The sequence below is a fragment of the Callospermophilus lateralis genome, chromosome X, assembly GCF_048772815.1.
Source record: "Callospermophilus lateralis isolate mCalLat2 chromosome X, mCalLat2.hap1, whole genome shotgun sequence".
Classification (NCBI taxonomy): Eukaryota; Metazoa; Chordata; class Mammalia; order Rodentia; family Sciuridae; genus Callospermophilus; species Callospermophilus lateralis.
Genome location: NC_135325.1, coordinates 70,607,246 through 70,679,334, shown reverse-complemented (window position 1 = coordinate 70,679,334; position 72,089 = coordinate 70,607,246). Strand labels below are relative to the sequence as shown.

At 34.0% G+C, this 72,089-nt stretch overlaps 1 non-coding gene across 1 annotated transcript; it reads left to right on the top strand.

Moving 5' to 3' along the window:
• The first annotated feature begins 70,540 nt into the window (after positions 1 to 70,540).
• On the top strand, positions 70,541 to 70,603 carry LOC143639585 (small nucleolar RNA SNORD75). The gene has a single exon (XR_013154732.1). It is a non-coding gene; the product is annotated as a small nucleolar RNA SNORD75 (small nucleolar RNA).
• Positions 70,604 to 72,089: the final 1,486 nt, after the last annotated feature.

Genomic DNA, 72,089 nt, shown 5'->3' with positions numbered 1-72,089 from the left:
AATTAAAATTTGTACCACAATGAGATCACTATACACCTCTTAGAATGGCTCAACAAAAAAAAAAAGTGATAATCCTAAATGTTGGAGTAGATGAAGAAATATTGGGCCATATAATACTGATAGGAATGTAAAATAGTATAGCTATTCTGGCAGTTTGACAATTTTAACATTGAACATTCAACCACATACAATATAGCAATTACACGTCTAGGCATTTATCCCCCCAAAATGATAACTTATATTCACAAAAATGCTGCTTATGAATTTCCATAGCAGCTTTATTTTTCATATCCCACAACTAAAAACAACCAATATATCCTAAAATAGGTAAACAGTTAAACAAAATGAGACATCTATGTCATGGATGACTCTTTAGCAATAAAAAGGAACAGGTCATTAATAAAGGCAACAACTTAAAAACAACTAAAGCATTCTATTTTATAATATTCTTGAAAGAACAACATCATAAAGATGGAGAAAATATTAGTGGTTTCCAGGAATAAGAGATAGGATAGCGATGTGCAAATGAGTGTGTCTGTAAAGTGACAGCACAATGTTTCCATATAGTGATAAAACAGACATGTATCTTGACTGTGGTTATAGTTATAGAATGGTACCCACGTAATGAAATCACATAGAATTGTACAAACTAAAAAATACACATACACACAAATGTATGTGTCACTAGTGAGATATGAATAAATTCTGGGAATGGCATCAATGCCATTTTTGGCTTCAATATTGTACTATAATTATGCAAGATAAATTGGGGGTGGGCAGGGATGAAGAGTGCACAGGTCCCCCCTTTCTTTGCAACTTTCTCTATCTCTAAAATAATTTCAAATTAAAGAGCAATGAAAAGAGAAAACTAAGATACAAAATAACAATAGAAAATAAGGCAAGTGAATGGTAAATAAATTTGAAATGTACTATATTTTATTATTATTGTAGAAGGGATCAGAGTAGTCTAATTCACATTAAAAAACAAATGCCGAATATCTTCTTTGATATAAGGAGGGCGACTCAAAACAGAGCAGGGAGGAAGAGCATGAGAAGAAGATTATCATTAAGCAGGGATGAGAGGTGGGAGGGAATGGGAGAGAGAAGGGAAATTGCATGGAAATGGAAGGAGACCCTCATTGTTATACAAAATTACATATAAGAGGAGGTGGGGGAAAGGGAAAAAAAGAGAGAGACAAATGTGTTACAGTAGATGGGGTAGAGAGAGGTGATGGGAGGGGAGGGGGGATAGTAGAGGATAGGAAAGGCAGCAGAATACAACAGACACTCGTATGGCAGTATGTAAAAACATGGCTGTATAACCAATGTGATCCTGCAATCTGTATATGGGGTAAAAATAAATATTCATATCCCATTTAAATCAAATATATGATATATAATATGTCAAGATCATTGTAATGTTTTGAGCAACAAATAAAAAAAAGCTTTAATAAATCAAATATATATATATGTATATAAAATATATACATATATATATGTATATAAAATATATATATATATATATGTATATAAAATATATATATATATATATATATATATATATATATATAATTTTCTACAGCAGAGATTGGCTAAATATAAACTCTGGGCCAGCTAAGAGTTTTTTTTTTTTTTTTATCAAAATTTTATTGGCACATTGGCACATGGCCACACCAGTTCATTGATATCTCATCTTCTCCTTTTGCAATATCACGATAGAGTTATGAGTATATGACCACTAAACCCTAAAATATTTGCTCTCTAGTCCTTTAAGAAAAAGTTTATCTATCTCTATTCTAGGATTAAAGCAAATGAATATAAAAAGAACATATAACTGACAAGCTGATGGAGGAATCAAGGTCTGATAAAATAGTTATCATGTATGATAAAAGTCTAAATGAAAAATATTTTGGTTAATCAAATGAAAATTTAGGAAAGATTAGAAAGTTACTTAGATAAGGAATAAGTAAATAAGAAAGTATATATAAGCTCAGACATACTAACAGTTGTATTAAATGTAAATGAAGTCAATATATCAATTAAATGGTAAGATTGTTAAATTGGAAAAAATATATACTGCTTACCAAACACATTGAAATTTAATATAAAATTGTATACTGCTTGCCTAAAAGACAATTAACATTTAATGCAAAAGACTGAAAAAAAATATACCATGAAAATACAAACTCACATATGGCGCAGTTATTTCCACAACAAACAATGTGGACATTAAGGTAAGAAGAATCACTTAAGATACACAGAAACCTTTCCTCATATATAAATGCACCTTCAGTGAAACTCCACATCATGTGCAACCACAAGACTGGGATCCTAATTAAAATATTATACTCCATGTATGTATGATATGTCAAAACATACTGTATTGTCATGCATTTCTTAAAAGAGCAAATAAAAAAACCACAAAAAAGATATGTACCAGAAATATATAACTTTTCTAGATTTTTCTTTACATAAGCATAACTTCAAAATATATTGATAAAAAATGAAAGAACTAGAAGTATAATGAGGTAAACCCACAATAATAGTGGCAGACTTTAATATACCCGCATCAATAATTGAGAAAGACAAAAAAAGTAGCAATTCTATCTAGACCACATAAAATATAATTAAAAACCTTGACTTTGTTCACTTATATAGAAAATTACACACAATAAGGTAGGGTGCAAATACTTTCCAAGTACAAACAAAACATATACCAGAATTTATCATGTGCTGAGAATTATAAAACCTTGAACAAATGTAAAAGGCTTGAAATCATTCAGAATATATTATCTATCTATAATGTGAATGAGATAGAAGTCAAATAATAATAAATATCATTAAACTATCCTCAATTGTTTCAGAAGTTTCAGGAACTCTTGTGGCTATCAGGAGCATACTTTGCAAAATTCTGGATTCAAGAAATTAATTCTATCACTATAAAACTTATCACATTGAAATCTTCTTGTCCAGATGGCTTCACCACTGAGTCAAAAACTTAAGAAAGAAATAGCATCTTTCTTGAGAAAACTCTCAGAATAAAAATAGAGAATATTTCCCAACTTGTTTTTAAAGCCAGCAAAATTTTGATAACAAAACATTAAGACAGAGATCTAAAAACTTTTTCAGAAAAGGGTCAAGTAGCAAATATTTAGGTTTTTTGAGACTTATTGTCTCTGATGCAACTCCTTGACTGCTTTTATAACACAGAAATAGTCATACACGATACAGAAATGAACTGGCATGCAGTGTTACAATAAAACTTTATTCTTGGTCACTAAAATTTGAATGTCATGCTTTCTAATCTCACTTAGATTTATGACTTGATGTTCTTTGGAACACACTCCCACAATGCTTTGGTTCTGACATCTTGCTCTGGTCAGTCTTCCTTGCCTGTATCCCCTTTTTATTCTAATTAGACCACCTGCTGGTCTGTCCCCATTCCTCCATGGATGACCTTCTTAACTTCTTCAGGCCCTGGGACTCCATTCTAGCTTCTTTTTCTTCAGATATACATACTGCTGATCTCAGTTTCTGACTTTCCCACCAGGCTATCCTGCCATGCAATATTCTCTACTCCTTGCTTGGTCTGACACACATACAGAGCCATCCACCATCACCTGGGATACCCTCCTCACTCCAGTTGGGCTCTAATTCTACATATGGATGTTTTCCTCCTGGTTGAACTTGGGTATCCTCAACGGGCAGTTTTCTTATGAAGATGCCTTTCTCACTCAGGTTGTGCTCTTATTTATTCCTCATGGTTATGTGATTACTTTCACCTCACTAGTGTAAATGAACACCTAGAATTGCTCCAACTGGTGACTTCAGAACTTTCTTGCTCAGGAGAGAAAGGGAATAGAAGAGAAATAAATGAAAGAAAAGAAAATTGGAGGAAAAAAATGAAATTAAAAAGAAAATAAATTGAAGGAAAAGAAAAAAGACAAGAAAAAGAGTCAATGTATTTTAAAATGTCACCTTGGAAGTATTTTTTCATGCTAAAATGCCAGTACATTGTTAAGATTAATACTAGGTCAGGTATTCATAACCTTAATGTTGGCATACAACAGTATTTCACAAATAGCTCTTGGTATATATAAATTATATTTTCAAAAGCAATTTGATGATAATAATAAGCACCAAATTTTGCATAAATTTTTGATATAATAGAATTTCAGGTTATAAAAGGAATACTTTTGCTTGCATAGTGATAAGGTTTCCAGAATGAAAAAAAAAGTAAAGTTATACCTAGGTCTTTGACATGTGGAAATGTGTAACTCAAGTAAATATAACACAAAATGCACTTTGTAGTAACTAAGATGGTTGATAGTTACTGCACTAGAAAGGAAGTTCTTTGTAATACTATGTATATTGTAAATAATCAACCCATATAATGAGTGGTTCAGAGAAACATGTAAGAGGAAGAAAAGCCACATGTTCACTCATAAGGATGAATTAATCTATGGTTATAACAACAAATTCTGGTTTATAGGGTTATGTGGTAAGTTTTCAATGTTAACATTTTTGTATTTCAGACAAAAATAACATTCCATATCATGGTATAAAAGCAAGAATTTAATTCAGCTGCAATAACTAGCTAAATTTATACAATTTTATAGTATATTGAAGTTTATTAAGAGAATCTGTTACACATGTGTAAACTTTGGCTCATATTTGGCTTTCAAATTAGATAAATATACTCAGTTTCAAGATTATACTAAATTACTTTTAAAGTAAACATTATAGAGATATAAAATGCTGAAAACACACACACACACACACACACATATATGTGTGTGTATATATATATATATATATATATATATATATATATATAACATGCTTTTTCTCTAATTTTATTTTTGAAAACTTTAATAAAATGTATTTGATATATAATAAACTATATGTATTTAAAGTGTGCAATATGATAAGTTTTCACATGTTTGTTCTCATTTAACTGTTGGGACTTTTTACCTCCCTTGGGACTGTGGCCATTATTGGATCTTGGCTGAGTTGGCCTCATGGGTTCTTCCAGAGCATTTCCAAAACCGCAGGCTTTTGACCTTAGCCCTGCCTCATGGTTTAATCTGAAATCTGCCTAGGCCCCTTAGTGACAGTGACGTAACTGCCCCTTATTGGTTCTTGCTACTGTCTCTTTTTAATCCCTCCTATCACTATATAACCTTGTCCCTTTACGGTTGACTCATCTCCCAACTCGGTGTGATTGTGGGCCAGGTTGGATGGCGGGCTGGGTGGAAACACTTAACCCTCTTGCTCAGCCCTGGAGACACTAGGTGGTCTAGTGCACTTCATTACCCCTGTCAGAAGGGGGTTCCAACAGCTGGTGCCTGGGGGGGGGGGGGCGGGGACGGACATTTAACCATCATGACATGACAATGAACCTCACCCATTTTTTAATTCCATTCTTCCTTAATTCTGCTCTTCCCTCTCTACCACTACTAGGCCTAAGGAAACAACTGATCTATTTTCTATTAGTAGTAATTATTTGTTATTTTCTAAGATCTTTCATATAAATGGAAGTAAACAGTATATATTCTTTTATATCTGAATTCTTTTGTTTACCCTAATGCCTTTGGGATTCATCCAAGTTGTTTTGTGTGTCATTAATTTACTCAGTAATATTCCATGATACAGAGTGTACCATGGTATATACCAGAGTTGTTTAACTATTCACCTGTTGAAGGACATTACAATTGTTTCCAATTTGCTGCTACTATAAAAAAATATACTATGAATATCCATGTCCATGTTTTTGTGAATGCATTTCTTTGCAATAACCACCCAGCATTGGAATAACAGCATAATATTATAGGTATCTTGTATAATTTTTCAAAAATGACTTTTTTTCAGAATAAACTCAGATTTTCAGCTTCTTATGTGAACCACAATTGGCAAACATCCCCAGAGAAAAAGCATCTGCACTTAGCTCACCTAAGGCTCTCTATTCTTCAGAATCCTAACTCCTATAGTCTTCATTGCTTTAGCAGATTTCAATGAGTTTGGTGTGCTACTCAAATTTTCTCCCTCAATCTGCTTTAAGTTATGAAGAAGTACAATGTTGCATTTTGCTTTTCAAAATAAGTCATTTTCTAGGAGGTGAGGGCTCCCTGTGTGTGACATCTGTCATCCCATTGATAACCAGGGTTGATTCAACTAATCTGGATGGCTAGGTGGGTGTCCCCTTTCTTTCTCACCATTCCTTGTGCATCCTTCCCAAAGTGGTGTGCTCAAAGAGGATGATCTTCCCTGGTAGAGAAGCACATTCTTAGGTCAAGGGTATATGAGTAGTTTTGCTCCCCTGCTAGAACTTCCAAACAACTCTCAAGATAATGCATTTTCTCAATATTCTTTACTAAAATACATTAATATACATTTTTCATATTAATTATATACATGGAATGAACAACACTACTGCATAAATCAGTGTAGGTATATTTTATAAAAAATGTTCACCATTTTAGCCATAAGGAAAATGCAAATCAAAACTACACCAAAATTCCATCTCACTCTAATGAGAATAGCAATCATCAAGAATACAAATAATAGATGCTGGCAAGGAGGAAAAGAAAAAGGAACATTTATGCACTGTTGGTGAGAGTGTGCATTATTAGTACAGACACTATAGAAATCAATATGGGCTCAGTACACACCTGTAATCCCAGCAGCTCGTGAGGCTAAGGCAGGAGGATCACAGGTTGGATGACAAACTCAGCAAGTCAGTGAGTCTGTAAGCAATCTAGTGAGACCCCATCTCAAAATAAATATTAAAAAGATTTGGGGATGTTGCTCAGCAGGTAAGTGCCCCTGAGTTCAATCAGCAGTCCAAAACAAACAAAAAAAAAAAAAAAAGAAAGAAAGAAAAAAAGAAAAGAAATCAGTATGTATGGAGCTTCTTCAAAAAACTAAAGTAGAGCTACCATAGGATCCAGCTATAAAATCTATGATATTTACTCCAAAGAATTAAAGTCAGCATGTTATAGTAATACATGCCTGTCTATATTTACAACAGCAAAATTCACAATAGCATAGAAAACAGCCTGAGTGTCCATCATTGATGAATAGATAAGGAAAATGTGGTACACACACAATAGAATTTTATTTAGAAAAGCAAAATTCTATCATTTGTAGGAAAGTGGAAAGCATTATTTTGCAAAATAAGCAAGACTCATAAAAACAAATGTCAGATTTTTTTCTCATATGCTTAAGCTAGAAGAAGGATAAAACGAAAACAAAAAGAGACACCATGAATGTGAAAGGGAGAAAATATAGAGGAAGTGGATCAAATGGAGGAGAGACAAAAGGGTAAGGAGAATGAATTTGAACAAACTATGTTATAAGCATAAATGGATATGACAAAAGGAAACCCAATATTATATATAATTAATATGCACTAATAAAAAAATCAATTGTCTATATCATTTCATTTCTATAGTCTGACTAGAAATATATTAGATCATCTCATACTAATCTCCATGATTATTAATGCTTTATATATCTTTATTACTCTGTATAAATTCTAGATAATTTATCAAGTTCTATCTACTTTTTAATTTACATTTTATATTTTCATCTTTGTTAAATCTTATGATTATTTCATCTATTTAGGTTTCTTTTCAATGATTATGCTTTTTATTACTACTGATTCTTCAATTTCATCATTTTTATCATTTTGTTTCTTTACTGTTTCTTATACATTTCCATAAGTTCTTTATACACCTGTTTCTATATTTGGAATATGAAAACTTTAATATATGAAATCATTATAAATTCTCCATTTTGCTTTTTGCAAATTCTCACTTGTTGTGGCTTATATCTTCATGTATTTAGTAATTTATTTTTATTGTGAATTCGTCTTCTTTGTAATTTGATCTGAGGATTCACTGCAGTTTTTATTAAAAAATGTGTTCTTACAGAAAGGGTGTGTATTTTTTTTTTGTCATGTTATTTGGGAAGTGTAACTTATTTATTTTTTAACTGAAATGTTGGCTTACAGGGTTCCAGCTATACAAGTAGTATGAATTCAGATATGTGGAAGCAAGTTCTTAATTAGGAAATACACAGGCATAGCCCACTGGTGGTAATGCCCTTTGGGGACTTCTCCCCTAATAGAGAGATCTCTAATCAGACTTTCCATCCTTCTTGGTCCTAGACGTTAGGGCCTGTTCTACGTTACATCCTAAGCTTGAGGACACAAAGATTGGGGTGACACTGAAAGGAAAAACTGGTTCCTTTCCTTCTTGTGAAGAAGAATATGACTTTTGTTTCTAGCTTCTGAAGAATTTATTTATTTATTTTTAAGTCTTCTATTCAGTGAGAAAAACATTATTTTTTCCTTTCTTTGATAGAACATTAAAAATATTGGGAAATAATTCATTTTTATTTTATTCCAATGGAACACTGTTCTCATTCAATTACAAGTGGTAGTCAACTCAGATTGCCTTTAAAAATGGGGAACAAAATTCTGTATGCAGCTAAGAGAATTATATTGTACTTGAAATCCATGTACACTTCACCTAACTTTCCCCAGGGGCAATAACTTATATGATTATTGTATAGCATCAAAATCATGAAATTGGCTGGGCATAATGGCACATTTCTGTAATCCCAGCTACTCTGGAAGTAAAGGTAGGGAGATCACAAGTTCAAGGTCTGCCTGAGTAACTGAGAGACAGCCAGATAAAATAAGGCTAGAAGATGTAGTTTAGAGGTAGAATACTTGCCTAACATTTGTGAGGCTCTGCGTTCAATCTTTATTCAGTATTTAAAAAGAAGAGAGAAGAGAAAATCAACATTGGTACATGTGTCATGGAGTACATATTACAACTGAGTTTTATAAATTCAGGAAAACAACTTTAGGCAAATCATTCAATATGGTAATCTGCCAAAAATAGAATTTACAAGGAAAATACAGATTTCAGTAATCACTACAAAATTTTTCTTCTTCGGGTAATTTAAATTTTAAATATGTCAAAAATGCTGTCATTCTTTTATATATCTTATATTTTATATTTTGTGGCCACCTCCATATATTCTCTTGTGTTGTTCTTCATTGTCTTCTATTCTCTGACCTCTCCCCTCTCTTTATGTGAGTGTTTTTATCCATGCCTTTGAGAATACCTATATGCTGACGACTTGAAAATCCACTTTTCTAACCCAATTTCATCCTGAGTTCTTGCTGTATATTTCTAATCAGTCTCTGAGGTACTTCTAATCAACAGCTTGCCAAAGTATTTTTCACTTATGCTTCCCCTACTTAACCTCCTGAACTTCCTTTTACAATTACTCGTTTTATAATCTTGTAGCCAGTTGTCCTACCTAAAAAAATGACCTAATCTTTACTCCTTCATTCCTTTCAATCTCCATATCCATATCTCCAGAGTCATTTGATATCTATCTATGATGTCTCTTAACCCCTATTCCATCCCATTGTCATAGTTTTATTTCATCCCCAATAATTTCACTTGTTCTATTAAACAGATTCATAAAAGTTTCCTTAGTTTTGTCTACTTAATATGTCACCAAGACAATTCCTTATACTGGCAACAGAGATGTCTTTTTAAGACAATTATAACCCCTTCACTATTATGCTAGTAACTTTCAAAACTACCTATAGTATGGACTCTACACTCTTTAGTGTGATATACATAGTCCATTACACTTCCATCCTACTCAGTCTCTATAGTGTTGCTTCTTACCTCCATATCTTCCTGATTTCTGCAAAATGAATTTCAGCTGGACTGAACTTCCTTGACTATGTCCTCTTTTCTATGTATATTCCTTTGTTCTTTTATTGAATGCCTTTTCTTTCTTTCCTGTCCTAGAAAAATTCTACCTACCTCATCTCATGACCCTTATTTTTCACCTCCTCCATGAAGCCTTCTCACAGTTACAAAGCAATGTCTTCCCTTTTTTGCTCCCTAGCATTTTGCCCATGCCTCTCTTATAGTATTTATCACGTAACACCTGTATGATAGTAGTTTTTGCCACTATATTGTACCCTTTGAAGCAGAGACCATATTCAGCTTTGTATCTCCATGTCAGTCATAAAGATTTATTAAATAAATGAATTTCAATTGAAATACAAAAGATCTGTGGATGATTTTACTCTTTTATATACAATTAATTACATGCATGTGTTTTTCTCATATTTCCCATGCATACATAAATTAATTATATCACTTAATTTTCCAGATTACTCACTTCCAAAGACAGTCTCATGACATGTTTAGGAAGGAAACAAAATTTTAAAATTTCACCTACCCAGATCATTTTCATCTACTTTAATTCTTTTTAAATTTGCATTTGATAAATAGAATACTTATCCAAGCTACCTTTTTCACTTTGATTTTATTTAGTTGGCATAATAACTATTGATTTAGCTGTAAGGGTATATTGGTATTATTGATATGATAATTAAATACAAAATGGTAGTGTATTAGGATGTATAAATTGACTTTTGCCAAACACAATTACAGGTGATTGGTTAAGAAAAAATAGTGTGTGTGTGAAATGAAACTTTAATTATGTAACACTGGGTTTCACTTTTTATTTCTGCACATAAGTGTTATTTTCCTGAAAAAATAATTTTAATATTGTTTTAATTTACAACAAGAAGAGCAATGAAAAACACGTCAAGAAAGTATAACACAACTGTGGATAAGGGTTTACTGTTGCAAGATATTTCAAAGTGTTATTGAACAGGTTAACCATTTGGGGAGCAATTACAAGCTTCTAGCATAATAGTGTTTAATTTTTTTAAATTACCAGCTAACCTATAAAATGGAACCTATTTAATTCTTGTAAATGAAAGCCTTTTAAAACTACTATAAATAATACATCTCTTTTCATTGCTTGTCACTGAGATTTTATATACTTATGTGTGTATACATGTATATATGGATATATATACACGCATATGTTGTGTTTAATATATTGATAAATATTTTTTGGTAAACTTTTTTTGAACTGTGAGTTTAGTTTATGGAAACATGCATTTATGTAATAGATTCCAATGGGGCTTTCTGCTCTGTCCATGAGAGTTATCAAATATAGCCTCTGCCAAACCTTAAACTAATCTACCATGATCACAGAATTAAATTGATTTGTATGTAAAAGTACAGCTCTGTAAGCACACAAATAAGCACTAACTTTTCTGGTTCTAATACTTGCTTGACTAATGTCCTTTTACATACATTTGGAGGAGTAATATAGCAGAATGACCTATGTCTTACAAAGAAAATGGAAAATAAATGAAAATATGAAGGTGAAATTATCAATAAGAATTTATTAAGCACTACTGTGTTACCAAAGCAATGTATGGAGTATTGGAATGAGAACAGTGAGTAATAATAGTCCTTGTGATTTAGAAAGAGCATAATGTAAGAAAAGAAGTTAATATTTAGACTAAACAACAAAATATGACTTAGAACTGGTTAACGTAAACTTGCTTGATGTATTGGTAAATTATACGACCAAACTGAATGATGGCACAAAGCTATTTAATAGTAGTAGTTTTATGTAGCACTTTCACCTTTTCTCTCAATTTTTGTCATCCACTACCTATTTGCTTCTGAATGCAGTCCAAGACATTGATTTTCACCTATAAAAGCTCACTATGCTATGGGATGTAGTTATCTTAGAGACTGACATTTTCCTATGTATCGAGGGTTTCTCCTTTAGGCAGTGCTAATGTTCATGTTTAAATTTTTAGTCCAAGTTGAGTTAGGAGTGAACTTGCTTACTTTAGAATTCAATGTGCTCCTTTTCATGCAGAGAAAAATATAAAGTCCCTATCCTTAATGAGGCCTTGATTTAAAAAGTTTGCAAATGAAGCTTTATTGTTTTATGCTCACAAAGTATGATTATTTGACAAGTCTACAAAGAAAGTTTAGAATGCACTGAAACAGAAGAATAGGAAAAACCAAAAAACTAGACATTTACCTTTTGATTATACTGATGATTTAGCAAATTCTTTCTCTGTTATCTCATTATAAAAATGGTTGAGCAACAAAAACTACACTCAACATATTATCATTAAACAAAACATTAGGTTTTTGGCAATTCCAATAATTTAAGGTCATTCTTCTAAATGGATGTAAGCTTGTTAGGTTTTTACAGCTTAAATTACTTTTCCATCATCTTTTCAGCTGAGCATTTAGTTTTGCTCAAGGCAAATCAATGAAAAATCATCTACTGAAATATAAAATTTGTTTATATACATTCATAAGAGACTAGTTTGAAACACACTTGATTTGGTGGACTATAAAATCAAATGGTTATCATAAGGGTTATGATCTTTTGTTCCTTCAAAAGCATACTCTGCTTATTATATTTGAATGCAGACTAATTTTTTTTTCAAAATCAACAGTTTAGGAATGATTTTTTAAAAGATTCAAATAAAAGGATCTCATCTTAAATTGTGAAACTTACTTTTCAAATCAAGTTCTAATTATGAATGTAAAACTAATGCAGTTTTAAGCTTACTATATCTTTGAAACATGAGGGAAAAAACTGTTTACCTAAATTTAAACTTAAGTGGAAAATAAAACAATTCAATTTATTTTTATACTAGTACTATCTAATATAACATATTACAACTCAAATTCCCAGTGAGATTCAGTCATAAAAGGAATGCTGAAAAGGAAAGTTTAAAAATGAACATAGAGGAAGCTGTTCAGTGGCAGCAATAGAGAAAAAAATGTAGTCAAATAAAGTAGGCCAATGTCTCTTTTAAAGAAATGTAACTTCTTTCCTTCACTCAGTTTTGTTTATCTTAGACCTGTGAAGCTCAGTAATCAGAATGTAATAATAGTAGTAAGAGCTACATTTAAATGTGTGCATACTGCATTCCAGACATTATTCTAAACATTTTAAGGTAGTCAGTGATTTAGTCTTTATAACAATTTTATGACACAGATATTGTTATCTTCCTAATTTTATAGATATAGAAACTGAGGCATAGAAAATTTAAATTGCCTATGTGGTAGAATTGGGATTTGAAACTAGATAAGGATTTGAACAGTGGCAGAACGACCTCAGAAGTACATGAGAGAATGAGGCATGAGTATGGAGAGTTTGACACCAACCTGGGCAATTTATGAAGTTCCTATTTCAAAATAAAATTTTTTAAAAAGCTTGAGATATAGCTCAGAGGTAGAGTGCTTGCTTAGCATGTGTGAAACTCTTGGGTCAATCACCAGAGCCACAAAAAGTTTTTAAAATTTGGTTTGTTCTCCTCAGAAGTGATGGAGATAGTGTGAGAATAGAAGCAGTATGGTGACTATGTATATAAACACTAATTCAAGTAATTTTGTTACTTTTTGAGTCTCTGTAGTGTCAGATACTGATTAATACAAAGATGGAGATAATATTAATCCATCTTGAGAGTAAGATATGCTAATAAATATTGCACTGACATGTAGTGTAATAGGTACCATGAGAATCTAAAAGATATGAATTGGGTCAGAGTATGGTTCAGTGGAGGAAAAAGAAGTTAAAGTAGAACTTGTGGTATGGTTTCCATATTTGTTTCTTTCTAATGATTCTGCCAGATTTTCAGGGCTCAGCTAAAGTTATTCTTTCCACAAAACCTAGCCCATAACATATTTATTTCTATTTTTATGCTGTCTGTAGTAATAATTTATCAATGGACTTTGACTTGCACTGTGACTTGAACTGACTACTTCTCAAGACATAAATGTCAGGTTAAGTGTCTTTTCTTCACAGAGGCTTCTTTCTAGTTCAAGTAGCAGAGTCCCAAAGTCATTATATTATTAACCACTTCATTTCCCTTATTGTGTTTATCACTATCTAAAATACCTTATTTTTCCTGAATATTCAGCCATAGACTATGTCTGATACATAATATGTGCTCAATGCCAGAATCATACATTACAATAAACTATACAGTGGTCAATATTGCACTTTCATCCATTGAATTTTATTCAAATTCAAATTAATAAGTTGTCATTTATTTCCAATTATATTATTTCTGCTTATTTAAATGCTTCTTAAAACTTCATATTGCATACTTCAATTTATTAAAGTATAATTAGAATATGAAATAATTCATCATTTTTAATTGTGAAGTTCAAAATATTTTCACAAACATATTCACATGTGTAAATATCAAGCCAATCATAGCCCTATGCAATCAGTTTTCCTATAAAAGAAAGAAGTGTTAGGATTTCCAACAACAAAAGATTAATTTAACCCTTTTTAGAACTTCACATACACTATATAATCTTTTGTGTCTGGCTTTTTTGCTCAGTACAATGCTTGGGTTTTGTTTCTTTTGGTGGATCTGGGTGAAACCCAGGGCCTCCTGCATGTTAAGCAATAGTTCTGCCACTGAACTACATCCTCATTTTTTAAATTATATTTTGTTTTGAGACAGGGTGTCCATACATTGCCTAGGTTAACCTTGAACTTGTGATTCTCCTGCCTCAGCCTCACATACAGTTGGAATTATAGGCATACACCACCACACCTGGCATTTTTTTAATACACTTAGATGTATTGCATATATTGGTGGTTTGTTTCTTTTATTTCTAATAGTATCACATTGTATGAATATACCTCAGTTGACTGCTTTCTGTTTTGTAATGGTATAAAGAAATCTGCTAAGAACATTCAAATAAAATCTTTTTTTGTGTACACAGGTTTTCATTCCTTTATTCAAATGCCTAAAGGTAGACTCACCAAATCACATAATAAGAACTTTTGAACTGCTTTCCAAAATGGCTGAATCACTTTCTAACCCAACAACAATATAAGAGGCTCCTATTTATTACATATCTTCACCTCATCTTTATATAGTCAGTCTTTTTTGTTATTGTTGTTCACTGAATTATATACAGGACCCTACACATTCTAGACAAATTATCTACCACTGAACTACATCTATATTTATTTCTATTTTAGTTTTTATTTTTGAGACATGGTCTTAATAAGTAGCCAGGCTGACCTCAAACTTGCAATCTTCCTGCTACAGCCTCCCAAGTAGCTGGGATAACAGGGGTTGTCCATCATACCATGCAATATAATTTTAGCAAGATACATTTATTTTGTAATTCTGGAAATTGAACCCAGAACCTCATATGTGCAAAACAAGGTATGATCCCAATTCTGTACTGACAGACTTAATTTTTGCACATTCTAGGGTTCAAGTAATGATATCTCACTGTACTTTTGATTTGAAATTTTGTAAAGAGTAAGACATTCACAATCTTTTTATTTGCATATGGGTCATTTATTCTTATATCTTAATTTCTAAGTTGCCTGTTTGAATATACAGGACTGTTTGTTTTGTGGAAGACAGAATAATGACCCTCCAAGATGTCTATATCCTAATGCCCAAAGCCTATTAATATCTTACATGGAAAAAGGTACTTTACAGTTGTGATTAAGGTAAAGACTTAAGAGTAGAAGGTTATTATAGATGTTTCAGTGGACACAATTTAATCATAACAATTCTTGTAACAGGGAGTCAGAAGGATAGAGTCAGAGAATGTGACCAGGGAGGTAGAGATGAGGTAGATGATAGATAGATTTAAAGTTGCTGTACTGTTGGTCTTAAACATGGAGAAAGTGATCATGAGACCATAACTGAAAGAGGCCTCTAAAAAGCTAGAAAAGGCAAAAACAAATATATTAAAATAAAAAAATACAAAGGGCTAGATATGTAACTCAGTGGAAAAGCAACCCTGGGTTCAATCCCTGGCACACACACAAAAATGGTTGAAACCCATTTTCTTTAATGATTATTGCTTCTGTGCCCCTCCCCCTTTTTTACTAATCCTTGTTGACCCACAAGTTACAAAAATATTCTACTGATTTTTTCCAGATATTTTGGATTATAAATACTATGTTTAGTTTTATGTTTAGTACTATGATTCATTTTAAGTTAAATTTTGAATATGAAAGGAAATAGTACCCAAAATGCAGTAGATGATACATAAACAAATTAATATGGCTGAGTTCAAATAAAACTATATTCATGATCATTGAAATTTGAATTTCATATAATTTTCACGTGTCATAAAATATTCTTTTGAAGTCAGAATTAGACAGGCAGACATAGTCAAGGGGTAGATCCAGAGAATGGTAGAACTGAAATGTTAATTCCTTGAGAGCTCTTCCTCCACCCTTATCAAGAATGTGCCCCTGCTCCAACCTGTTGCCAAGAGTAACCAGCCCCAGGAATTGTCCCTTCCTACAGGGAGTTGTAAAAGTTGCTAATTAATTTGTCCTGGGCCCCCAACTGCCTGGATCACTCTTCCCTTGTCCTTTCAACCCACCTGTTTTCTAACTTTTTGTTATTCCACTGAGCATTTTCTGGGCCTAGTCATATATGCAGGAAGGAAAAAAAGATAAAGGGAAGAGAGCAAGGGAACAAAAGAAAGCCTGGGACATATAAAAAGGCTGAACACCTCACTTCTTGGGATACCAGTATACTCTTCTCCCTCCAGGGAGAATTCTATGTTACCCCTTTTTAAATAAACCCTGCTTTATATGCTTGCATCAAAGTGTTCTCTAATGTTATATATCAACAGAACTCATTGCAGTAATCAATGACTGGCAGTGTCATTTTCAGGAATTAAAAATATAAATATAAAATCATTCTTAGCTCATAGGCTATACAAAAATTCATAGCAGACTGGATGTGGTGCATGAGCCATAGGTTGACAAATTCTGCTTTGTGCATAACATCTAAATAAGTTATAAATCCTTCAATAAAATGTTTTTAACATTTGCTTTAAATAGACATACATATTTCAAGGAAATTAAAAGGAAAAGATAGTTCTTTCATATTTTTTTCTACATAATTTCCATTTCTAGTGGTTTTTATTCCTGCCTGACATTCTGAGTTTCCAACTGGTATCACTGACCTTGATCCAGAAAAAAAAATCTTTTTATCATTTCTTGTAGGGAAGATCTGATGTAAATACATTGATTTTATTTTCATTGATCTGAATATCTTTAATTTTCCTTCTTTCTTCAAGTAATTTTTATATAAAATCTATTGTTTTCCCCTTGTATGTTTTTATTAGTACAACATAATACAACATCATTCTGGGGTTAGTTTTGACATAATTGTGCATAGATAGAATATAGTTTGCTTCATTTCATTCCCTTTCTCTTTCTTTTTCTTTCTCCCTCCTCAAGATTACTCCCTCAATTATACTGTTTTTTCTTCTATTTATTTATTAATTTTTAAAACTGGCATTATCAATACACATAAAGGTGAAATTTAAGATGTGACCCTTATTGCATTCTTCTCATAGTTAGTCTCTTGGGAAATATTATGGCTAATGAATTTTCAGGTTCTGGGGCTGGGATGTGGCTGAAGTGGTAGCATGCTCGCCTGGCATGCATGCGACCTGGGTTCGATCCTCAGCACCACATACAAACAAAGATGTTGTGTCCGCCGAAAACTAAAAAATAAATATTAAAATTCTCTCTCTCAAAAAAAAAAAAAAAAAAAAAAAACCCAACAAAAATCCAACGAATTTTCAGGTTCCCATCTGTTAGCCATGGTTTTGGGGCTCTTCTGTCATTGTCTCTCTTTCTGTTTTTTTTTTTTTTTTGTTTGTTTGTTTGTTTGTTTTTGTACATTCTTGCAGTTGGAGTTGATCTGTTGGAGGTAAAATAAGTTGAAGGACCACCTATAGGCATAAGCCTGTCTATGATGTTTTACTCTAACAATCTGGTTTTTGAATAGCTTTCTAGATTATTATACAATCCTTCAGTTGGTCTGGAGTTGGAGTTGGTCTGTCAAGGGTAAATTTGTTATGCTCGAATTCGGGACCCCCAAAAGACCACCAGAGACCCAAGATAGAGGTAAGCAGCAAAGAGGTGTTTGTTGCAAACTAGCTCGGTCCTCCACACACACACAGCAACAGGTGATGCTAAGAGAGGCCCTGAGCCCAGGGTTTGCAGCAGTTTTATACATTCTTTGGAGAAGGCAGGGACCTCCACATACATCATAGCATCTCCTAGCAAATCATCACACACCGCGGGAAAATCAAATAACAATTCTAAAACATGATTAGCACATTCACTGGCGTGAACAAGTTGGGTAGGAGGGATTGGTCACTACAAGAGGGGGATTCATTTAAACTGATTGGTTTAAACTATGAGGATGTCGCAAAGGGAGTATGTGCCAAACTGCAGGGCTTCTAGTTTAGATATTGGTTACCACACCTAGGTGGAAGCCATCTGGAATTTCAGATATGTGGTTATCTTGGCCTATCTGTGGCTTTTCCGGCTTTTCCGAGAACTGAACTGTTTCCACAGAGCTTTTCTGTAGATTTTTTTCTTGACTTTAGTATTACAATAAGTCAGAGGTTAAGTTTCAGAGCAAAATAAGATCCTAAGCAGAACGAAATTGCTTAGGTCTTTCAAAGTAAGTGGAAGGAATTTGTTTGTACAGGTATATATCTTTTAAAGGTTCCCATCTGTCAGCCCTGGTTTCAGTTATCCTCTATTCATCTGTGTTTTTATTTTTTCTATCTGTTACTAGACTTTAAATATGTGGGCTGTGCTGTATTGATCTTACCAGTAGCCTCTTGATCAGAGAGATCTTGACTGAATGGGCTACCTATAGGTATAAAACAGTCTAAGAGAAAAATAGTATCCTATAACACAATCTGGCCTTGAATGTTTTTTTTCTGGATTATGATACAATCTTGGTGTTGAAGCTGGTCTGTCAGGAGTAAAGTGTATGTAAGAGATTCTGTATGTACAGGCATTTATCCAGTTGCAAGATAAGGGGTCTGAACCATTAGGAACTAAGTTGAATGTGCTAAAGGTACTTCCTCTGGTGTGCAAGGAGAGGAGGGGGGATAGTAGGGGATAGGAAAGGCAGCAGAATACAACAGTCACTAATATGGCATTATGTCAACATTGTGAATGTGTAATTGATGTGATTCTGCAATTTGTATTTGGGGTAAAAATGAAAGTTCATAACTCACTTGAATCAAATGTATGAAAGATGAAAAAAAATAAAATAAATAAAAATAAATGCAAGGCAAACAAAAAAAAAGAAAGAGACTGAAACTAAATAAGATAAAAGAAAGTTATAAGTATGGAAATATTTTAGTATGGAAAATTAAGTTAAAAGAAATGTTTTTGAATGACAAAGTATTTTGTCTGTTGAAGTAATATTCTTATGCTAACGTCCACGATGAAAGCACCCAAAACTAAGAAAGTAAAGAAGTTGTGAATGTTCAAATATGTTGTAGAAGTTTTGCAGAAGGTAAATATTAAAAAGCTTGTGTTTGTGATTAAATTGGCTGTAATTTGTACAGTCAGTTAAAGTTCTTATGTATTGATATAAAGCAACGTCTAAAACACTGATCGGCTATTATCTATTAATTGATAGGTATATGTTTGATTTTATTACTTGCAGAAACTAAGTCTTGAATGATAACTTTGTAACTGGTTAATAAAACAGTTATTTAGGTTATAACAATATAGTTGACACCCTAAATATATGTGACTAGATATATGTATGCATCTGAGAACTATATCTGTCTAAGGCATGTCTAAATTATATGTAAAAATTTATAAAATGAAAACTTATGCAAGTTTACCAGCAAGATAATCAATAAGTGTTCTCTTTTATACATTGTATCTGAAATAGAAGGGCCACACTATCATTTGAATTCCTGTTTTATATCTGCTTACTTAGACTAAGTCAATTCCTGATCATGAACACAGTCTCCTAAATGTATAAGATATTTAAGGCTGTCTTTGATTTTTGCTAACCCATGCAGACCTGAGATTATTGTTACCATACACTATAGATTCTAAATTCTACACTAAAAGTTAAAATTAGTAAAATGCAAAAATTAGGAGACAGCACCTTATAAAGATGTTGTTCTTGAAACTAAAATTATATGTAGCAATGGTTTCAGATTTGCATATAAATAACAATGTTGGTTGGTATATATTCATGTCATTTGATATTTTATAGCGGGATCAAGTAACCTGTTTTCAGTAACTCATAACTTTATTACTCTTCACATTTAAATATGAACTTACTTATTTTAGTTTTTTTAATAAAACACATCTTTTAAAATTTGTTCTAATTAGTTATACATCACAGTAGATTGCATTTTGATATATTATACACAAATGGAGCAAAACTTCTCATTCCTCTGACTGTATGTACATGGTGCAGAGTCACTCCAGTAGTGCAATCATACATGTATATAAGGTAATAATGTCTATCTCATTCTACCAACTTTCCCATCCTCACTGTCCCACCCCTCCTCTCACTCTTATCTACAAATCCAAACTTCATTTATTCTTCCCTACCCCCACCCACTATGGATCAGCAACTGCTTATCAGAGAAAACATTAGGTCTTTCATTTTGGGGGGGAATGGCTTATTTCATCTATCATGATATTCTTAGTTACACTCATTTACCTGCAAATGCCACAATTTCATTCTTCTTTAAAGCTGAGTAATATTCCATTAGGTATATGTAGCACATTTTCTTTATCAATTAATCTGTTGAAGGGCATCTAGGTTGGTTCCACAATTTAGATATAGTGAGTTAAACTGCTATAAACATTGATGTGGCTGCATCACTGTTGTATGCTGATTTTAAGTCCTTTGAGTATAACAGAGGAGTGGAATAGCTGGGTCAAATGTTAGTTCCATTTCAAGTTTTATGAGGAATCTCCATACTTATTTCCAGAGTGTTTACAACCATTTACAGTCCTACGTTGCAGCAACGTATGAGTATACTTTTTTTCCCCACATCTTTGCCAACACTAATAATTACTTGTAATCTTGATAATTGCCATGCCAACAGGAATGAGATAAAATCTTAGAGTAGTTTTTATTTGCATTTCTCTAATTGCTAGAGATGATGAACATATTTTCATATATTTGTTGATCAATTGTATTTCCTCTTCTGTGAAGTGTCTGTTCAGTTCCTTAGCTCATTTATTGATTGGATTATTTCTTTTTTGGTGTTGAGTTCTTTTGAGTTAGGTTTTTTATATATCCTGGAAATTAGTGCTCTATCTGAGGTTCATGTACGTAAGATTTTTTCTCATTCTGTTGGCTCTCTTATTACATATAAAGCAGTTCAGTTTCTACCCATTCCATTAATAAATTCTTGATTTTATTTCTTGTGCTTTAGAAGTCTGGTTAAGGAAGTCAGGTCCTAAGCCAACATGATAAAGATTTGGGCCTACTTTTTTTCTGTTAGGCATGGGGTCTCTGTTCTAGTGTCTAAAACCTGTGATCCACTTTGAGTTAATTTTTGTGCAAAGTGAAAGATAGAGGTTTAATTTCATTTTGCTACATATGGATTTCCAGTTTTTCTAGCGCCATCTGTTGAAGAGGCAATCTTTTATCCAATATATGTTTTTGGTGCCTTTGTCTAGTATGAGATAACCATATATATTTGGGTTTGAATCTGTGTCTTCTATTTTGTACCATTGGTTTACATGTTCATTTTGGTACCAATATCGTGCCACTTTTGTTGCTTTTCCTCTGTAGTATATTTTAAGGTCTGGTATTGTGATGCCTTCTGCTTCACTCTTCTTGCTGTGGATTGCTTTGTCTAGTCTATTCTGGGTCACTTATTTTTGCAAATAAATTTCATGATTGCTTTTTCTAGTTCTATAAAGACTATCATTGAGATTTTAATAGGGATTACATTAAATCTGTATAACAGTTTTGGCAGTATGACCATTTTGACTATATTAATTCTGCCTATCCAAAAGCATGGGAGATATTTTTATCTTCTAAGATCTTCTTCATTTACTTTCATTAATATTATGTAGTTTTTATTGTAGTGGTCTTTCACCTCTATTGTGAGATTGAGTCCCAAATATATATTTTTTTAATTCCATTGTGAATGGGTGGTTTTCCTAATTTCTCTTTCAGTGGATTCATTGTTTATGTATGGAAATATGGAAATGCATTTGACTAATATGTGTTGATTTTATATCCTGCTATTTTGCTAAATTTGTTAATTCTAGTAGTTTTCTGGTGGAATTTATTGAATCTTTTAAATATAGGATAATGTCATCAGTAAATAGTGATGATTTGGTTTTTTTTTCTGTACCTATGTGTATTTTTTAAATTTCTTTCATCTCTCTGATTGCTCTAGCCAGAGTTTCAAGGATTAGTTGAATAGAAGTGGTGAAAGAGGGACTCTGTACCTTGTTCCAGTTTTTTAGAGAGAATGCTTTCTATTTTTCTACATTTAGCATGATGTTGGCTTTGGGCTTAGCGTATATAGCTTTTACAATGTTGAGGTATGTTTCTAGAGTTTTGAACATGAATAAGTGTTCCATTTTGTCAAGTGTGTTCTCTATATCTATTGAGGTAATCTTATGATTCTTGTCTTTAAGTCTATTGATGTGATGAATTATATTTATTGACTTCTGTATGTGGAACCAACCTTACATCCCTGGGATAAAACCCAGTTGATCATGCTGCACTTATTGTTTATGTTTTCATACGTGATTTGCCAGAATTTTATTGAGGAATTTTGTTTCTGTGTTCATTAGATACATTAGTCTAAAGTTTTCCTTTATGTGTATTTGTCTGCTGTTGGTATCAGGGTGATACTAGGTTCATAGAATGAGTTAGAAAGGGTTCCCTACTTTTCTACTTCATGGAGTAATTTGAGGAGTATTGGTATTAATTATTGTCTGAAGGTCTTGTAGAACTTGGGTGAGAATCTATCTCTTCCTGCCTTTTTTTTTTTTTTGGTAGGCTTTTGATGACATCTTCTATTACCTTGCTTGAAATTTATCTGTTTAAATAGTGTATGTCCTCCTGATTCAATATGGGCGGATCATATGCCTCTAGAAATTTGTCAGTGTCTTCAAGATTTTTTATTTTATTGTATCATAAATTTTCAACAGTTTCTAATTATCTTCTGTATTTCAGTAGTATATGTCATGATATCCTGTTTTTCATCACTAATTTTAGTAATTTGAGTTTTCTCTCTTCTTTTAATTAGGGTAACTAAGAGTTTATCAATTTTATTTATTTTTTAAAAGAGTAAGATTTTTGTTTTGTCAATTTTTAAATTGCTTCTTTTGTTTTAATTTCCTTGATTTTAGTCTTGATTTAATTATTTACTATCTTCTACTAATTTTGGTGTTGAGTTGTTCTTCTTTATCAAGGGCTTTAAAATGTAATGTCAGGTTATTTACTTATTGACTTTTTATTCTTTTAATGAGTAAGCTCAGTGCAACAAACTGAAATAGGTATTTAAATGTATTTTTGGAAGGTCATTATGAGATCCTGATGTGTTTAAAGGTGACATTGTAAAATATGAAAGCATTATGTCATTGTTTCCAGAAAGAGTGTTAAAAGTTCTTTTAGCCTTTCTTTGATTCACGTTTTTTATGTAATGTTCTTTTGTGTTATTTTTCAAGAGCCCTGCCTTACCTGAGATAAGACTCTGTCTCTCATGTTACTCCATTTATAATGGCTCTGAAATAGGCTATACTTGAGCTCATTTAGAGTTGTGTTCAAAAGATACAATTATGTTGTAAAGATTGCTGTGATTTCAAAATAAACAGGGGATATAATATATAACTAAGTAGAGGTTTAAGATTATAAAAACAGTTTTTCTTGGTTCACAAGTTGAATATTTTTTGCTCTGCTAATTATATTTTATATTTTCTCTGTAAACTTTATAACTGTTGTCTGTGTTTTGAAGAAGCACTGCTTCTAATAAAACAACTTGAGTTAATTTGAGATAATAAGCCATCATCTATAAGACAGATAGTACATAATACTGACTTCCAATGTTAATATTATCCACAATTAAAGGAAAGGAGTGACAGTAAAATTATAGATATTGAAGTTATAACCTATTACTCCCTCTTTAATTCTGGTGAAACTCTCTTACTTGGTGCTTAAACCTATAACTTGGAGACCAAAGTTAAGAAAGTAAAAGGGCAAAGAAAAAAGCAGCCAACATTTGGCCCTCATTCTCTAAGGTCAGCCAGGATGCAGAAAATAATAGGACCACTCTATGGGCCTTGCAACTTTGGTGAGTCACCCAATCTGTGGATTGTGTCATCAAGAGCATCCTAGAGAATATGAAGCCAACCAGTGTACCTTCTGTGAAGAGGAGGGTCACTGGAGACAAAAATGTCCTTGATGCATCTGAGAGAAGCCACATATGGTCACCTGGACCACACCTACCTTAGCAGATGGCACCACTGGTAGCTGAAAGCTAAAGAACCAAAGAGGCTTCATACACACCCCAAATAGTGATCTCTGAAGAAATTTAAGTTGACTCTTAAGAGTAGATAAGAACAAGATTAGTTTTGACCAATTTGGTCTTAAACACTTGGCAAGAGATTACAGGCTAAACCTACCCCTATGTGTACATTTAGGAGGGAAAACAATTTTTTTTTTAATGTAACTTAAGATGTACACTTGTTTCAGCCTTACCAAAAGTAAGTAAAGTTGGAGGCTATAGAGCAAGTGTTCTTGTGTGGGATTGCCTAATAATAATAATCACAAAGGACCTGAGATGTGTAAGTTTATTCTGAGTTTAATTTGAGCCCAATCTGCTAAACCTACAAGTCTTCCTAACTTCTTAAATTGATAAACTGTATCTCGTTTCCACTGATATAATTTTTGGTTACTGTCTTCTTGATTTACAGAGAGTGGCTTAAATACTAATTGCTTTTGTGCTAATTGTTTAGAAAAGTTAATGCTTTGTTGTCTTGTTTATTGTTGTCTTATATGGTCCCTGCTCTATATATGCCTTGTTTAGTTACCTGCTATCTGCCACTGTGAATCTCTGTACTGCTTGGATACTAAATACACTTAGGGGCCATGCCCCATCTTACAGAGAAAAATGACTTTGAGTTATTTCCCCCAATTTTGCCCCTTTTCAGCAGGAAGAAGCTTGGAGATGTCATCACCCATTTTCCCATAGAAATGGAGTATAAAAACTGACTATGGGGAAATGTAGCAGTAGTCTACTTTATTCTTTGAATGTAGCCCTTTCTGCTCTGGCACTGCAACTTGTATTTTAAATGGACATGTTTCTTTCTCTTCCTCTCTCCTTTTTCTTCTAATCTCTCCCCTTCCCTAAACTCAAGGGAAACAGGATCACCTTTCTACAGGATTACATTTTTTTTTCCATTCTAGGCAGATTTATGTGTCCTTGAGTACACAACCACAAAAGAATGAAGTAATTTAGACTTCTGAGAAGGCATCAGAAGTGTCTGTCTCACAAATTAACAAGTGAATTACAACTCCAACAGAGAACATGTGGAATGTAGCCTTTGGATCACCTCTTTAAAAACCCCCTGTTTATGTTGATTGGCAGATCCACAGCCTCTTGGACAGGAGTCCATTGTGTTTCTCCTTTGCTAGCAAAGCAATAAACCTTCTTTTTCTTTTTCATCAAAAAAAAAATCTCTGCTGATACTTTCTAACTTTTCATGTAGTATAAATCTATTATTCTTTGTGGATTGGAGTATTTTCATAGTTTAAAGTTCCTCTGTGACACTATTAAAAAATAGAAAATAAAATTCTTCTTTGTTTGGTCTTTATTTTTGATTCACAGAATTTGAGGATCTCCCCTTTGACTCCTATATGGAACTTCTCCCCTCATTTCCATTTGTCAAGCTAGTACCAAACTCTGTTTTATTTTTTCAAGCCAGTGAGACAAAAAACTTTTTATCAAAATTTTAGTCACCAATAGAACACAGACTCACCCCTGCTCTTAGTCTAAAAAACATAAAAAATATCTAAATTTTGTCAGTACAGGTATCTTTTTCCAAATTCTATTATCTTCCTTAAAAATAATTCAAAGATCTATATTTCTCAAAGCCCAATTTTTCCACTAGCAAATACATTAAATATCAGCTTTTATATAATGGTTTTTTTTATGCAAAATTATGAAGTATAAGATAAAAAAAACTGTCATATTCCTGAAAAGGCAGTTTTAGTGAGCTTGGATTTCAATATATTATATTCTAACAGAAATAAGAAAGATCTAGATGCCCAAAGCTCAAATTAATGGATGCTCTAAATAAACAGCTTCACAGTGACTGCAATATGTCCTGGAAATTCTTTACCTTGGCTTAAGGGTGGAAATATGAAGATGCTCTTTATGTGTGTGTGTGTGGGGTGGGGCTGGTCAGGAGGATTTTACTTAGGAATGTATTTGAAATGCATTTTTCCCAGACTGTTTCTCTTCTAGATGTTATAACATTTTAAAGCAGCTGCTAATATTTAGAAAAAATGTCACATGTATAGTAAAGCAAATATCTAAATATAACCTCCTTTGTAGACTTTAATATAGACAAAGAAAGATGATGTAATATATTGCTGAAAAAGTCCAACTTTCAGGCAAACAATAATTTGAGACTTAGAATCTAGTTGAAGGATATATAAATATATTGTTTTTAGCATCTTCTAAGTTTGCATGAGCAAGCAATAGTGACCTTTCTAGTCTACTTATAATACTACATTTTGCCTCATGGGTTAGAATAGGTCTTTATATTCTTGGAGCCATCGACAATTTTTTCCTTATGCTTGCTTCTCTGTGAATCTTTGGGTTTTGTCTTCAATCACTCCTTAAGGATGTTATTTGTCTTTTTGACTCCATAATGAGGTGTTTAACTTTGGTTGTACTTTTTATTCTTTTTCCAATTCCTGTCCTTAGACTTGGAGAGAATGTTTTATAATAAATTATGTCATTTTGGAAAAGTATTTAAGTGATAATAGTGGAAGGGATGATGCTTTTATTGTTCTGGAAAAAAAAATGTTCTTCAGGAGACCACTATTTCCATGAAGTTTGCATTGCAAAACTTTTATATATTTGGCCCCAGGGCATTAAATGCCTGTAATAATTCCCAATGATAAGGAAAATATATCCCACATATTAGTAAACATCCCTTTATTATAATCATTACCTGGTTTAAGAACCACTGGGAACCTCTCTTTGTCAATAATAGATCTTGGCAATCATTATGCCTTTAAAATAAAATGAAATTCAATGAATTTTTACTGAAAATCATATAATTCTCTGTGCCTTACTCATTAATACTCCCCTGCTAATAAGAAGACTACTGTATTTGCAAATAAACTCTTTCTTTCTTTCTTTCTTTCTTTCTTTCTTTCTTTCTTTCTTTCTTTCTTTCTTTCTTTCTTTCTTTCTTTCTTTCTTTCTTTCCTTTTTTCTTTCCTTCTTTTTAACCAGGGATTGAACCCAGGGGTGCTTAACCACTGAGCAATATTCCCAGGTCTTTATATTTTAATTTTTAAATATTGACACAGTGTCTCATTTAGTTGCTTAGGGCCTCACTAAATTGCTGAGGCTGGCTTTGAACTTGGGATTCTCTGGTCGGTCTCAGTCTCCCAAATCACTGGGATTACAGGCATGTGCCACCACACCTGGCTTCAACTCATTACTTTTAAGGCATAGTTATTTCATAAATAATTCACATTCTTATCTTTTCCAGCATCTTGGATGAAGGTTTATTCCCCCATCTTCAAAGGTAGTAGGACAGCTGCCACAGGGCACAAAATCAAAAGCCACTCAAGCAGGAACAAAACTTTATTTCCGAACTCTCCGGAACACCACCCACGCAGCCCTCTCAGGGACACCACACACACCAACCAGACCAGCACTCCCTCCACCAGAACTTCACCAACCAACGGCGAACTCCCCAGGAATCCCTTCGAGAACTCCAAAGTAGAGGGCACCTGAGGCTGACAGCAGGGGTCTATATACAATTGAATACACAGCTTAACTTAACCATCATCATCTCAATGGCTCACTGGCATCACCTCTCAACCACTCCCTCTGGCAAAATGCCAGGTGCCACCCCAACTCGGTTGTGACCCTCAACAGACAGCATCTTTAAATCTCTGACTCTGACCCTCTTTACATCATTTTTCACTTATAAAGATCTTGTGACTGCATGTAGACTTTACACAGATCATCTTGGATCATCTCTCCACCTCAAATTTCCTAAATTAATTACATATGAAACCTCATGACAGTTGTGATTTCCATTTCTTTTATGGGCAATGATCTTGAGTATTTTTTTTCAAATGCTTCTTGTCCGCTTGTGTTTATTCTTCTGTATGATATCTTTTCCTATCATTTCCCAATTTTAAAATAAATTGATTCTTTTAGCATGTTGAGTTTGTTTTAGTTCTTTATGTATTCTGTATATTAATCCTTTGAAAGATGAAGTGGTACAAAAAAATTTTCCCCCATTCTATAGATTATCATTCACTATAATTATTTTTGTTGCTGTATAAAACTTCTTAGTTTGATATAATATCTGCCTATTTTTTTATTTTTTCTGTCTGTGCTTTCAGTCTAATCCAAAGCATCAATCTCTGCATTTATATCTTGAAGTATTTCCTTTATACTTTAAACTAGCTTTTTATGACTTCAGGATTTATATTTAGGTTTTTGATCCATTTTTTTTTTGTGTTTTCTATAGGGTGAGAGGTAAGGGTTGAGATTTAATATTCTGCATATGGATATCCATTTTTTCTAGTACCATTTATTGAGAAGGCAGCCATTTTATGTTTTATTTATTTTTATTTTTTATACATGATACATAGAATATAAATTTATTCATAGTAATGGATTACCATGTAATGATATATTCCTGAATAAAATATACAATAAGATTAAAAATATATATTAACTCTAATATTTTTTTAAAATTTGATTAAAATTTTTAAAATCCTTTTTTTCTGCTTTTAAAAACTATGCAGTACATAATTGTTATCTATACTCAAATATATTCTGAAAGAGTACTCCTGAGCTTTTGAATCCTAATTACAACAGTACTCGATAACCATCCTTGTCCAATCCCTTCTCATCCTATATTGTCTCCAGCCTCTGGTAACCATTATTCTGAAACTGAAGTTTCTCCACTTCTGCTGGTGGGGGTCTACATAACCTGCAGGTCTGCTGCTGAGAAACATATTGCAGCTCTTAATGACAGGCTATGGCCTCCAGTGTTGCAGCAATTAGCAGCTCACCACCGACTTATTTCTAGGTTCTTGTTTCACAAATCCAAAGAAATAAATCTACAAAAAAGGGAGGGGAAGAGTGAAATGAGTAGGATTTATTCAAGAATTGAAACAGAACTCTTGCAGTGTAAGAAAGAACCAGATAATAGGTAGCTACTTGAATGTGCTAGTCTAGAGGTCTATGTAGCATTTGGGTCAATTACTGGTCCAAATGTAGGCTAATCAGGGTTTAGAAAAGTACGAATGCTATTAGTTCACCCTTGAGTCTGAACTTCCATTCAGATATGCCCCACTTCTGTTTTCTTGCTGCTTGACTAAAATCCCAGTTTCCCATAATGTTGATTGAGGTCAACAGACTGTGGATGCTCTGTATGGTGGACTCTGCATGGCTGTGTCCATGGGGATGAACATTGTTTGGGACATTTTATTGTGCTTGGATAGGGGCAGCAGCAAGTAAATGACAATATAGCTGGGCTCTGGTATGCTCCAGACTTCCCCAACTGCACTCCATCATCACTGCTTCTGGGACAAGTGCTTGAACTCCATTCTACTCTAAACTTCTAGAACATCAACTTTTCAAAATGTCACTTGAGTAACATCATGGGGTACTTGTCTTCTCTGCCTAATGTAATTCACTTAACAGAATGATCTCTAGTTTCATTCATAATGATATGAATGATAGGACTTTATTCTTTTTAAGAGTGAATAGTATTCATTGTATATATGTGGCACTTCACCTCTTCATCAATTTATGGATACACAGGTTGTTTCCATTTCTTTTTTAAAGTTATTGATGGACTTTATTGTCTTTATTTTTATGTGGTGCTGAGAATTGAACCCAGTGCCTCATGCATGCTAGGCAAGCACACTACCACTGAGCCACAACTCCAGCTCCAGGTTGTTTCCAGTTCTGATTGTTATAAATAGTGCTTTAATGAATAGGGAAGTGCAGATATCTTTTTCACATACTTGTTTCAATTTCTATAAATGTAGTAGTGGATTTTCCACATCATATGGTAGTGTTATTTATAAATTTTGAGGAACATCTATACTGTGTTTCATAATGGCTGTACTAATTTACATGGTCACTAACAGTGTGCAAATGTTCCTGTGTTAGCCAGCTTTCATTGCTGTGAAAAATACCTGAGAAAAACAACTTAAAATAGGATAGATTTATTTTGGCTGATGATAACATAGGTTTCAGTCTGTGGTTGGCTGATTCCATTGCTATGGGCCTGTGGTGAAAAACAACATCATTAGAGAAGAGTATGGCAAAGAAAAATTATTCAATTTATGGCATTTGGAAAGCAGAGACAAAGAAAGGGAGAAAGAGAGACTACAAGGAAATATCCTGGTTCAAGAAATACATGTTCAGAGATATATTTCCTCCAAGTACATCTCATCAACTACAGTTTTCATCCCCTCCCAAAAGTCCATTCAAATTGTTAATCCTCAGATTAATCCACTGATGAAGTTACAGCACTCATAATCTAATATTTTTCTAAAATCCCCACCTCTGAACCATTGATGCATTGGTGAACAAAACATGAGTTTGGGGGAAACACTTTGTATCCAAACTATAACAGTTTTTTTTTTTTTCTACAACCACACCAGAATTTTTTTTTTAAGCTTTTTAAAATTAGCTATTTTTCCTCGAGTGAAGTAAAATCCCATGTGTCATTGATTTGCATTTCCCTGATGGTTAGTGATACTGAGTAATTTTTCATACACTATATGCCATTTGAATGTCTTCTTTTGAATGTCTACTTCAGTTTATTGCCCAATTTTAAATTGGGTTTCTTTGTTGTTGCTGTCGTTGTTGTTGTTTGTTTCTTTTGCTATTCTTTTTTTTAGAGTTTCTTGTATATTTTTGATACCAACCACTTGATATATATATATATATATATATATATATATATATATATATATATTACCAACCACTTGATATATATATATATATATATATATATATATATATATATATACACATACATACACACTTTCCCCCATTCCGTAGATTATCTATATTCTGTTGAGTGGTGCTTTGATTGTGCCAAAGTTTTTTAGTTTGATATAATCCCAGTTTTCTATTTGTGCTTTTGGTTCCTGTGTTTTTGTGGGTACTTTCCAAAAATTATTTTCCCATTCCAAAGCCCTGAAGCATTTATCTAAGGTTTTCATCTGGTAGCTTCATATTTTCAGGGTCTTATTATTAAGTCTTTAATACATTTTTAGCTCATGTTTATAACTGGTGAGGGGGGTAGCTTCATTTTTCTGCACGTTCAATTCCAATTACCCAACAGCATTTATTGAAAAGACTCCTTTCTCTAATGTATATTCTTTGCACCCTTGTCATGTATCACTTTGCTAAAGATACAGGGTTTTCCCTCAGGCTTTTCATTTTGTTCCATTGGTTGAGGTGTTCATTTTTGTGCCAGTGCCATGTTGTTTTAATTACTAAAGTTTTGTAATAACTTTTGAAGTCATTGTAATGCCTCCTGCTTTGCTTTTTTGTTGTTGTTGTTGTTCAAAATTGTATTGGATATTAGAAGGTTTTTTCACTTTTTTATAAATTTTGGATTTTTTTCTGATTCTATGAAGAATGCCATTGGTGCTTTGATAACATATGGACTGAATCTATAAATTGCTTTGTGGAGTATGCTCAGTATAACAGTATTGATTTTTCTGTTATCATAAGATGTCTTTAAACATTTCTGTGTCCTTTCCAAATACTTTAAGAAATAATTTGTAAGTTTCATTGTGGAGATCTTTCACTTATGTGTTTAAATTTTTTTCCTAGGTACTTAATTTTTTTAGAGCTATTATAAATGGAATTGCTTTCTTGATTTCTATATCAGATAATTCACGGTTGGAATATAGTGATATTACTTATTTTTCTGAATGGTGATTTTGTATTCTACAACTGTGCTAAATTCATTTTTTTTTTTCATTCCAATTGCTTTTGTTGGAGTTTGTGGGATTTTCTACATGTAAGATAATCTCATCTATGAAGTGATGAGTAGATTTCACTTCCAACTTGAATATGCTTTATTTATCTTACCTGCATGTTCTGCATAGGACTTAAAACACATTGTTGAATAAAAGTGATGAAAATGGGTACTCTTGTCCTCTTGTTTCTCTTTCTCATTCAATCTTAGTTATTGGCTTATTACAATGGCCTTTATTATGTAGAACTATATTCCTCATATGCCAAACTTGTGGAGCACTTTTATCTTGAAAGGCTACTGAATTTTATCAAATGTCTCTTCTGCATCAACTGATATAGCTGCGTGGCTTTTATTTTCATTTTGTCGATATGGTGTGTTGCTTTTATTGAATTGTTTATTGAACTATCCTTGCATCACTGGTTTAAATACCACTTGATCATGGTGAATAATTTTTTAATGGACTGTTAGATTTGGTTTTCTAGTATTTTCTTGGGGAATTTTATCTATGTTCATCAACAATATTTGTCTGTATTTTTCTTTTTTGTCATGTTCTTATTCAGTTTTTGTATCAAGATTTTGCTGATCTCAGAGAATATGTTTGAAAGAATTCCTTCCTCCTCCTCCTCCTCCTCCTCCTCCTCTTCTTCTTCTTCTTCTTTTGTAATAAATAGAGGACAATTGGTATTCACATTTCTGCAAATGTTTGGAAGAACATGACTGTAAAACCCTCTGGTCTGAACTTTTCCTTGATTCTAGCTTTTTATTACTGATTCAATCTCATTACTCATTATAATTTTATTTTCTATTTTTTCATAACTTGGTCATGCTAAGTTATATGTGTCTAAAAATTTGTCCATTTTTCTAGATTATCAAATTTACTTTCATCAAGTTGTTCGGAATAATTTCTAATGATCTCCTGTATTTTTGTGGTATTCATTGTAATATTCTCCTGTTAATCTCTGATTTTGTCTATTGGTCTTCTCTATGTTTTTCTTAGTCTAGCTAAGAATTTCTCTATTTTGTTTATCTTCAATAAGTGGATGTTGTTTCATTGATTATTTGGATTGCTCTACTAGTCTTTATTTTATTTGTTTCTACTTTGCTCTATGTGTTTTTTATTTCAATGAATTTGGAGTTTAGTTTGTTCTTGGTTCTATTTCCTTGAGATGCAGTAATAGATTGTTCATCTGAGATCTTTCTACTTTTGTAATGTGGGCATTCATAGCTAAAAACTTCCCTCTTAGAGACTGTTTCTGCTGTCTTCTACAAATTTTGGTGCACTATGTCTCAATTTTCAGTTTTATTTTATTCTTTTTTAATGTTGAATAGTATTCCATCATGTGTGGTATGTGTGTGTGTGTGTGTGTGTGTGTGTGTGTGTGTGTGTGTGTATATATATATATATACCACATTTTCTTTATCCATTAATCTACTAAAGGGCATTTAGGTTGGTTCCACAGTCTAGCTATTGTGAATTGTGTTGCTATAAACATTGATGTGGCTGTGTCCCTGTAGTATGCTGTTTTTAAGTCCTTTGGGTATAGACTGAGGAGAGGGATAGCTGGGTCAAATGGTGGTTCCATTCCTAATTTTCCAAGAAATCTCCATACTGCTTTCCATATTGCCTGCAACAATTTGCAATCCCACCAGAAGTGTGTGAGTGTGCCTTTATCCCCACATCCTCAACAATACTTATTGTTGGTTTTATTCATAATAGCTGACATTCTGACTGGAGTGAGATGAAATCTTAGAGTAGTTTTGATTTGCGTTTCTCTAATTGCTAGCAGTGATGAACATTTTTTCATATATTTTTTGATTGATTGTATATCTTTTTCTGAGAAGTGTTTGTTCAGTTCCTTGGTCCATTTATTCATTGGGTTACTTGTTTTATTTGGTGCTTAGTTTTTTGAGTTATTTATATACCATAGAGATAAGTACTCTATCTGATGTGTGACAGGTAAAGATTTGCTCCCAAGATGTAGGTTATCTATTCACCTCACAGATTGTTTCTTTTGCTGAGAAGAAACTTTTTAGTTTGAGCACATCCCAATTATTGATTCTTTATTTTAATTCTTGCACCAGATGAGCCTTACTAAAAAAGTTGGGCCCTGGGCTGGGGATGTGGCTCAAGTGGTAGCACGCTCACCTGGCATGCGTGCAGCCCGGGTTTGATCCTTAGCACCACATACAAACAAAGATGTTGTGCCCATCAAAAACTGAAAAATAAATATTTAAATTCTCTCTCTCTCTCTCTCTCTAAAAAAAAAAAAAGGTTGGGCCCTAATCCAAGATTATGGAGATTAGGACATATTTTTTTTTCTTCTATTAGACATAGAGTCTCTGGTTGTATTCCTAAGTCCTTGATCCATTTTGAGTTGTGTGCATGGTGAGAGACAGGAGTTTAATCTAATTTTGTTGCATATGGATTTCCAGTTTTCCCAACACCATTTGTTGAAGAGGCTACCTTTTCTCCAATGAATGTTCTTGGCACCTTTGTCTAACATAAGATAATTGTAGTTTCATGGGTCACTCGCTGTGTCCTCTATTCTGTACCATTGGTCTACCAGTCCATTTTGGTGCCAATACCATGCTGTTTTTGTTACTATTGCTCTGTAGAATAGTTTAAGGTCTGGTATAATGATGCCACCTGCTTTACTCTTCCTGCTAAGGATTGCTTTAGCTATTCTGGGTCTCTTATTTTTCCAAATGAATTTCATGATTGCTTTTTCTATTTCTATGAGGAATGTTATTGAAATTTTGATTGGAATTGCATTAAATCTGTATAGTGCTTTTGGAAGTATGGTCATTTTAATAATATTAATTCTGCCTATCCAAGAGCAAGGTAGATCTTTCTGTCTTCTAAGGTCTTCTTTGATTTCTTTCTTTAGGGTTCTGTGATTTTCATTATATATATCTTTCACCTCTTTTGTTAAGTTGACTCTCAAGTATTTTTTTTTTTTGAGGCTATTGAAAATGGGGTAGTTTTTCTCATTTCCCTCTCAGAGGATTTGTCACTGATATACAGAAATGCCTTTGGTTTATGGGTGTTGATTTTATATCCTGCTACTTTGATGAATTCATTTACTAGTTCTAGAAGTTTTGTGGTGGAACTTTTAGGGTCTTCCAGGTATAGAATCATATCACCAAAAAATAGTGCCAATGTGAGTTCTTCTCTTCCTATGTGTATCCCTTTAATTTATTTAGTCTGTCTAAATTCTATGGCCAGAATTTCAAGAACTAGGTTAAATAGAAGTGGTGAAAGAGGGCATCCCTGTCTTGTTCCAGTTTTTAGAGGGAATGCTTTCAATGTTTCTCCAGTTAGAATGATGTTGGCCTGTGGCTTAACATAGATAACCTTTAAGATGCTGAGATATGTTCATGTTACCCTTGTCTTCATTATCTGACGTTCTGTCTTCCAAGTGATCTAGTCTGTTGGTCATGCTTTCTATTGAGTTTTTTTATTTGATTTTTTTTTGTATCCTTCACTTCAAGGATTTATGACTGTTTGTTTTTTTTTCAGAGTCTCTCTCTCTCTCTCTCTCTTGAAATAATCTTTTTCTACCTGTATTTGCTCTCTTATCTCATTGTTGGATTGATCAGTTTTTGCTTGCATTTGCTCATTTAGATCATCCTTTAATTCACAGATCATTTTAAATATGAACCTTCTGAACTCCTTCTCTGACATTTCATCAACTTCGCTGTCCATGGATTCTGTTATTATAGTGTCTGTTTGGGGCACTTTCCTCCCCTGTTTTTTTCATGTTGTCTATGTGTCTTTCTTTCTTGCATTGTGGATTTGAGATATTACATTTTCTTCCCTATATTTTTGTAGTACTGGTGCAGATTGTCTGTACCTCACCTTGATGTTGGGCTTCCAGACCCTGCTGGTATCCCTCAATGAATGCTACTGTCTGAATCTGGGACCTTTGTAAGTTGGAGTGGGTGAATCTGGGCTATTTGGCTTAATCTCCAGTGGTAGGCCGGTCCTTTAAGGGGCAGTCCTGTACCAGAGGCAAGGCTCTGAAAGGTGTCTACTCTGCCGGTGGAGGAATGAACTGGGCCTGCTGTGCACCTGAATCCAGCAGAGGTGGGTGTGGGTGGATCTGAGTGACTTGGCTTGACCTCCCAGGGTAGTCTGCTGATCAGAAGGGGCAGTCTTGCACCAAAGGCTAGACTCTGGCAGTGTCTGCCCCACCAGGGGAGGGGTGAACCCAGCCTACTGAGATCCTGGATCTAGCATGGGATTATGTTGGCAGTCTCTGCTGGATCTCTGCTCCAGTAGTCCATGGGTCAGAAGGGGTGGTCCTGCACCACAGGCTAGGCTCTGGTGAGTGTCTGCCCAGCTGGGGAAGGGGTGGAACAGGCCTGCTGTGCACCTGGGTCCAGCAGAGGCTGGTGTGGGTGGATCTGGGCCATTGGGCTTGACTTCAATTTTCAGTTATTTTAACAAAATTTTAGTTTACTTTATGATTTTGACCTTGGTACATTGCTAATTCAAAAGTGAATTATTTAATTTCCATATAGGATGCAATGCAATTCTGATGTTTCTTTGTTGAATTTGTGTCTACATGATCTGTTCAATGTTAAAGTGGTCTATTAAATTCCCAACTATTATCACATTGAATTTTCTCTCTCTATTAAGTCAATAAATACTTGTGCTTAATATATTTGGATGCTCCATTGCTGAGTTAAAGAGGAATTGTTATTTCCTCTTATTGAATTGACTCCTTTATCTTTATGTGATATCTTGCCTTTTTTTACTGCTTTTACTTTAATATCTGTTTAATCTGATATTAGTGCGTACACTCCTGATTTCTTTTGGCTTCCATTTTTAGGCAGCATTTTATTCTATCCCTTCACTTTCAGACTGTGGGTGTTCCTAGAGCTCAATTTAGGTTCTTATAAACAACACATTGTTGGGTTTTTCTTTAATCAATTTAGTCACTTCATGTTTTTTAATTGGAGAATTTAAAGTACTTATTGTCAAGTTAATTATTGATAGGTGAAATCTTTCCACAGTCATTATGTAATTTATTTTCTAGCTTTAATTTTTGTAGTTTTTCTCTTTCTTTCTCCTTCTTGTATAATCTTTCTTCGTGGTTAAGGGAATCAGTCTAGCAGTGTGGTTTGATTGTTTGAAAGTACCTTTTTAGTTTATCCATCACAAATTTTTGCTTTCTGGTGTCCATGAGGCTTACAAAAACATCTTTTCATTATAAAAGGCTATTTTAGGTATGGTAGTAACTTAGCAAGCTAAAGATGGTAAGGATAAAGAACAGAAACACAAGAAAATAAACAAAAGAATAAAAGAAAATTCACTCATAAAAAAATTTTTAGGGCTGGGGATATAGCTCAGTTGGTAGAGTGCTTGCCTCACATGCATAAGGCACTGGATTCAATCCCCCCAGCATCACAAAAAAAAAAAAAAAAAAAAAAAAGAAAATTCTTTTGTTGCCTTCCATCCACTCATTTTTGAGTTTTTGATATCCACATTGTTATCTGTCTAATTTATCCATCATTTATCATATTGTGATAATTATTTTAATATGTTGTTTTATAGGCTTCATACTAAAAATACAAAGTGTTTGTTCTCCACAATTACAGCATTAGCACATTCTGAGTTTGTTTTTCTAAATTACTTTTATTAGTAAGTTTAATACCTTCCTGTTTCCTTCTTATTAATTAACATCTCTTTTAGTTTGCAGAACTTCCTTACACATTTCTTCGAGAACTGGTCTGGTGGAGATATATTTTCTCAGTTTTTGTTCAGGAAAGACTTTATCCCTACTTAATTTATAAAGGGTATCTTTTCTGGGTACAATGTTCTGAGTTTACAGATCTTTTCCTTCAGTATTTTAATAGTCTCATGTCACTTTGTTCTGGTCTGTGAGATTTCTGCTGAGAAGTCTGCTTTCAGACAAATCGGGGCACCTCTATTAACGTTTGTTTCATATCTCTTTTAAATTTGAGAAATTTTCTCTTTATCTTTCACCTGTGATAGCTTGATTATAAGATGTCTTGAGGGTAGACATGTTTGAGTTAAATTTTTCTAGTGACCTTTAAATTTTCTGTACCTGAATATTATTGTCTTTCTCCTAGCTTTAGGATAGTTTTTCTTATTTATTTGAATAAGGTTTTTAACCCTTCAGCATTTCCAAACCCTTAATGAACCACAATAGATAAAATATTTGTTCTTTGAATACTTTTTCAACATTCCCATGAACTTTCTTTATTCTTCTTCCTTCTCTTTTCTTTTTTCTATTTATATTCACTAATTCTTTCAATTTATATTCACTAATTCTTTTGTTAGTTCTGTTTTGATATTGATAACTTATAACACACTTTTGTTTATGCTGAGTGTATTTTTTTTAGAGAGAGAGAGAGAATTATTATTTTTTTTTAATATTTATTTTCTAGTTTTCGTCGGACACAACATCTTTGTTTGTATGTTGTGCTGAGGATTGAACCAGGGCCGTAAGCATGCCAGGCAAGCGCGCTACAACTTGAGCCACATCCCCAGCCCCAGCTGAGTGTATTTTTTACCTCAGAAATTTGTCTGATTATTTTAATTGCTTCCAACTCTTGGTTAAGTTTCTATATTTGTGTACTTAAATGTTTCACTGTGTTTTCTTAAATCTTATCAAGTTTTCTTAAAACAGCTGCTTTGAATTATCTGATAATTCTCCCATATTGATTATTGCCTGATAAGTTTTTGGCACCCTGTTTTGAATACTAGGTGAGATCATGGTTTTATGAAAGCTTGTGAAGCTTGTTGGTCTGAAAAGAATATTGTTCATTGAAGGGCCAAGTATTTATTCCAGTCTTCCTAAGGTGCTTTCCTTTGTGCCTTTCTTTCTAGAAATTCTAAACAAGATGTTGATTTGCTCTGAGCCTATAGTCACTTTCACTATTTCAACATTAGAATGTATGAAGGTCCAGATTTGCCTGGACTGAAATTGTTGTGTTATTAATGTTTCAGTACCAAAGTGCATTTCCAAGTCTAGGTTTGTCCTAAATACTCAGTTGTTTTAATTCAGAATGAAAGAGGAACATTCCTTGATAGAATATTCTTTCCCCACAAATCTCTGTCTCAGCTCAGAGTATGTCCATAGTTATGGAGCCTATGGCTAGACACTTGAATTATGCCTAGCTCTGGGCATACTCACCATGGGGTGGACCATGGGATGGACAATCCCCACTCCTTATGTACATCAAAATCATCTCTGTTGAGCAAAGTTACCAATCTGTGCATCTTTATCTTGTTCCAGATTTTAGAAGAAGCACTGTCAGATTTCTATCATTCAGTGTGAACATGGCTGAGCATACAACCCACCCAAAGCAGTTGAATCCTGAGTTAGACAAAAGTCCACATTGCTATGAGATATTCATTGCTCAGGGGAATAGAAAGCTATCTTTTATTTAATGTATAATTTTGATGACTTTGTTGAGAATAACTTGGGTGTAGATGTGTGGATTTATTTTTTTTTAAATTCTATTATGTTCCTTTGGTGCATATATCTAATTTTATGCAAGCAACATGCTCATTTTGTTACAATGGCTTAGTAGCATGTCCTGGAATCAAGTATTGTGATGCCTTCAGCTTTGTTCTTTTCATTTAAGTTGGCTTTGCACATTTTAGTAGTGTCTTTTGTGCATACAAAAAAAATATTTAATATTTTTCTAGTTTTGTGAATAAAATCATTGGTAATTTGATGAGAAATGAATTGAACATATAGATTACTTTGGATATTATGGGTATTTTTAACTATAATAACTCCAATTCATGAATGTGGTAGGTGTTTTATTTATTTTTGTATTTTTCAATTTCTTTCACCAGTGTTTGTTGGTTTTCATTGAGATCTTTCACATCCTTTGTTATATTTATTCCTAGGTATTTTGTTTTATTTGAAGATTTTTGTGAATGGTGTTACTTTCATTACTTCCTTCTCAGAAATTTTGATATTATTCTATAAAGATGTTACTGATTTATGTATGTATCTAGCAATCTTACTGAACTTTTAAAAGTTCCAACAGCCTTTCAATTTATTTTGAAGGTTTTTCTGTGTCATTTGTTAGCAAGAAAATTTTTATTTTGTCCTTCCCTATTTTTATAACTGTCTTTCTTTCCTTTGCCTTGTTACCCAAGCTAACATTTTCCAGCACTATATGGAATAAGAAGCATATGAATGTGCATCTTTATCTTGTTCCAGATCTTAGAAGAAATGCTGGCAGATTTCTACCATTCAGTGTGAACATGGCTGAGGGTTTGTCATATGTAACCATTGTTCTGTTGATGTTCATTCTTTTTGTACTTAATTTGTTAAAGTTTTTTAATCAGGAAGAACATTAAAGTTTATTGAATGCCTTTTTTGCATCTATTGAAATGATCAAATAAGTTTTAACTTTCATTCTGTTGATTCAGTGTATTACAATTAGTGAATTGTGTATGCTTGACCATCCTTTCATTCCTGGGATGAATCATATTTGGTCATGGCAAGTGAACTCTTTGATGTGAGATTGAATTATATTTGCTAGTATTTTGTTGATAATTTCTTATCTTTTTTTTTTTTTTTTTTGCATCTGTGTTCATCAGTGATACGATACGGACTATAGTTTTTTTTGTGTGTGTGTATCATTGTGTTGTTTTTGCATCATGGCATTCTCATTTTATAACATTTATTTGGAGGAGTTCGATTCTTTTGAATTTTTTGAAATAATTTAAAGAAACTGGTGCTAGCTCTTCCTTATAAAATGGGTAAAATTCAGCAGGAAAGTCTTCTGTTCCTGGGTTGTTCTTTGTTTGGGAGATTTTATTACTGATTTAACCTTATTATTCTGTCCAAATTTTCTGTTTTCATGGCTCATTTTTGAAGAATAAATGAGCCCAGAAATTAGCCCATTTCTTCTAGGTTTTTCAACATTTTGGTGAACAGATCATAACATTCTTTATCAATATATTTTTATCTATTTTTTGTAGTTGTACACAATAACTTTATTTATATATTTATTTTTATGTGGGGCTGAGGATCAAACCAAGGGCCTTGCACATTCGAGGCGAGTGCTCTACTGCTGAGCCATAACCCCAGCCCCTCCTTAATAATTCTTTATATTAATATTATATTACTTCTAATATCTCATTTTTATCTCTGATTTTATTCATTGGGGTTTTCTCAAATTTTGTCATGGTTAATCTAGCTAAAGTTTGATGATTTCCCTTATCTTCTCCCAATACGAAATCTTCAGTTTATTAATATTTTGTATTCTGTTTTTAGTTTAAATTTCATTTTTATCTCTCCAATATTTGTTATTTCTTCTCATTTATTAATTTTAGGATTACTTTGTTCTTGATTTTCTAGGTCCTTGAGTTATATCTTTGAGTTATTTATCTGAAATCTTTCTTTTTAAAAATTTTTTGATGATATTGGGAATTTAACCCAGGGGTAATTTACCACTGACCCACATCCTCATTCCCCATTTTATTTTATTTTAGTTTATTTTGAGGCAGCATTTTATTAAATTGCTTAGGGCCTTGCTAAGTTGAGGAGGCTGGCCTCAAAATTGCAATCCTCCTACCTCAGTGTCTCAAGTTGCTGAGATTAGAGGTGTGTGCCACCATGCCTGAAACTATGTTTTTTCTATCAACTTTCTTAGTGAAGCTTTTGTAGAATCTCATAAATATTTGGATATTGTGTTTCTATTTTAACAAAAGTTAAAAAAATATTTTGTTTTGATTTCTTCAGTGACACATTATTCAATTAATAGCATGTTGTTCAGTCTCATGTATTTTATAATTTTTATTTTCTTTTATTATTGATTTCTAATATTATTTCAGAAAAGATATATGGCATGATTTTTGACTTCCTGAATTTCTTAATACTTGTTTAGTGTCCTAACATATGCTGTATTTTAGAGAATATTCCATGTGGTGATGAAAATAATTTAAATTCTGCTGATGTTGTATGAAATGTTATATAAATGTCTATCAGGTTCTTGTGACTTATAATTTAACTGTGATATTTCTTTCTTAGTCTCTTTATTTGGTGATCTGTCTCTTGTTTAAAGTGAAGTATTGTCTTCTTGTTTTATTTTATTGGAGTCCATCCCTTTTGTTAAATCTAGTAATATATTGTGGAGTTTTTGGTTATCATTGTACTTTGCTCCAGTTGAGTGCTACAGTGTAGTCTCCCTATAGTTTCTTTGTATACAATCAATGGCTTTGGCTTTGTGTATTCAGTGGGGTTCAGATTGCCCTTCTGTTTCTGAAGCCCATGCAAAGGAGAGGTTTTTCTAACTATCCAGGAAAATGTGGTGCATATACCAGTGGGGATGGGACACTCACAGTGTAACTACACCAAAAATGGGAATGATGGCAGTTGTGACATGCTAGACATTTCCTCAGCAGCAGTGCTGGTGGTTGGATTGGTGTGTGAATGGGTAGGCTGAGCAGTGGCATGGACTATGAGGACCATTAATCTTGAAGTGCAACTCTGTTTAGTTTTGATGAGCAATGGGTAATTTTATTTTGCCACATTGATAGTTTTCTATTTTTACATTTTCTCTTCTTGTTATATACTGAGCTTATTGAATGTGTGATTTTGCATCTGTCATTAATTTTAGAAATTATTGTCCACTATTACTTCAAATATTTCTTTTGTTCCATTTCTTCCTTCTTCTATGGAGTTTCAATTACTTGTAAGCTAAATTATTTTACAGTGTCTCTCAACTCAAGTAAGCTTGGTTCTGTTTTTTTCATTATCTCTTCTTTAGAGCTATCTTCAAGCTCACTGATTCATTTCTCTGTCATTTACAAATCTACAGATGAATCCATTGAAGGCTTTCTTCATCTTTGTGTCAGAATATTTTATTTCTACTACTTTCTTTTGATTCATTTTCATAGTTTCCATTTCTCTGATAAAATGGTCCACTTGAACTTATGTGTTTTCCACATTTTTCACTAGAGCTTTTAATATTAATCATAGATACTTAAAATTTCCTGTAATTAAACAATATTTGTACCAGGTTTAGGTCTAATTTTGATGCTTTCTTCTCTCTTGGAAATGGGAGTTTTTTTGTTTTTTTGTTTTTTCTTGCCGGTTTTTATGCCTTTCAAGTTTTTTAAAAATACCTTTGGTGCTGAGGATCGAACCCAGTGCCTCACACTTGCTAGGCAAGCACTGTACCACCGAGCTACAACCCTAGCCCCAGTTTTCAAGTTTTTGAAAGACAAATACTTTGTGTGGGACAGTAGATTCAGAAGCAAATGAGTTTTATGCTTGGAAATATGCATGACTTTTCTTTTGCTAAACCTGTAATTCAGGAGTTCCTGTTAATCTAATTAGTTATTGGGCTGGGTTTGAGGCTTATTGTTGCTATGGTTACACTAAGTGCACCATAGGCTTTATATTATTCTAGTAATATTTTGTATATAGGGTGGGAACTGGTTTTCAAGAGAGATTTTATTAATATATGTTCCACCCACAGCCATTGTCTTTCATTTTTGCTGCTTCTCTGAAACTATTTTTCTTTTACAAAGTACACGTCACTCCATCTTTCTTAGCTTTACAGTGGAGGTTACAAGATGTTCTCTGTTGCTCTGACTAAACCTAAGTCAGGCTGGCAATACTTCCCTGGGTCTTGGGTATGTGGCTTTCTTAGCATTCTGTTTTTCTAAGGCTATAATTCTCAAACCTGTGTGCATTTTACACCATACTCCACTGGTAGAGTATTCTTTTTCTTATTCCCTCACTGACATCCCAAGGACAACAGTGTTTATTGCCCTTTTCCACCTTTATCTCATGCACATAAAGGCTTTTGCTCTTGGGGATGATGACAAGAAATATCTCCATGGAGTTCTATGCTGCTCCTTCAGTAGCCACTATTCCCCTTTCCCATTTTTATATCACAAGGGAGATTTTCTCAGGACTCTTTTAATCTTCTCAACAAATCTCTAGTGGAAGAGTGGAGGAAAAGCCTGCAAGAGGGTAAGCACACCTAGATTTGAGGCCCCATGGGGCTTTCACTTGGTAGGCCTCTACTTAATTCTCCATCAATAACTTTAGCTAAAATCTCAGTGTTTTGGGGCTGCATCTTGCTCCAATAAGTCAGGGTTTTTTTATTGTTTTTTTTTTTTTTTTTAATTTCTCCATCTGTAGGCACCTGTCTCTCTTTTGACTTTGGGTCAGTTTTGTTGCCCTCCAACATTACAACTCTGATGGTGTCAATAATCGTAGTGAGCTTGCTTTTTTTCTGGCTTTGCCTCTTCTTAAAGTTAGGAGTAAAATTCTTTCTAGATATCTGTGCTCTTCCTCTCCACTCTGTAGAAATTTAAAATTCAAAATTGCCACTTTGAAGAAAGAAAAATATTTTTCTTTTTACAGTGATAGAGTATATGGATACATTTCTAAATTTCAAAGCATCAGAATCATTTTGAGTGCTTATAAATATAAATTGTTGCTCCACTGCCAAATTAATGAATGAGAAGCTCTGCAAATGAGTCGAAAGACTAATATATTTCTGCAAAACTTTTGGAAGGGTTACTGGAGATTAAACCCAGCAGAGCTCAACTACTGAGCCACATTCCCATCCTTTAAAAAAAAAAAAAAAATATATATATATATATATATATATATATATATATATATATATATATATAATTATTTAGAAAAATGATTTTACTGAATTTCTTAGGGCCTTGCTAAGTTGCTGAGGCTGGATTTGAACTCACAATCCTCCTGACTCAACCTCTTGAGATGCTGGGATTATAGGCATCCTCCACTGAGTCCAGCCATTTCAGCAAATTTCTGCTATGAGTCTTATATACTCAGATGTTTGAGAATATTTGCTACAGAGAGTACTTTTCCAAACATTTATTAGCCTATTTATCATTTTTTCCAAAGGTTTAGGACTGTTAATTTTGTCCAATTTTAGTGATGTGGAAGGGGACATTTGAGGAGGGCCATATCTTCTTGCTTTCCACAGTAAGCAAAAAAACAGTGTCTGACCTATAGAAAGTATTCAGTAAGTGGCTCATGAATGAAAAGTGGTTGAATGTTTAATTATTTTTGTGGATCCTTATTCAGAGTAGTATAAAACATAAATATATTTCTTTCACATTGACATATAACACACTTTTTAGGGATAGAGATAAAAATTGAATCTTTTTTAAAACTATAAGGGTTAGGGTTTCATTCAAATTTTATTGGACCTTTGAGAAATCTGCCCATCCTTGTTTTGTTAATTTTTTTTGTGTTGTAGATGGACAGAATACCTTTAATTTTTATTGGTTATGTGGTGCTGAGGATGGAACTCGTTGCCTCACATGACCTAGCCAAGTGCTTCTGTTACTGAGCCACACCCCAGCCCCTGCCTTTCTTTGGGACAATGGTAGATATTTAGTTATAAAAGCAAAAGGAGTTTGCCAAAGAAGCAAATTTCCAAAAACTAAACACTATTATTATGGAATTTCAGAAAATGCAGACAGATAATTTTTTACTACCAGATAAACTTAAATTATAAGAAACAACTTTGTCTTAATTATTAGTTTAGATGCATCTCACACAAGAACCATATGGTCATAGTTATATACAGAAGGTTCTCATGTAATTTTGCCTCATTTCGTCATTTACTCAGAAGTATTCACAATGGAAAAGCGTGGAATAAAGGGCTAAATAGTGAAGCTAGTAGTCATAAACACTTCTTGGGCCATGAACCCTTATGAAAACTTGACCTATTACACACTCTTTCTCCATTTTCATATATAACAATAGTTTGTATACAATTTTAATTAAGAAGCTCTAAGAGTGTCTTAGTGGGGTTTTATATGAGTAGTTGGCAAAAGATCTCTTAGTTTACTTTCATCTGAATGTTACAAATCAAAAAAGATTTATACAACAAAGCATCAACAAAGAAAAAAGAAAAGGAGAGGGATATAGTTTGATGATTGAACAAAATTTGTGTTGTTTTCTTTCCCCTATAACCTGGGCAAAAAGGAATGAATTCTTATGTTTATATTTTGGCAGCACATTATATCTGGCAATTCTTTATATTTTGGCAACATTTAACACAACACTACAGCACATTTCTGACCTTGATTTAGTTCCAGGAATGTGCAGCTATTGATCCTTTTCTTTCCTTGTAGATCTGTATAGGTCATTCAGTGTGAGGCATACCTATAGAAATTCATGTTGACCCTTCTATCAGGCTGTTGCTTAAATTGCATCACTAGGAACTAGGACTTTTTGTGAACTTTTCTTAAGAAAGATTTGCAGTCTTCATGCATGAATCAGTAGCAAATATAAAGTGATAGAGCAAATAATATTTGCTATATTTGGAAAACAGGATTACCCTAATGTAAAAAGAAAAGACTTCTGTTTGAGGCAAAGCACTTTGGTTTAAACTTAATAAACAAGTATTGAAAGGTTATTACAAGTCAGACATCAACACCAGCAATATCTTATTTAATTTCCTTTATGCCATTGAGTCTTAAAAATTATATGGGAAAGGTAATATTTAGGCCAATTTTTAAAGATGAGGAAACAGAAATTCAGAAGGGTGAAGCAATTTTCCAAAGGTTTACTTGATACCAGAAGTCATTCTTTTCATTATGCCATATGTTATTGTTTAGATATGATGTGTCCCTCAAAGCTTATGTGTGAGATGATGAAATAACATTTAGAGGTGAAGTGATCAGGTAATGAGAGTCATAATGTAATCAGTGGCTTAATCCACTATATGAATTAACTGGGTGGTAACTCTAGGTAAGTAAAATATGGCTGGAGGAGGTTGATCACTGGAGGGCATGCCTTTGTGGTTTGTATTTTATCCCTGTTGAGTGGAGTTCTCTCTGCTTCCTAGTTGTGATGTTCTGAGCTGCTTTCCTCCTCTATAACTGAAATGATGAGCCCCCAAATGGACTGCAACCTCTGAAATTGTGAACCCCAAATAAACTTTTCCTCCTCTGCATTGTTCTTGTCAGGTCTTTTGGTCACAAAAACAAAAAATCTGACTAAAACACCAATAAATAAAAGCATATTTAGATCATTTTCTAGAAACTCTGGATGTAATATAAACCAAAGAAAAATATATTCAATTGTATGAAGACAATATGCCGAAACTCTTTTTGCCAGGCCTCAGTCTTTCTTATTTATCCTGTATTAAGTTTCTTGGTAAGATATATACTCAGAGAATAGAACTGGTGGATTATCATAGTGTAACCACTAGAAGAGTATTAAATTTATATCCACCATCATCAGTTTGGGCCTTTTTGGAAGGTCATGTTAAGAGAATATGTGCTGCAGTAACTCTTCTAAAACCTTAAAAATTGCCTGGCTATACAATCTTTGAAGAACATGAATAAGCAAGTCAAAATAATATTGTGTGACAGACTGACAAATGGCTCTGATAAAATACAGAGGAAATAATATAAAAAATACATATGGAATCATAATGATCTATAAAAATATTAGACTTTGGAATTCTTCTAATTTTTATACATTAACTGATGTCCATCATTTCTGATCCTTAGATTCTGACTTGACAGGAAAATTATATAAGAATCCTTGTCATTAACATTTGTAAAGACCCATTACCCTTCTTAACAAAAATAACATCAAAACAAGGCTTATAATGTTGCAGAACTGTTCTCCAACATCAGTTCTGCTACTCCATTCATATCATTGATGCTGGGTTGCTTATATTCATAGACCATTCTTTTCACATTCTGCCTGGCCTTATCCTTTTTATTTTCTTAGACCATGGATAAATATATTGATTAGTGCCTTTTTTCCCTTTAGCCTCCTTAACATAATAGTTCTGGAGTGGGTCTACTTTTTCCTTTTCAGTAATTTTATACTAATTCTAGAAGTCTCATGGCTATATCCTTATTTTCATAATTCCTATAACTTTTTTCAACTCTTGCCAATTCACCCACATTTCAGGTTCCAAAGAGATCTTGGCCTCTTTGCGATACAAAGAAACGTAATTTAGGTCATGAAGTTTTGCTCAAAGCTTACATCTACATGACCAGAAAAATGATGATGCTTAACTTCACAAAATATAATCCGTTATTTTCTATGGGAGTGTGATATTTTAAAGTTTCTCTCACCTAATACTGAGTGGAAATGAATTTTTAAAATAATTCTTTATGTTTCGCCAAATTTTTTATCTAGCATTTTCTGATTGTTTGCTTTAAAATATTGTTGATTGGTGATAATTCTTTAAACTTATCTGGGCTAAAACACACATATGATTTCAAAAAAATAAGAAAATTATTTCATGTAAATTTCTTCTAAGCATTTTCTTTACTTATTTCTTGTCTTCATCTACCCAATTAGTAATATATCTTTGCTTCTGGTAGAAAATGTGTTCAAGCCCTCAAAACTACCTTTATCATTTGATACCATTGTTTTCTTTGGTATTGACAGAAACAAAACAGCTTCAAGGCATGCTCTCAGCCTCCATCATTATTGCTAATTAGTTCATTCCCTTTAGACTGATATTACTTTGAGCATTTTCCTGATGATTAAAAAGAGCTTAGAAAATTCACTGTATAATACTATCAAATTTGAGGATGAAGCATTTTTGGTTTTCCATGTTTAGATATTCAATAACCTTCATACATTAGTAACATAGATTACAAAACAAGTATTTTGATTTTAAATGATAGAAGTGATTATGACCTAATAAATGCAACCACATTCTTAAAAACAATTAAAAATATTATATATTAGAAAACCAAAAATAATTTAAACAATGGAAATAAGGAAATGAATAAAAAAGATTTTTTTTTTTCTTTCTGTAAAGTACTCATTCAACTCTGCCAATTTATGTTTATTTTCACTTCTACTGTTCCACTGGAAAGACATGCTTAACTTATTATCTACCCATTGTCCCCAAATAGTTTAAGGGGATATAAATATTTATAGCTAAAGGTATTTAAGGTTATTCTGACTTGAAAGAATAGTTTCATAGTGCTATAATTATATTTTGCAGAATTATAAAATGATTTGAACATTTTTACTGAGAGAGCAATTATTTTGGTTAGTATTTGAGAACTAAGAAAGTTTTCTATACCTCCAAATCATCATTCTGGCATAGTAACATTTAGTAAATAATAAACTTCACAATTTGCAATCCAACTGAACCTCTTGAAGACATTAGAAAACAAATTTGTGAGAGTTAAAAAGTGGTTTACAGGGTCTGGAGTTGTGGCTTAGTGCTACAGCACTTGCCTCTCATGTGTGAGGCACTGGGTTTGATCCCCAACACCACATAAAAATAAACAACAACAACAAAAAGATATTGTGTCCATCCATAACTAAAAAAAAATCTTTTAAAAATGGTTTACAGAGGGCTGGGGATGCGGCTCAAGTGGTAACGCAGTTACCTGGCATGCACGGGGCGCTGGGTTCTATCCTCAGCACGACATACAAAAAATAAATAAAATAAAGATATTGTGTCCACCGAAAACTGAAAAGTAAATATTAAAAAATTCTCTCTCTCTCTCTCTCTGTCTTTAAATAAAATGTTTTGCAGAATTAAAATATTAAATATTAAAATAATTTGTCTTTTCTTTTGATTCTCTGTACATATCATACTGGCATATTATTACCATGAGGAAGATAATCTATTGGCATTTATCCCTATGGTTCTCAAAAGTCACAGATTTCAGATTATTCTACAGGAATCTTTATTCTCTATTCAGAGGTAATTCAGTAACTCTTCAATAAGCATTTTCTTGTACTGGTTTTGAAAGTATGTATACTTATGTCATATTATCTACATTTCGGGATTACTTCTACCAATTACTAGCTGTGTAACCGTGGACAAGTTACTTTACTACAAATGAATTTAATGCAATTAAATACCTCACAGAATTGTCAGGATTACTTGATGTAATAATCTATAAAAAGAACCTAACACATTGACAGAGGTTATTTTTTATTTAATTTAATTTCTTTAAATAATATTATTAAGAATAGAAGAAGGGGGTAATTTCAAAGTGAATGAGAAAGTTTGAAGAACTGACTAAATATTATATATCTCTGGGATTACCTTGGTGTATGATAGTTATGATATAGAATGTATTCTAACACCTTTACTAAAAGGAAAAAAAGTTTTAACAAAAAAATGCATTCCAAGTCCACTGAGTGTGGTGAAAGTATATTTTGCTTATATACATATTTTTTCCTCCAAATGGAAAATATTCTTACCTCACACAAATTATAATTATTGATTTGGCTATAAAGGCTCAATGAAGACATTGTTATCAATAGTATTTCATCTAAGTTTCAGATTCTGCTTCTTCCCTCTTTAAAATTCAGAGATTGAATGGAAAAAAAGTTTGTAAAACACAATCCTAAACATAATGATTATAGGCACATACAGGGCCTTTACAAAAGAACCAAAGAGAAAACAGTCCTCTTTGTGTACTTAGATAAAAAAAAAATAAAGCAGAAGAGATTTTGAGAGAATCACAACCTTTGGGACAGGAGTTCCTTGTATTTTTCCTCTGCTAGCAAAGCAATAAACATTCTTTTTCTTTTTCTCAAAGCCATATACTCATTATTAGATTGACATTGGGAACAAAGGTCAAGCTTTCAGTGACAAATTTGGTGACACAGATGGCACCCAAGAGTGACCCTTACTCCTGCTTTCATGGGCAGGTCTGGTTTTCCAAGGAACTCCACTTCATGATCAGGACTCATGATACTGGTGAACTTGTTGAAACCAACTGCAGGAGAGTTAGGAGACTGGTGAGTTCCCCTTAAGTGGAACCAGAGGAGCTGTACCTGTTACTAAAGACAGGGATATAGGAACAATCCAAGCAGTTGCCAAAACTCCTTTTGCTTCTGGGAACTTCCACCTTCTCTCCCTGAATGAAATAGATTGCTCCTTCTGGGTCTACTTTAAGAAAAAGGAAACTGAACTCAGTAAGCTCATGACATCCTTGGGCATCTGCTAAGTCCCCCAATGTGCAAACTGAGACCCTTGATTCCACATATATGGTTTCTCTTCATGGGACCATCTGGTTCCCTCTTTGTGGGGACATCTGTGGTGCCACTGGTGTAAGAGACATGGTTAAAGAATACTTAAGAACCTATAGAGGACTAGAGTTGTGTCTCAGTGGTAGAGTATTTGCTTCACAAGTATGAGGCACTGGGTTTGATCTCAGCACTGCATATAAATAAATGAATAAAGTTCATCAACAACTAAAAACAATTAAAAATAAAAAGAACCTAGGGATATTTACTCCCTTCTGATCTATTCTAAGATTTTATCTGTTTATTAGCCTTGGGTTTCAAAGTTCCCTCTTGTTTTCTATCTTTTTGTTTTGTTTATACCTGTCATTTTCTCTTTTAAGTCATGTCCCATGCTGCATTAATCCTATAGGGAGTCTCCTGGGAAAGATTGTGACTGCTCAATTTAAAGGTTCCAGTCTGTCAGCCATGGTTTTGGGGCTCCTCTCCGGTTTTCTGTATTTCTGTATTTCTTTTTTGTATAATCTTTCATTTGGAGTTGGTCCTTGGAGGTAAAGAAAGTTGAATAACCACCTATAGGTATAAGCTTTTACTCTAAACATCTGGCTTTTGAATAGCTTTCTGGATGCTTATACAATCTTGCAGTTGGGGGTTGGTCTATCAACGTAATGTAAGAAATTTGTTTATTCTGGTCTATATGTTTTAAATTTTTTATCTGTTGCACCTGATTTAATGATCATTTATTGTCCCATTTTTTTTTTTTTTTTGCATGTGTGTGAATGTCTGATACTGGTGTACTGGTGCTACTGGCCCATTAAGACATAGGCCATGCTGCTTTGATCTTACCACTGTTCTCTTGAACAAAAAGATGGAAAGGGCTTTCCCCCATTGCATATCCATAGTCTAATATAAGAAAAGGCCTAAAGGAGCCTCTGGGTACAATTGAGAGTGGAGATCTCACTTAAAATTGATATACATCATGATAATGATATGGCAGAAGATAAGGCTCAAAAATATCCTGTGCTCCAAACCCTTGAATGCCACCTGGGAGAAGAAAAGGTGAACTTATACTTTTTGCATATGCCACATTGTCTAATCTCTCTCATGGGATAAAATGTATAGTGAATGCACAGATAACATTCATATGAATTGTTTCAGAATATGAATTTAAGAAAGGGTCTGAAACTAAAATAGATAAAAGAAAGTTATAAGTATGGAAATATTTTAGTGTGGAAAATTATAAGTTAAAAGAAATGTAAGAGAAAGTATTTCCCCTGTTAAAGTAATATTATGCTAAAATCAAAGATGAAAGAGGGCAATACTAAGGATGGCAAAAAGTTGTGAAAATTTAAGTAAATCACAGAAAGTTTATGGAAGGTAAATCTCAAAGTTTGTGTTTGTGATTAAATTGTCTACAATTAACATAAAGTTCTTTAAGCTTTATTGTACTGATGAAAAGCAAAATCTGAAACATTGATCTGTTCTCTCTATCAAGATAATTTTCTTGTATTTGTTAGGTTTTGTTACTTGGGGAAACCAAGTCTTGAAGGAATTAGGGTTTGCACCTGTTTTAAAGACTTAAATGACTCCTTAGTGACTGTTTAAACAAACAAGTGTTATTTAGGTTATAACAATATAGTTCACACTGAGAATATATGTGACTAGATCTGTGTATGTATTTGAGAATATATCTGTCTAAAGCATGTCTAAGTTTTACGTAAAAGTTTATGAAATGAAAGTTTATGTAAATTTCCTAGCAAGATAACCAATAAGTGCTCTATTTTATACATTGTATCTGAAATAGAATTCCCACAAAGTCACTTGAAGACCTGTCTTATATCTGTTTGCTTAGACTAAGTTAATTTCTGATATTAAAAACTGTTTCCTAAATGTGTATGAGATTTAAGGCTGTTCTTTGATTTTTGCTAGTAATACTCACCACGTAGAGCTGAGATTAGGGCTATAATACACTATGAATTCTAAATTGTACTTTAAAAGTTAAACTTAGTTAAATACAACACTTAGGAAAGAGCACCTTACCAAGTTGGTGTTATCCAAACTAAAATTATCTGTAGCAATAGTCCCAGATTTGTATAAAAATAACAAAGTTGGTTGGTATTTTTTCATGTTGTTTGATGTTTTATATCAGGATAAATAACCTGCTGACAACAAATTATATATGCAACTTTGTTGCTCTTCACACCGAAATATGAATTTAAATGTACTTTTGTAAGGTAATTATGAAAACCTGATAGGTTTAGAGGTAACATTGTAGAATATGGAAGCATTTTGGCATTTTTTCCATAAAAAGAAAGTTAAAAGCTCTCCTAGCCTTTGTTTGATTCCTGATTCAGATGTAATGAGTGTTGTCAAGAGCCCTGCCTTACCTGAGATGAGGCTCTGCCTCTTAACTTACTCTATGATAGGATGGCATCAAAATAAGCTAGACTTCAGCATATTTAAAGATGTGTTCAAAAGATCAATTTTTAAATTTTTTTTTTATTTGTGGATAGATACAATGTTTTTATTTATTTATATTTATGTGGTGCTGAGGATTGAACCCAGTGCCTCACATGTGTGTACCACTGAGCTACAGCCCCAAATGAAAAAGATTAATTTTTTTTTATAAAGATTACTGTGATTTCAAAATAAACAAGGAATACAATATACAACTAAGTAAAGATTTAAGATTTTAATGATAAATTTTCTTGGTTTATAGCTATTACACATATTGAATATTTTTTGCTCTATTAATTTTATTTTGCATTTTCCTTGTAAACTTTATAATTGTTGCCTGTTAGTGTTTTACAGAGGTATTTTTTTCCAATAAAACAATTTGAATTAATTTGAGATAATAAACTATCACCTATATAGTACATAATGCTGACTTCCACTACTAATACAGACCCCAATTAAATAAAAAGGGATAACTGTGAAATTATAGATATTGAAGTTATTACCTGTTAGTCCCTCTTTAAGATTGATAAAACTGACTTGCTGTGTTTTTTAAAACCAAAAACATGGATACCAAGGTCAAGGAAGCAAAAAGGAAGAAGCAGATAACATTTTGGCCCTTACCCTCTAAGTTATGCAGGACCCAGAGAATGACAAGACCCCTCTCTGGGCCCTGCAACACTGATGAGTCACCAGATCTACTGATGAGGGAGATGAAAAGGACTCTAGAGAGCTGGATGCCAACCAATGCACATTCTGCAAAGAGAAGGGTCATTGGAGAGGGTAATGTCTCTGATGCTTCCAAGAGAAATCATGTTCAGTGAGCAGGACTATGACCCATGCTGGCACATGGCACCTCTGGTAGAGAAAAGCTAAAGAAGCCAAGAGGCTTTGCACATGTCCCCAAGAGTGATCTCTGAGGAATCTCATTTGACTTTAAGAATAGATAAGAACAATGTCAGGTTTGACAAATTTGGATTTAAACACTTTGCAGGAGAGTATAGCCTAATCAGAATCCTATATGGATATTTAGAAGAAAAAGCAATGTTTTTTTAATGTAAATGAATATGTATGTTTGTGTCAGTCCTACCAAAATTAAGTAAAGCTGAAAGCTATGGAGGAAGAATTCTTGTGTGAAATTGCCTAATAATAATGATCAGAAAAGACTTGAGAGTTGCAAGTTTGTCCTGCATTAATTTGAGCATGGTCTCCTAGACCTACAAATCTTTCTAACTTCCTACATTGACAAACTTGATCCATTTTCCAATGATATGAGTAACTGTCTTCGTGATTTTCTGAGAATGGCTTAAATAGTAATTGCATTTGTGCTGATTGTTATAAAAAATTAATGCTTTGCTATTGTTTAATGTTGTCTTAACATGATCATTGCCCTAAGTATGTCATGTCTAGTCACCTGCCATCTGCCACAGTGGACATCTGTACTGCTCTGATGCTGAATCCTCTCAACTATCCATGTCCCTCCTGGTAAAAAAAAAAGGGGGATTTTGGGTTACTTCCCCCAATTTTGCCCACTTCTGCAGGAAGCAGATTGAAGATGTCATTACCCATTTTCCATTTTCTATAGAAATGGAAATGGAATGTAGAAATTGACAGTTGGGAAATGTAGCAATGATCTACTTTATGCTTTGAATATTGCCCTTACTGCTCTGGCACTGCAATTTATTTTTTATTTTTTAAATGGACATGTTTCTGTCTTTCTATCTCCCTGTTCTTCCATAAACTCCCCCTCCCTATTCTCAGGGAGAACAAAATTACCTTTATTCTACATTTTAGGCAGATTTATCTGTCCTTGAGCACACACCCACCATAAGTAAGTCATTCAGACTAAGGGGATGGTAAGAAGTGAATTACAGCTACACCATAGAACATGTGCAATGTAACCTTTGAATCACCTCTTTGAAAGCCCCCTATTCCTGTGATGGGTAGAACCACAGCTTCTGGGATAGGTGTCCCTCTGTGTTTTTCCTTTGTTAGCAAAACAATAAATTATCTTTTTCATTTTTCTAAATAAATAAATAAATAAGAAGAGCTTTTAAAATAACTGACTATATGTCTAAACAAGAGAAAGTGAAATAATAAATAAACAAAATCATGCTCCTGACTCTAACATAAAGATAAGAAGAAAGAAGAGTACTAATCAGAACTCCTCTGGATGAATTTTTTCCTGATAATTCACAAAATTAAAGAAGTAATAAAAAATCATCTGTGTAATTAATAAAGTAAATGATAATATATTGGACCAATTTTTTAAACAGTATCCATGTGTATCCCTGTGGGTATCATATAATGTTCTGATTTTCAGGATTACAATGGTAAAGAGAACGTGTTTAGTTAGTATTATGAAATAAAATGCTAGAATAATGACCATGAACATTAGAAATGCAAAATACCAATTGCTATCTACATCATTCCTCAAGAATCTGAAAGATTGTCTCCTTTTCTATTTTCCCTGGTGTTTTGTCCAGGCCAATTTTAAATAGTTCCAGCAATAAATTTCTGCCATTTCTTTTGGGAAACTGTTTCACTATCTAATTAAATCTCTGAGTTGACAACTTCTCCTGACATTCAGACTAAATTTTTCCATGTTCAATTTCTACCTGCTATTTCCATTTCTATAGCACATGCTTGTACCATTCCAAGTAACTCTTCTGCTTCCCCAATACCTACAATTCTCCATACCACCCTGAAATTTCAGTAGCCTGTTACAGTGAATTTGTCAAAAAAGATCATTTCAAGATCAGTGACAGTATATGTTTTATTTTAGACAGAAAAAGCAAGCCGGTTCTGAAAGTAAAAGGGAGGAGATAGTGAGTGAAGAAGCAAGACATTAACAGTACCTAAAGCCATTAAGGAAATTGAAACTCCTGACAGAAGCGAATTGTGGATTATTTTGTCACCTTCAGGCCTAGAAGGTCACTATTAATGCATTCCACCTTTCACAGGGAGAGATTATCCTCCTTTTGACCTTCCCTGGCATTACTCAGTAAACATGCATGGACTCTTTGGCTTTATAACAACTGATGGAGGCAGGGGAGACAACCTAGTGTAGACCAAGTGTATATATGGCATTTCCCAGCCTCTCCATGTCCTACCCACATGGGCTTTTTCCACTTCCAAAGATGTAACAAAGATTTAACATGTGCAGCCTCAATAATTTTTTTAGGAAAAAAAGTCCATTCATAGAAATAAACAGGGTCTTACAGTTGTCAATGCTAGAATAGAACAATGGAAATCTAGAATTTCAGGTATTATTTATAAATGTAAAAAAGATATATTGATGTTGTTTTTGAGTTTGATTGGTTATTTTGAAAATAAATAACTTGTGATATGATTCATGTATGAGTTAGATTTTAGGGATGAGTCAGGAATTATACAGCCCTTAAGTGGAATATTTTGGGTAATTTTTAAGCAAATAGGATAATTTCAGAGAAAATGTATGCAAACTCTGGAGTGTTTGGCAGAATGTGGGCAGATAGATTTGTTGCCATTATGGAAAATTGCCTGGTAGGCAAGACTCATATTAAAGTTAGAATATGTAAAACTTCAAAGTGAAAATACTTGTTAAATTCTCCAAATATAAGAAAGTAGGCATGAAAATGATTCTAAAAATTAATTTGGTTTAAACACTGCCACCAATATTTGGCTGATTTTCCAATGTTTTGCCAATGTCATAGTTAAGTTATTCTGTTGTTAGAGAGCATAAGTTATATAAAGAAGAACACTGTGACAGTTATTATTGCTAACATTTCAAAAAAGTTGTTACATTCAAATAAGATTTACCTCAGGCAATGTGTATTTTTATTTATTATCTTGCAGACATATTATACATAAAGGAGTTAATCTGTATTTCCCATGTACAGAAGTCACAGTTCTTACCCTCTAGAACTTTACATACCACTTGGGACATAGCAAAGTTAGAACTAAAACTGCTTATGAGAAAAAAAAAATGTGACTAATCTTTTAAGTAATTTAACTCAATACTTCCATTTTAATACTGCATGATTTTCACATATAATTTTGTTTTAAAGATTCTATAATATGAAAGAAAAGAAAACATAAAAATTCAATTCTGTTATAGAAATGGTGGGATGATAAAGGAAGAAAGATGATGAAAATGATAAAAGAATATACTGAATTCATAAAGAGTAAAAATATACAAATATCTTATTGACATATAAGAGCATAGAAGATAATGACAGCAATATTATTTAAGTTATTATAGAGCTATAAGTCACTGAGGGAAAATAGATCAGGAAGTACTTTTATTCATAAAAGAAGCCTCCAATTCATTAGAAGTTAAATCTCAGCAGAGTAATCACTCAAATAGTGCCTATCAGTGATGTAAAATTATTCAATTAATAGAGCAGAGCTTTCCTCTTTTAAATTATGTGAAATAGTAACTATTACAATTTTATTTCCATTTTATTTTTTCTCTCTCTTTTTTTATTGGTTGTTCAAAACATTACAAAGCTCTTGACATATCATATTTCATACATTAGATTCAAGTGGATTATGAACTCCCATTTTTTACCCCGTATACAGATTGCAGAATCACATCGGTTACACATCCATTGATTTACCTATTGCCATACTAGTGTCTGTTGTATTCTGCTACCTTTCCTATCCTCTACTATCCCCCCTCCTCCCCCTCCCATCTTCTCTCCCTACCCCATCTACTATAATTCATTTCTCTCCTTTTTTTCCCCAATCCCCTCACAACCTCTTATATGTGATTTTGTATAACAATGAGGGTCTCCTTCCATTCCCATGCAATTTTCCTTTTCTCTCCCTTTCCCTCCCACCTCGTGTCTCTGTTTAATGTTAATCTTTTCCTCCTGCTCTTCCTCCCTGCTCTGTTCTTAGTTGCTCTCCTTATATCAAAAAAGACATTTGGCATTTGATTTTTAGGGATTGGCTAGCTTCACTTAGCATAATCTGCTCTAGTGCCATCTCTTTCCCTGCAAATTCCATGGTTTTGTCATTTTTTAGTGCTGCGTAGTACTCCATTGTGGATAAATGCCACATTTTTTTCATCCATTCATCTATTGAAGGACATCTGGGTTGGTTCCACAGTCTAGATATTGTGAATTGTGCTGCTATGAGTATCCATGTGGCAGTATCCCTGTAGTACACTCTTTTAAGGTCTTCAGGGAATAGTCCAAGAAGGTCAATAGCTAGGTCGAATGGTGGTTCTATTCCCAGCCTTTCCAGGAATCTCCATACTGCTTTCCAAATTGGCCGCACCAATTTGCAATCCCACCAGCAATGTACAAGAGTACCCTTTTCCCCACATCCTTGCCAGCACTTGTTGTTGTTTGACTTCATAATGGCTGCCAATCTTACTGGAGTGAGATGGTATCTTAGGGTGGTTTTGGTTTGCATTTCTCTGACTGCTAGAGATGGAGAGCATTTTTTCATGTACTTGTTGATTGATTGTATGTCCTCCTCTGAGAAGTGTCTGTTCAGGTCCTTGGCCCATTTGTTGATTGGGTCATTTGTTATCTTATTGTTTAATTTTTTGAGTTCTTTGTATACTCTGGATATTAGGGCTCTATCTGAAGTGTGAGGAGTAAAAATTTGTTCCCAGGATGTAGGCTCCCTATTTACCTCTCTTATTGTTTCTCTTGCTGAGACAAAAACTTTTTAGTTTAAGTAAGTCCCATTTGTTTATTCTTGTTATTAACTCTTATGCTATAGGTGTCCTATTAAGGAATTTGGAGCCCGACCCCACAATATATAGATCGGAGCCAACTTTTTCTACTATCAGACGCAGAGTCTCTGATTTGATATCAAGCTCCTTGATCCATTTTGAGTTAACTTTTGTGCATGGCGAGAGGAGGGGATACAGTTTCATATTGTTGCATATGGATTTCCAGTTTTCCCAGCACCATTTGTTGAAGATGCTATCCTTCCTCCATTGCATGCTTTTAGCCCCTTTATCAAATATACGATAGTTGTAATTTTGTGGATTAGTCTCTGTGTCCTCTATTCTGTACCATTGGTCCACCCACCTGTTTTGGTACCAGTTCCAAGCTGTTTTTGTTACTATTGCTCTGTAGTATAGTTTGAAATCTGGTATCGCTATACCGCCTGATTCACACTTCCTGCTTAGAATTACTTTTGCTATTCTGGGTCTTTTATTTTTCCATATGAATTTCATGATTGCTTTTCTGTATATCAGCGACAAAACTTCTGAAACGGAAATGAGGAAAAACACCCCATTCACAATATCCTCAAAAAATAAAATAAAATACTTGGGAATCAACCTAACAAAAGAGGTGAAAGATTTATACAATGGAAACTACAGAACCCTAAAGAGAGAAATAGAAGAAGATCTTAGAAGATGGAAAAATATACCCTGTTCATGGATAGGCAGAACTAACATCATCAAAATGGCAATATTACCAAAAGTTTTCTATAGGTTTAATGCAATGCCAATCAAAATCCCAACGGTATTTCTTATAGAAACTATTACAATTTTTAAGGGGATGTAGAATTACCAGTTGTGATTAAAATGTTAAAATTTGCACTATCTAGCATGAAGAGTTGTATGAGTATAAAATAAAAAGCAGCTTTCTGTAATTTTAGGGAAAGTAACATTGAGGGTGATATTGGACTGTCTTAATAATTTTTGAGAGATTGTATAATGATTTCTGTAATCTTATGCAAAGAAATAAGAAATATTTAAGTAACACCAAGATTTTGTAAAAACAAAACTTAATTAAATCTAAAGATGGACAACAGCAAAACAGGCCAATATGATTAAGTAGAATGCAAAGACTTGTGTAAGCAATACATGGGTGGTTTTAAAAATATATGTTAGAAAGGAAAATTGAAAGATCTATAAAAAGCAGAAGGAAGTTAATATAGATAATACATACACAGAGAAACACATTATTAAACATTCAAATATAGAGATTATTTAAATATTTATCACATATTTTTCTTTTTCTTTTTTTTAATATTTATTTTTTAGTTATCAGTGGACACAATATCTTTGTATGTGGTGCTGAGGATTGAACCCGGGCCGCACGCATGCCAGGCGAGCTCACTACTGCTTGAGCCACATCCCCAGCCCATCACATATTTTTCAAAGTAAATATTTGTAAAAATGAAAATTAAAAAGGATTACGCCTGTAATCTCAGCAATTTGGGAGACAGAGACAGGAAGATCACAAGTTTGAACCCAGCCTAAGCAATTTAGCGAGGCTATCAGAAACTTAATTTGACCCTGCCTCATAATTAAAAAAAAATAGTAAAATAATTGTAAAAAAAATATTAAAAAATAATAGTAAATATTATTAAAAAATAGTAAAAAAGGAACTGAATATGGCTCTTTTTCTCCCAGATTTTCCCCAACATTAAACCTAAACTCAAAAGTCTAGAAAAGGGACCCTTAACTCCTCAAACAGAGATTTTGGCAGTGGCTTTTAATGGGAGAGATGAGAAGGCCCGTAAACAAAAATACCAGATGTTGGCCAAAGCCTTTCAACCTGCCCCAGCCACTGGCACTCCAGCATCCCTGACCCTTAGAAAGCAGCCAGAGGTACCCAGTGACCCCTGCTTCAAATGTGGTCAAACAGGTCATTGGGCCAGAGTATGCCCAAACCCCAGAAGCCTCCTGGTGCATGTCCCAAATGCCATCAGGAAGGACACCAAGAAGTTCAAGGACATCTGGCTCTGGTACCTTTCAAATTTTTAAATTTGAAAAACTGAAACCCAAGGGGGTGCCCTGCCCGAGGGTATGGCAGAGGTGGTTACACCCATGGAGAGAGAGAGAGAGAAAGTAGGTAGGTAGAAGCAGAGGTTCCGCTCTGTATCTTCTTACCCAAAATGAGGAACAACTAACCACTCTGGGAGTCATCACTGTCTCAGGATGGTAGTTGGGGCTAAGGCCCTTAAGGGTTTTTGGTGCCTGGCACCAGGGCTTTGAGTGGAAGGAGTAACCAAGGCCCAGAGAGTGAGAGCTCTTTTGCCAGGGGTGAGGCCCTCCAAGCCTATGGACTCAGTCAATGGCAGGGACCAACTGTATCTCTGAAAGCCATGTTTGGAGGTGCCCCTGACCAAATAGAAACCCTGGGTCAATGGTCTCTTTCCAGTACTCACAGGTTGTTTAAGTCAGCTGAAGTCTGGGGAATTTACCTGAATCAGCTTGTGGTAGATGAGAAGTAGTGCGCTTGGTGAAATGGAAGGTGGGTTCATGGTAAGGGTGACCTAGGATGGAGAATATAGGGTCCCAAACCAACTCAGATGGCCAAAGGGAGAGCAAGGTTAATGGAAGAGCCTATCTGAGTCACAGCATCAATGAAAGGACTCTCTCAGTGTCCACGCAAAACCCAAATGCACTGCCACACAGAAGAATCTCATGTAAAAGATTTTTTTTTCTGAGTAACAGGAGGCAAACTGGCAAGGCTGTCCTTCCAAGGAGAACAGCAGTGTGTTGGTGCTCACAGAGCAGCTTTATGGCCTGCAAGAGGAATTTCATAAGCTACTTAGGAGTTGCATCAAAAGCTGGGCCCATGTTCTTACAGGAAGTTAAGCAGCATTGCCTCAGAATTGAAACTTTGGAGCCTCTAGATAAAATGGCTCCTGACCTAAAATAGCAAATCTGAGGCCAATATTGTTCAGATGCCAATAGTAACAGTGGTCCACTTTATGCTTTGAATGTAGCACTTGCTGCTCTAGCACTGCAACTTATTTTTTATTTTTTATTTTTTTATTAGTTGTTCAAAACATTACAAAGCTCTTGACATATCATATTTCATACATTTGATTCAAGCGGATTATGAACTCCCATTTTTACCCTATATACATATTGCAGATTCACGTCGGTTTGGGAATGTTTCTGTGTCTTCCTCTCTTCCTGCTCTTCCCTAATATCACCCCCTCCATAATCTCAAGGGCAACAGAATTACATGTCTTCCCCATCATAGGCAGATTTATCTGTCCTTGAGTACACACCAACCAAAAGAATGAAGTAATTCAGACTTTGAGGATGGCACCAGCACCAGAAGACCTCAGAAATGAATGTCTTCCAAATTAACAAGTGAATTATAACTACAACAGAGAACATGTGAAATGTAGCCTTTGAAACACTTCTTTTTTTAAGAGAGAGAGAGAGAGAGAGAGAGAAGAGAGAGACAATTTTTTAATATCTATTTTTCAGTTTTTGGCAGACACAACATCTTTATTTTATTTTATGTGTTGCTGAGGTTCAAACCCAGCGACCCGCGCATGCCAGGTGAGTGCATTACCACTTGAGCCACATCCCCAGCCCTGAAACACTTCTTTAAGAGCCCCCTGTTCCTGTTGATGGACAGAATCAGAGCCTCTGGTACAGGAGTGCCCTGTGTTTATCCTTTGCTAGCAAAGCAATAAACCTTCTTTTTTCTTTTCTTTTCTTTTTCTCATTTTATATTTTATTTTTATTTATTTATTTTTATTATTATTAGTTGTTCAAAACATTACATAGTTCTTGACGTATCATATGTCATACATTTGATTCAAGAGGGTTATGAACTCCCATTTTTACCCCGTATACAGATCGCAGAATCACATTGGTTACACATCCACGTTTTTACATACTGCCATACTAGTGTCTGTTTTTTTCTGATGCCTTTCCTATCTTCTACTATCCCCCCTCCCCTCCCCTCTCCTCCCATCTTCTCTCTCTACCCCATCTACTGTAATTCATTTCTCTCCCTTATTTTTTTCCCTTTCCCCTCACTTCCTCTTGTATGTAATTTTGTATACCCCTGAGGGTTTCCTTCCATTTCCATGCAATTTCCCTTCTCTCTCCCCCTTTCCCTCCCACCCGTCATTCCTGTTTAATGTTAATCTTCTTCTCATGCTCTTCCTCCCTGCTCTATTCTTAGTTGCTCTCCTTATATCAAAGAAGACATTTGGCATTTGTATTTTAGGGATTGGCTAGCTTCACTTAGCATAATCTGCTCTAATGCCATCCATTTCCCTGCAAATGCCATGATTTTGTCATTTTTTAGTGCAGAGAATACTCCATTGTGTATAAATGCCACATTTATTTTTATCCATTCATCTATTGAAGGGCATCTGGGTTGGTTCCACAGTCTAGCTACTGTGAATTGTGCTGCTATGAACATCGATGTAGCAGTATCCCTATAGTACACTCTTTTAAGGTCTTTAGGGAATAGTCCAAGAAGGGGAATAGCTGGGTCAAATGGTGGTTCCATTCCCAGCTTTCCCAGGAATCTCCATACTGCTTTCCAAATTGGCCGCACCAATTTGCAGTCCCACCAGCAATGTACAAGTGTACCCTTTTCCCCACATCCTCACCAGCACTTGTTGTTGTTTGACTTCATAATGGCTGCCAATCTTACTGGAGTGAGATGGTATCTTAGGGTGGTTTTGATTTGCATTTCTCTGGCTGCTAGAGATGGTGAGCATTTTTTCATGTACTTGTTGATTGATTGTACGTCCTCCTCTGAGAAGTGTCTGTTCAGGTCCTTGGCCCATTTGTTGATTGTGTTATTTTTTGTCTTATTGTTTAATTTTTTGAGTTCTTTGTATACTCTGGATATTAGGGCTCTCTCTGAAGTGTGAGGAGTAAAAATTTGTTCCCAGGATGTAGGCTCCCTATTTACCTCTCTTATTGTTTCTCTTGCTGAGACAAAAACTTTTTAGTTTGAGTAAGTCCCATTTGTTGATTCTTGTTTTTAACTCTTGTGCTATAGGTGTCCTATTAAGGAATTTGGAGCCCGACCCCACAGGATGTAGAATAGAGCCAACTATTTCTTCTATTAGACGCAGAGTCTCTGTTTTGATATCAAGCTCCTTGATCCATTTTGAGTTAATTTTTGTGCATAGCGAGAGAAAGGGATTCAGTTTCATTTTGTTGCATATGGATTTCCAGTTTCCCCAGCACCATTTGTTGAAGATGCTATCCTTCCTCCATTGCATGCTTTTAGGCCCTTTGTCAAATATAAGATAGTTTTAATTTTGTGGAATGGTCTCTGTGTCCACCATTCTGAACCATTGGTCTACCCGCCTGTTTTGGTACCAGTACCATGCTGATTTTGTTACTCTTGCTCTGTAGTATAGTTTGAAATCTGGTATCGCTATACTGCCTGATTCACTCTTCCTGCTTAGAATTGCTTTTGCTATTCTGGGTCTTTTATTTTTCCATATGAATTTCATGATTGCTTTATCTATTTCTACAAGAAATCCCATTGGAATTTTGGTTGGCATTGCATTAAATTTTGGTAATATCGCCATTTTGATGATGTTAGTTCTGCCTATCCAGGAATAGGATATATTTTTCCAACTTCTAAGATCTTCTTCTATTTCTCTCTTTAGGGTTCTGTAGTTTTCATTGTATAAATCTTTTACCTCTATTGTTAGGTTGATTCCCAAGTATTTTATTTTATTTTTTGAGGATATTGTGAATGGAGTGGTTGTCCTCATTTCCATTTCAGAAGATTTCTCACTGATATACAGGAATGCCTTTGATTTATGCATGTTGATATTATATCCTCCACTTTGCTGAATTCATTTATTAACTCTAGTAGTTTCCTGGTAGACCCTTTTGGGTCTGCTAGGTATAGGATCATGTCACCCGCAAATAGTGATATTTTAAGCTCTTCTTTTCCTATTTTTATGCCTTTAATTTCTTTCATCTGCCTAATTGCTCTGGCCAGTGTTTCGAGAACTATGTTGAACAGAAGTGGTGAGAGAGGGCATCCCTGTCTTGTTCCAGATTTTAGAGGGAATGTCTTCAATTTTTCTCTGTTCAGAATGATGCTAGCCTGAGGCTTAGCATAGATAGCTTTTACAATGTTGAGGCATGTTCCTGTTATCCCTAGTTTTTCTAGTGTTTTGAACATAAAGGGATGCTGTACTTTGTCGAATGTTTTCCTGCGTCTATTGAGATGATCATATGGTTCTTATCTTCAAGTCTATTGATGTGGTGAATAACATTTATTGATTTCCGTATATTGAACCAGCCTTGCATCCCAGGGATGAATCCTACTTGATCATGATGCAGGATCTTTTTGATATGTGTCTGTATCCAATTTGCCAGAATTTTATTGAGGATTTTTGCATCTAAGTTCATTAGAGATATTGGTCTGTAGTTTTCTTTCTTTGAAGTGTCTTTGTCTGGTTTAGGAATCAGGGTGATGTTGGCTTTGTAGAATGAATTTGGAAGTTCTCCCTCTTTTTCTATTTCCTGAAAAATCTTGAAAAGTATTGGTATTAGTTCTTCTTTAAAGGTTTTGTAAAACTCTGCTGTATACCCATCTGGTCCTGAGCTTTTCTTAGTTGATAGTCTTTTGATGGCTTCTTCTATTTCCTCCATTGATATTGGTCTGTTTAGGTTGTGTGTATCCCCCTGACTCAATCTGGGTAGATCATATGACTTAAGAAATTTATCAATGCTTTCACTATCTTCTATTTTATTGGAGTATAAGGATTCAAAATAATTTCTAATTTTCTTCTGTATTTCTGAAGTGTCTGTTGTGATATTGCCTTTTCATCTCATATGCTAGTAATTTGAGTTCTCTCTCTTCTTCTCTTTGTTAGAATGGCTAAGCTTCTGTCGATCTTATTTATTTTTTCAAAGAACCAACTTTTAGTTTTGTCAATTTTTTTCAATTGTTTCTTTTGCTTCAATTTCATTGATTTCAGCTCTGATTTTAATTGTTTCTTGCCTTCTACTACTTTTGCTGTTGTTCTGCTCTTCTGTTTCTAGGATTTTGAGATGAAGTGTGTGTGAGATCATTTATTTGATTTTTTTTCTTTTTTTAAGGAATGAACTCCAAACAATGAATTTTCCTCTTTGAACTGCTATAATTGTGTCCCATAGATTCCGATATGTTGTGTCTGTGTTTTCATTTATCTCTAAGAATTTTTTAATTTCCTCCTTAATGTCTTCTGTAACCCATTGATCATTCAGTAACATATTGTTCATTCTCCAAGTGATGCAGGATTTTTCCTTCCTTCTTTTATCATTGATTTCCAGTTTCATTCCATTATGATCAGATAGGATGCATGGTATTATCTCTACTCCTTTATAATTTCTATGAGTTGCCCTGTGACATAATATATGGTCTATTTTTGAGAAGGATCCATGTGCTGCTGAGAAAAAAATGTAACTGCTTGATGTTGGGTGGTATATTCTATATATGTCAATTAAGTCTAGGTTATTAATTGTATTATTGAGTTCTATAGTTTCTTTATTCAACTTTTGTTTGGAAGATCTGTCCAGTGGTGAGAGAGGTGTGTTGAAGTCTCCCATAATTATTGTATTGTGGTCTATTTGACTCTTGAACTTGAGAAGAGTTTGTTTGATGAAAATAGCTGCACTATAACATATATATATATATGTTATATATATATATATATATATATATATATATATATATATATATATATATATTTATGATTGTTATGTCTTGTTGGTATATGGTTCCCTTGATCAGTGTGTAGTGTCCTTCTTTATCCCTTTTGATTAACTTTGGCTTGAAGTCTATTTTATTTGATATGAGTATGGACACTCCTGCTTGTTTCTGAGGTCCATATGAGTGATATGATTTTTCCCAACCTTTCACCTTCAGTCTATGTATGTCTTTTCTTCTCAAATGTGTCTCCTGTCGGCAGTATATTGTTGGATCTTTCTTTTTATGATCCATTCTACCTGTGTCTCTTGATTGATGAGTTTAAGACATTAACATTTAGGGTTACTATTGAGATATGGTTTGTACTTCCAGCCATATTTGTTTATTTATGTTACTTAACATGATTTGTTTTTCCTCTTTGATTATTTTTTCCCTTTACTGTACTACCTCCAGCTGTTGGTTTTCATTGTTATTTTTCATTTCCTCTTCCTGTAATATTTTGCCAAGGATGTTTGAAGAGCTGGTTTTCTAACTGCAAATTCTTTTAACTTTTGTTTATCATGGAAGGTTTTAATTTCATCTTCCATTCTGAAGCTTAATTTCGCTGGATACACAATTCTTGGTTGTAACCCATTTTTTTTCAGTGTTTGAAATATGTTGTTCCAGGATCTTCTAGCTTTCAGAGTCTGTGTTGAAAGATCAGCTGTTATCCTGATTGGTTTACCCCTAAATGTAATCTGCTTCCTTTCTCTTGTAGCTTTTAAAATTCTCTCATTATTCTGCATGTTGGGCATCTTCATTATAATGTGCCTTGGTGTGGATCTCTTATGATTTTGCACATTCAGTGTCCTGTAGGCTTCTAGAATTTGGAATTCTGTTTTATTCTTCAAGTCTGGGAAGTTATCTCATATTATTTCATTGAATAGATTGCTCATTCCTTTGGTTTGGACCTCTATACCTTCCTGTATCCCAATGACTCTTAAGTTTGGTCTCTGTATATTATCCCATATTTCTTGGATGTTCTGCTCATGGTTTCTTAAGAGTCTCACTGAGCTGTCTATGTTCTTTTCACGATGAAATATTTTGTCTTCATTGTCTGATGTTCTATCTTCTAAGTGTTCTACTCTGCTGGTAGTACTCTCAGTTGAGTTTTTAATTTGGTTTATTGCTTCCTGCATTTCTAGGATTTCTGTTTGTTTTTTATAACCTCTATCTCCCTGTATAGTTGATTTTTGCTTCTTGGATTTGTTTATGTATTTCATTGTCAAAGTGATCTTTCATTGTCTGATTTTGCTGTCTAATGTCTTCCTTGGGACTCCAGATCATCTGAAGCATGTATATTCTGAATTCTTTATCTGACATTCCATCTGCTGCAGATATTACCTCTTCTAAATTTGAGTTGGCCTGCATTGCTTGGGGTCCTTTCTTTCCTTGTCTTTTCATACTACTCACTTTTCTTTCTGCTTTGTGAAACTGTTTTGTTATTGATTTTCCCCCTATGTATTTATATTGCTCTTGTATAGTTGCAAATTCTCTCTTTTGTGGTAAAGACAATGTTACCTCTTCTCAATATCAATAGTACATCATCTAAGCACATGTTTTCCTTATTACTACATTTATAGCTAGACTCTATGTCTACAAATGTTGGATTTGATTATCATTTACAAATATAGTCATTAGTTTCATGGAAGTCATACCGTTTCTGGTAGCTTGAAGAAAACTGGATTTCAGGTGTAGGATGTTATGTCTAGGGGGAAAGGAGTGAGGGTATGGGGTTAATCTAACTTAGTAACTTTGGAAAGCTTTAACCAATATATGGGTAATTTATGGAAGAATGTATAGATTCAAATTCCTATCTGTATTTATAAGTTTACCCTACTTAAATATAGTAAAATTTAGGGGGTTGCAAGTGGGACAGAGGGAGTAAAAAGGAGAAAAACAAATAACAAGGAAAGAAAGAGACAAAAGAGAGTGTGAAAAAGAAAATAAGATAAAAAAGAAAAGAAATAAAATGGGGGAGGGAGGTGGGGCTTATGCAACTCCTCTATATTATATTATTCTGGTGATTCAGTTGTTAAAGACCTTTTTCATGCACAATTCTTGGTTTCACATATGTTGAGGTTGTGAGGATCAGAGGGGGAAGGGTAGAGGAGACTGGATGAATGGATGAAAAGAGAGAGAGAAGAGAAAAAAAGAAAGAAAAACAAATGTGTCTCAGATCTCCGTTTTCTTTTCTTCCAGTTTGTGGCATTGTCTATTCCTAGCTTGAGTCTCTGTGTTCAGGGGGTGGTGGTAGTCAGTGTGAGAGGACTTGAGCTTCTACCTGTGGCCTCTCTACACTTATTCTCTGAGATGTAAACCAGGTGCCTAATCCGCTGCAGAACCGAGCTGGTAGCCACGCCCACCGGTTGATGGGTTTTAAGGGTTGGTGGGATTTTCCAAGATGAGTTCCATCAGTTTTTCTCATAAGGTGTTTGATGAGGTAGGGGGTGTTGGGGAGACCTTACGTTTGTCCAGAGCTCGGTCAGGTGACTGCACAGGCGGGCAGCTGGGCCCCTCTTCCAGTTGGGGTGGTCTGTCTACCGTGCAGACGGGTGGCTGTGCCCCCTCTCCTTCTTATCACAGCATCCCATATGCAGAATATATCTATTACATCACAATAGTTCCAAAAATCTTAAGTCTTTCCAACATCAACTTGAAAGACTGAACACCAAAGTCACATCTTAATGTCATCTAAATCAAATATGGGTCAGACTCAGAGGTGATTTTCATTTTAAGGCAACTTGCCCTCCAACTGTGAACCTGTGAAATCAAAAAAGTTATGTTTCTAAATCATGCTGGTAATACAGACATGGAATACACATTTCTATTACAAAAAGGAGAGATAGACAAGAAGAAAGGTATAATATGTCCAAAGTGAGTCCTAAACCCAACAGATATTAAGGCTTGACAATAATCTTTGATTGCATTTCCTGCCTTCCAGACATGTTGGGGAGTTTGTTCTCCAAGACTCCAGGGAAGCCATCCTCATGGCTTTGCTTAAAGAGCCCACTCCACAGCTCTCACAGGTTGGATTCATGTGTTTCTGCCTTTCTTGGGCTGAAGTTTTATCCTGGTGTCTCTACAAGTCTAGAATCTAGAGTAGCCATGCTACCATATATCCTCTAATCACTGACCTGGTAGGGAATGGGTATGAAATGGCCCAGATAAATTCCACATTTCTTCTGGGTATTTCCCAGTAGAAACTCTCTGCAATTGTCCCACCCTTCTCATAAGTTTGTTCTGGTCCCTGAGGCTCTCTGAGTTATCCTTTGAACTCCAGGTGGAGGTAGCCATGCCTCCACAGCTTATGCACTCTGTTATTGAATTGTTAGCACCACAATGATGTCACAAAAGCTAATTGTTTGTGCTCTGCAAAGCAATGGTCTGAGCCACACTCAGGATCCCATGAGTCATAGCTGAGATGTTCGGAGAAATTTTCTGCTGTAATGTTGGGAACAGAGACCTGTTGTGACTTTGGGAAGGAAGCCCTGGGATCCCAAGGATGACTTAGACACCTCCCTTTAAATCTTTAAATCGTTCCCTCAAGACCTTAGCACTCTGAGCCTTGGATTGGTGTGGCAATGTTGAATTTCTCTGAAATGCCCTTAGGATAATTCTTCCATTGTGTTGATGAATAACATCTGGTTTCCTTCTAGCTACTCTAATCTCCCTATCAAAAGATCCCCTTGGAGCCTATGAAGGTATAGGAGTAGTGGGCAGAAGGGATTTCCAAAAAAAAATTATTCTGAGTTTTAAAAAACAAAAGGAAAAAAAGGTCTCTTGGTCAGATGCTTGGTTTTGTGTTTTGTCTCCTAAACATGCTTTTAATTCTTCACATGACTATGCTGAGAATTTTTCAAGTCTTTACTTTCTGTTTCCCCATTACTTATGAATTGCACCTTAAAATCATTTATTCTCACTTTTTACTGTTTGCACCTATGAAAAGCCATGAAGTATTCCAAACACTTTGCTGCTTAGAGATTTCTTCTGCCAAATGTTCTAGTTCATCACTCTTAAGATTCTGCCTTCCACAAATTCCTAGGACGTGGACAATGTTCAACCTAGTTTTTTGCCACTTTGTAGCAAGGATGGTCTTTCCCTCAGTTTGCAAAATATAATTTTATTTTTTTTAAAGACCTCATTTGAGGCTATATGTGGTGGCACATGCCTGTAATCCCAGCAGCTCAGGAAGCTGAGGCAGGAGGATCATGAGTTCAAAGTCAGCCTCAGCAACTCGGGAAGAACCTTTCACTAAGTAAAAAAAAAAAAAGAAAAAATTTAACAAGGGCTAGGGATCTGGCATGTGGCTTATTGGTTAAGTACCCCTGGGTTCAAAGCCTGGATCAAAAAAAATAAAAAATAAAAAACTCAGAGTGGCCTTTAGAGTCCATATTTCTACTAACATTCTGTTCATGTCTACTTATCTAGTCTCAGAAGAGAATTTCTAGGAATTTCTCAGAATTTCTCTTCTGTACCTTCACCAGAATTGTCTTAATACTGCATCCATGGTGATACTAGTTTTTTCCCAGCATTTCCTTAAAAAAATGTTCTAAGTTCTACTCATGACTCAGTTCTGAAATTACTTCCAATTTTTTTGGTATTGTTATAGCAACAATCCTACACATCATTTCCAATTTCTCAATCTGGTACTATAACAAAATACCACAGACTGAGTAATTTATAAGCACAAGATATTCATTTCCCAAAGTTTGGTAGGTTGGAACGTCTAAGATCAAGGCACTGGCAAGTTTGTTGTACAATGAGGAGCTAGTGTCTACTTTCATAATGGGGCTATGCAGGTTGCATTCTCTGTGGGAGAGGAATGCTGTATTCTCACAGAAGGTTGAAAAGAAAAATGTAACCCAACTTCCTCATCAAGCCTTTTTATGAGATCATTAATCCATTCACAAAGGCAAACCAAAACACCTCTCAAAAGACCTAATTTTCCAATACTTTTGTATGGGTGAGTAAGTTCCAACACATGAAGAATGTGGGACACATTCAGAACATAGCAGTTTTATATCCCCCAAACTGTAATATTGTGATGAAAGAAATCAAAGTCATAATAAATGGAAAAACATACAAAAAAATCTCTGACCATAGATTTGAGGATTCAATATAGGAAAGACATTGTATCCTCAAATTGACCTAGATTCAGTGCAATTCCCTTCAATGCTCTATAAATATTACTTTGTGATACCAACAAGCACATTCTAAAATGCATAAAAAGTAAAGAAAC